We start from the raw sequence: 72,089 nt of genomic DNA on the forward strand, positions 1-72,089 counted from the left end.
CCTGTCTGCCTAGTTCCTCATACACTTTAAATGCAGAGCCAAAGCAGGAGAAGGTCCTGGCCCAGTCACAAGCCAGCACTGAGCCAAGATGCTGGACAGACTGTTAAAAAATTACTGGTGGGGGCGGGGGAAGAAAATGCATTTAGTCTATAGCATTAACTAATACACTTTTGCTTTTTGGTTAATCAGTTAATCAACTACACTATTAAATCCCTAGTAAGGAGTATCTTCACTTCCTTCCTTCTTTTCACAGACACACACACATACACTAAGAGGAAGCTCACCAACGCTGTGTCTAGAATGCAGAGGTTTTGCACAAAAACCAGTGGAGCGTTCACACCTCAAGCATGTTTTTGTGCAAGTAAATCGACAGAATGGAGAGGGGGGGTTGCGCAAGAGTTATTCCACTTTCTACAAAGAATAACTCATTTTTGTGCAAGAGCTCTTGTGCAAAAAGGTGTGTGTGGATGGGGAACTGCCTCTTTTTGTGCAAAAAAAACCCTATCGAAAAAAGCACAGGTGCCCTGGTGGCCATTCTGTGAATAGCTATCAGTGCTTTCTTTCAAAAGTCTGGACACTCTCTTGCGCCAAAGTGCATCACTTTTTCAATGCGCTTTTGCAATGTGGACGCTCTCTTACACAGGGCGTTTTTGCAGCAGATATCTTCCTCAAAAAGCTTCTTGCACAAGAAGCCTGTAGTCTTGACATAGCCCAAGTTTTCCTTGCCTTTTGGTTCACTTTGCACGTCCTGGTGTGATATCATCTGACCCAAAGCTATTGCAAACAAGGTACTGTTAAAACAAAGAATTTCTATCCCATTAAATTACATTTAAAAAATTTTTCTCTTACTTCTAGTTCAGGAAACTAAGCAGTTTTTACTATTCAGTATTAATACACTAGGAGCTTCAGGTCTGGTAAGGATTAGGTCTGTTAATGGTAGGTGGAAAGACCTGCCTGGCTGCTACTCTAGGAAACATGTGATAAGAGGTGCATTCTTAAAAGGACAGACAAAACTGACAGATTTACCTGAAAGATCTATGTTGGTACTGAGGCAACTAGGTAGGAGGTTCGCAAGTATTCCCAGGAAATTCAGCATTGTAAGCCTCTGCTTATGTGGCCTAGCATTTAACTCTTGTAGTACTTCAGCAATGCAAGTTCCAATATTAAATGGAAATGTTTGCCTAATTGGAACACATGGAAAATACTTTTAAATTAAAAATTGTTTTGATATAAAAAATAGTATTGCAGCAGTCTAGTTAAAGTCTGGGGCAGTGCCTAAAAATGCCTGTGTTTCTGTTTGCAAACACTGTATCAATCATTTTATTTAATTCAGTAAGAGGGTGGTTTTTTTGGGGATATGTTGGTTGACTGCAGTCACTAGTCATAATGTCCATACAAAACGATGAACCGTGATCTATATGGCTGTTCATTCTCCGCTCAGGAAAAAAACAACCACCAACTCTTCTGTCAGATAGCAACACAATAGCAACACTTGCCAAACAAGAAAAGACATCACTTTAATAAGCTGAGGGACAGATCCATAATTCACATCCAAGTTCTTATCTGAGCTTGCCTCTTTCTGTAACAAGGTTTAGAAGTCCAGCTACCACTCCTGCATACCAAGTACGGTTAGACAGAGAGACATCTCAGCCCCTTTGTCTATGTTCAGATAAAGTGCAATCTTGCTTGTCCAGATGAATTTACATGTAATGACCTAATGACAAAGCAGAACTATCTGCTGCAGGTCAAATACCGGGCACCTCAAGACAAACATACAGTCAGAAAACAAATATAATCTCATCACAAAGTGCTACACTTAAATGTAATTTTTGCACAAATTGCTTCATTAGGATGTGTATCGCCAGTGAAGGTAATATTCAGAAACTCTCACAGAAAAACTTGATAGAATGTGTTCAGGATGATGCAACCAGAGCTCCATGGAAATTGCACTTAGGAGGCTATGGAATTGAACAGTGAACAACATTGATGTGTTCAGTTTCTATGGATCACTATAAATTTATTGGGAAAAAAGTTACTATTTTCTGTAAAATTCCTCAGGACTCTTCTGTAATGGAACAATAACTGTCCAGAGGATAACAGCACAGAGGATAACAGTTGATGATAGTTGGAAAAATCCCCATGCAATTCTGAGATTAGTTCCATCATCTAGTCTTTTGACTATATTTACATGAATTCTGAACTGTCTCTAGATAAAAGAACAAAAGCAGTGTTATTTTTTTAAAATGATGCATCAAGCACCCTGATTAGTTCTGATTTGGGAATACAGTATCATGAGTGCTTTTCAGTCACAAAGGACTAACACATTATTAGTGTGCTTCTGGACTGTCAGACCGCTGAAGTGTCTATATATAAATGCATGGGAACAGAAGAAAACATTAATATTTTTCTTTCTACACATTTTCTGCACTGCCTTGAGAGCATTTCCCTATCCAGGTTAATGGAGTGAAGTACAGTCAAGCATCTGTTTTTCCAAAAAATGTTCATGACTATTTTACGCTGCCTGTGTTTTACATATAGGCACTGTCTCACTTCTTATTCTGTATCTTTTAATATACTTAAACACACATGAAATGGAAAAAATAAACTTCTGTCTATCTGCCATATTATTGCTTGGTCTGCACTAGCACCTTAGTTCAAAATAACCCCCCCCCCCCTCTCCAGGTCAAATTTGCAAGTGAAGTGTCCACACTACCAAGCTCATTATTCTGGAACTAGTCAATAGCCCATCATAAGGTGGGATTTTCGGGTCTCTCCTCCACGTCTCTCTCTGTCTCCTCCTTCTACTGCCTCCCCACCCCTCCCTCTCAGCTCTCCTCCACCTCCTGCTTCTCTCTCCATCTCTCTCTTTCTCTTCTCCTCCCCCTCCTGCCTCTCACTCGGGGGACCATGGAGCCCAAAGTGTCACTTGAGCCACTTGCTCCAGCGTGGTAGCCCGGCTGAGCGGCGCAGAAGTCAGCCAAGTGCCACTGTGGGAGGCGAAGGGGCATGGGGCAATTACGTTCACAGCCAGGGGGTGGGGCCTCGAGCCGCTGTCACGCCGCACATCACCGCCCTGCCCCCCTTTGCCTCCCACCGTGGCGCTCAGCTGACTTCTGCACCCACCAGCCAGGCCACTGTGGGGGAACAAGTGGAGCAAGCGGCCATTTGGGCTCCCCTGAAGCGGCCCGGCTGAGCGGCGCAGAAGTCAGCCAAGCGTCATGGTGGGAGGCGAAGAGGGGTGTGAAGGGGGCGGGGTGGCGAAGGGGATCCGCCCCCTCACCGTGTACGTCACCGCCCCACCCCCCTTCCCCTTCCGCTGTGGCACTTGGCTGACTTCTGCACCACTCAACCATGCTGCCACAGGGGAGCAAGCAGCGTAAGCGGCCGTTTGGGCACCACGCTCCCCATGCAGCACTCCTGTACTGCATGGGGACCACAGCGCCCAAATGGCCACTTACGCTGCTTGCTCCCCCGTGGCGGCCTGGCTGAGCGGTGCAGAAGTCAGCTGAGCACCATGGCGGGAGGCGAAGGATGTCACACAGGCAACAGCGCCACCTAGAGGCAACAGCCAGCATTTCAGCATTACAGAGTCACAGACATTGAGCTACTATTTATATAAGGGGCCCCAAAATTAAAATTCTGCACTCCTGTTTTCATGAGGAATAACACTATTCCAGAACTTGTAACTAAAAAATAACATTAGTGTGGGTGCTCCGGCACAGCTAATTTGAACTTATTGGCCTCCAGGAGGTCTCACGCAGCTCCTCAGAGTGCTTCCTTGAGCTCTGAATCTGAGGTAGGTTATCCACATTAAGGGAGCCTGCCTCAGACTAATTTGATTCTTCCCCATAGAGAGGATATAGAACTTAGAATTTGTATAATCGGGTGCCCAGAAGTTGAACTTAGGCTATGGCTACGCTAGGAGATTAATCCAAAGTTACTAAGTGGCAACAGATTGTGGTGCCTTTTAGGTCCATTTTCCATTGGAGGGCAAATCAGTATTATGTCAAGGTAGGTCTATAGCTATACGTAATTGGACATGGGTGAGACCTTATTTTGGAAGGAAGACAGAATGAAGCAGATAAATGGACCATCAGTCTGAAGACAAAATGTCTTTACTAGCTCAAGTGAGGGGGCACGCCCAGGGAGCCACTGGCAATGGACTAGTTCATTCAGGAATGGGAAGATGAGGTAAAGAGTAAGTTGAACATGAACTGTGCGTATAGCAGACTGTACTACACGGGTTCATGCAAAGTACCCAAACCAATCACAAAAAGTGTAATTCGATCTAGTGTGTAGATTGCATATTCAAACTTCTTCCTCTATATACGGCATGTGCGTTGTGACAAATAAAAGAACATGAGTGATGAAACCAAGGGGAAGAGAATCCCACCAAAATTGGTACTGACACCCTAGCTATCAATGCAACTCCTTTTTCTGACTGTTTTCTGAGAGGCTTCCAAATCCTGTTTTTCTTTTTCCTTCTGAGAAGCCACTTCATCCTGATTTAGGTTCTTCACATCTTGTTGCAGATCAACAGTTTTAGTGCTTCTTCGGAAGATTTAATTTCTGCAAGCACCTCCTGCTCTTTGTTCCATCTCCGTTTATGAAGATTCCAGCTCCTAATTTCTCTCCTTGGAAACTCTCTATCCTAATCTCAATGCCAGCAAAGAAAGCAACTACTTGGAAGTCAGAAAGTATAGGGAGAAAATGAGAAATTTTCCCCAGGTCACATAGCAAGAGATGCTAGGGCTTTTCTTTCTCTGCCATGTGGGGCCTGGGTCACTTGCTAGTTGACCTAGAGTAACTGGTGAATACTCTGTAACTTGTACATAGAATCATAGAATCCTAGGACTGGAAGAGACCTCAGGAGGTCAACGAGTCCAGTCCCCTGCCCAAAGCAAGACCAACCCCAACTATATTTTTAAATCATGATCTGAGGACTTCCATAATTCAGCAAGAAGTTATGGATCTATTGCACAAGGGGATGGAATAACTTTCATGGTCTGTAGTGTGCAGGAGGTTAAACTAGATGATTGCAATGTTCTCTCTGGAACTTCAAATCTGAGTCATGGGTCTGCCAAGTAGTTGTAGATTTCAGGGTCTTGCAGGGTCTGCTTCCAGCTGGAGGAGAAATCAGTGATGTACAATCTGGGCACTTCCCTTGTTTTTAACCAGTCCTTGAACTGACGTGGTCCAATATGAAGGCAATGCTCTCTTTGAGAAATGTCCACCTTAATACCAATGGCAGATTTCCTGGGTGCAACTCTGCCCCAATAATAGATGTACTAGAAAAATAAAGAGGAAACTCTCCTATTTAGAACACCTTCCTCAAAGAAATAGTGGTACCAAACACACAGCATTTCTTCTGAGACTGAACTGTGCTCATAACTCATAAGCTCCTGCCCCACCCCTGGAAAAAAAAGCTTGTTCCAATGTGCAGCATTACTAGCTGGTGACACCTGCCACTGCAACATTTAATAATATAGGCATTAAACTTCCTTTAGAGAGATACGGAAAACAATCCTATCTTTGCTAAGCACCTTTAGTTCATTTCATAGAGGGTACATCTACACTACAGAGAACGATCGAAGCTGCCGCTGTCAATCTTCCAGGGTTCGAATTAGCGGGTCTAGTTAAAACGGGTAATTCGAAGTGAGAGGGGCCTTCAAATCAATGCTGGTGGTCCTGCTTCCACGAGGAGTAAGGGAAGTCAAAGGGCAAGAGTTCTCACTGTGACTTGCTGCAGTGTGGACAGTGCCAAAAGTCGAGTGAAGGTACTTTAACTTTCAGCCACACGATTAACGTAGCTAAAATTATGTATCTTAATTGAACCTTGTCCTGTAGCATAGACATACCCTTAGAGATGATGGTACATAACATCACTTAGGCTGGGAACCTAAGGGTTAGATAGCAATAATAGTTCAGGGTCCATCTACCCTTCTTTTATACACAGGGTTATAAATTAGAAGAGATGTACATTCTGTGGGCTGCAATTCACCACTGAAGACCTCAGAACAGATGTGCTGGGGATACGCACATCCTTACGCATGACATTAATTATTCCGAATGTCAGGCCTGTATTCTGGCACGTCACAATTTGCTTCTTAAAGCAGTTTTCCAATGTAAGTCACTGACTTTGGTGAGCAGTTTTGCTCACCGTGTTTTTTTCCTGTTCCCCACCTACATTTTCTCCTTGGCTATGTCTAGACTGCAGGCTTCTTTCGAAAGAGGCTCTTTCGAAAGCATCTTTCGAAAGAGCCTCTTTCGAAAGATCGCGTCTAGACTGCAGGCGGATCTTTCGAAAGAGCAATCCGCTTTTTCGAAAGAGAGCACCCAGCGAGTCTGGATGCTCTCTTTTGAAGAAGCCCTATTTACATTGAAGAACGCCTTCTTTCGAAAGAGGAACTTTCGAAAGAAGGCGTTCTTCCTCGTGAAACGAGGTTTACCGCCATCGAAAGAAAAGCCGCGTTCTTTCGAAATAATTTCGAAAGAACGCGGCTTGAGTCTGGACGCAGGGGAAGTTTTTTCGGGAAAAGGCTACTTTTCCCGAAAAAACCCCTGAGTCTGGACACGGCCCTTCATTCTGTCTGACCTCTGCTTTGCTCAGTCTCCATAATTTTATGTATTTGTTCAGTCTGGAAGCATCAGTCTGAATCTGACTCATTGCCTGCCTTGAGGAGAAAGGTCCCATGTTTTCTATGAATTTCCTCTTAATTTTATTTCTGCTTTGTCACCTCAATTGACAGCTTAAAGATTATTTCAAGCACATACATGTACAGACAAATATTTGTGTTGAAATTAATTCCCACAGCTCTTACCATAGGCTGCGCCAGAAATGTTGTAACCAAAGTTATCAATGTCTATATGGTCAGGAGCAGCAAACCTGTGATTAAAGACAACTGGGATTAGAAAGTTTATAAGGTGTCATTCCGGCTTCTAGGCATGTCATGCACCATTGAGAGTTCAGTGCTGGTTCTCAGTTGAATCCTTCATAAGAAGCAAGATAGGGAGTTCGTAGTGGTGCCATGAGCCACTTGATTCACTCCCTGCATTGCTCTGTAGTCAGATTACTTCCTAGCACAGTGGTCACCAACCAGTAGATCGGGATCTACTGATAGATCTTGGAGTCTCAGACGTGTGATCTTGACAGGTTTGGCCAAGAGGTTATCAATCCGAGCACTTCATCTGCCCTTCCCCTCCCCAAATTGTTGCACCTCTCCTGCCCCTTGCCTTGGAGCTGTCCCCTCAGGAGACTCTGCTTTCTGAGCAGGGCAGGGGAGGAAGAAGAGGGGGCACTGATGTCAAGGTACCCCACTCCCACCCTGTATCCTATCTCCACAGAGCAGAGAGGGGGCACAACAGGATTTGGGATGGAGTTTTCTGGCTGCTTTTGGGAGTAGTGCAGGGCCAGGACAGGAGTAAGCCTGCCCCACTGTGCCACCACCCAAGAGGTAACCTGAGGTAAGCAGTGCCCAGCTGGTGCTCACATCCCAAAACCCTACTCCAGTCATGAACTCCATCCTGCACCCCAAGTCCCTGCCCAGCTCCGAGCACCCCTTCATCCAAACACCCCCCCACAGCCTGCACCTAGAACCCCCTCGGACACCCCAACTGCCTGCCCCAGGCTCAGCGCAGAGCCCCTCACGCTCCATATTCCTTAATCCAAGACCAGAGCCTGCACCCCAACCCTGTGCCCCAGACTGGTGAACGTGAGGAAGGGTAAGGGAGGGAGGGAGAGAGGGAGGATGGAGTGAGCAGGGGTGGGGCCTCACAGGAGCACAAAGGAGGTGGGGCAAGGGTATTTGTGTTTGAGGTAGATCTTGGATTGCATTTAAACTCAAAAAGTGATCTCGTGCTTAAAAATGTTGGAGACCCCTGTCCTAGCACATCCAGTTGGTCAGATACACTTTTGTTGACAGGATCATTTCTTGTGGCTTTGAAGCTGAACATCTTGCTCATCTCACACCAGAGGTTAACCACAATTTGTTCTCTGGCCAACTAGCACCCTGTTGGATGCAGGACTTCTTAATACTGGCCATGTGCATAAAAATGAGCCTGTGTTTCCTTTTGACCAAGCCCTATGGAAATGAAGGGATAGCAGGGTAGGTATGTGTGTTCTACTACAGCCCACACTTTGTGCAGACCACTGAATTGCTCTTCTACATGAGGGGAGTTTCACACACTGGGATGAGAAGCCTGATGAGGAATAAAGTTTCAGAGCCAGCTTTCAATGCACTCTCAAGCATGTAATTTGTTTGAATGCTGGGGTGTTTCCTGGACACCCTTTGGATGATGTAAATGGGGGGCATGATCTGTTTCCTGGGTTATGTCTAGACTGCAAGCCTCTTTCGAAAGAGGCTCTTTCAAAAGATACTTTCAAAAGAGCCTCTTTCGAAAGAGAACGTCTAGACTGCACGCGGAACTTTTGAAAGAGCAAGCCACTTTTTCGAAAGAAAGCACCCAGTGAGTCTGGATGCTCTCTTTCGAAGAAGCCCTATTTACATTCAAGAACGCCTTCTTTCGAAAGAAGCACTTTCGAAAGAAGGCGTTCTTCCTTGTGAAATGAGGTTTACCGCCGTCGAAAGAAAAGCCGCGTTCTTTCGATTTAATTTCGAAAGAACGCGGCTGCAGTCTAGACGCAGGTGAAGTTTTTTCGGAAAAAGGCTACTTTTCCCGAAAAAAAACCCTGAGTCTGGACACAGCCCTGGAGAGAATGCAGAAATCGGTGTTAATAAGTATCATTCTCTTGGTCTTATAAAAATATAACTCAATATTGAATTGGAAAAATGGTATTTTTTATCCTGTAGATATTTTCTTAGTTATCATATCTTTATTTCCTTCAGTGGCATACAGATAAGAATTTCTACAGTGACAGGACAATCAGAAAAGTCAGTTCTGCAGCTGTGAGTTGTCTGTTCCATAATGTTTTACTGCAGTGGCACAATGCCAAGCACCCACTTCTTGATCTATAGCATATTCTTTGCAGCCAGATGCAAACCACAAATAATCTTCTCCAATGGCTGATAGCTGAAAGGCAAACAATTACTTTGGAATCTGATACTCCCTATCATTTTCAGGTAACATTTACAATGAGGTCTTGGAGGATAACTTGACAATTAGATTTTCATGTGACTCTGTGGACCATGTTTTCCAAGCCTCCTCTTACACTGGTGTAAGTACAGGTAGCTTCATTGATCTCAATACAACTAAGTCAGTATATACAATCTGGGTATTTACATTGCTGTAAACTCTGAAAAGACAAACACTTCATTATTGGAACAGCCTGTTTTTGTTTTTTTAAATCCCCTTTTCTGTATTCTACCAGACTGCCATTTATTTAAAGAATAAAAGAATTGTTAATTATGAAAGATTCTGGATCAATACATCTGAAGATCAAAGTCAGTTCTTGAATGGCAATTCCTATGCTCATTAAAATGTATTGCCAGTTTGTGTCTGCTCTGAATCTGGGGGACGAGAAGAAACTACTTTTGATGGTCTGGGAGAATTTTTGTGATCTGGCCATTGGGCGTGTGTCTACACAGCAGGGCTTAACTCGAAATAAGCTATGCAAATTGAGCTACGTTGATTGAGTAGCTTATTTCGAAATAGCTTATTTCAAAATTGGGAGCATGTACACAGCACTTATTTTTCTCCAACTTGGCTTACTCCTTGTATAATGAGGATTACAGGAGTCAGAGTAAGAAGTTCTCCAGCTTGACAGTATTTCGACGTTATTTTGAAAAAACTACCTGCTATGTAGACCAGGCCTGCACAACTCAGAAAGCGGCGAGAGCCATATTACTCCAAAGAAAACAGCCGCGGGCCGCAAGGAGGGATGCTTTCCCAAAAAATACCGAAAACGTGGGCTAAAAATTTTTCCAAACAAAAAAACCCCCACCCATGTCTCCACTTGGCCCCTTGGCATTTGCCTCTCCTTTACCCTACCCCTTAGTGCTTTCTCCTTTCTCCTGATCTGCCCCCCTCCCCTCAGCACAAGCCACTTCCCCTCCCCTACCTGGTGTCTGCCTTCCAGGTTGTGGGGCTGCCAGAGCCTTTTTGAATCCGGCAGTTGCTGGCCCGTGACGTCACGATGCCACATCATGTCAGCATCCTGGCATCTGCCGACATCCCACTTTCTTGCTCACGCCCTTCCTCCTTGCACTGGAGCTGCATGCAGGCAGCCCGGCAGCAAGAATCACCACACTTCCCTCTCCCCGGCAGCACTCTGCTCCTCCGGCCGGCCGGTGGATCGGATGGGGCTGCACCTCCCGTAGTTGGCACAGGCCACACAGTGAGCCCCTGTGGGCCGCATGTTGTGCAGGCCTGATGTAGACTACCTGCTAAGTTATTTCAAAATAGTGCTTGTTATTTTGAAATGATGTTGCTGTGTAGACATACCCTAGCCTACTAGAATCTTCAAGGGTATGTCTACACTACCCCCCTAGTTCGAACTAGGGGGGTAATGTAGTCATTCGGAGTTGGAATGAGGTGTACAGCTAGTTCGGATTAGGAAGCCTAATCCAAACTAGCTAGTCCATGCCGCGTGTAGCCGCTCGGCACGGAGTCCAAACTAGCTGGCATTTAAAAATGGCGCCGGCCGGCTTTATGCAAATGAAGCCCGGGAAATTCAAATCCCGGGCTTCATTTGCAACTCCAAATGACTACATTACCCCCCTAGTTCGAATGAGGGGGTCGTGTAGACATACCCCATTTCACAAGGCCATTTAAATTGGCATCCAGATAGTGATTGCCAGTGACTTAAAGGCAAAAGGCTTAACATCAAATTTCTAATCCAAACTAGTACTGTGATCTTGCTTTTTTTTTCCCAGACAGTAATCAGAGCTATATATGAAGGAGTCAGCTGCCTGTGCTTTCCACAGGTGCCAGCTCCTTTATTGAATAGGTTAGCTGAAGTTTATGCCTTAAGCAGATTTAATATTTTACAAGTTTACATTGATTTTTGCATTTGTGCTACTAAAAATAAAATTTCAATCATTGTACAATGGAAATTATACCTCTTTGTCTGAGTCAAAATGAAAAGTTAATATCTTCCTTTAGGCTGTTTTCTAATTAGAGTTGCCAAATCCTTCCCAGATTGAATCTGATTTGACCTCTCCTCAAACTTTCATAGCATTTATCTGTGGGTACGGAAGAAACCAGTTAAACATGTTGAATGGGTGAGTTCAAAGCAGTGCTTTTTTTGTGATGGTACTGCCCTGTACGCAGTATCAGCACCTCCAGACGCAGTACCAGCACCTCCAGTCAGAGCTCAACAACTTTTCCCCTGGAATACCGGCACCTTTTTTTTTTCACAACAGGTTTCCTTATGTGACATGATTATGCTAGAAAATTGCAGTGGAATGAAGGTTTTTGATACAGTCTGAAATGTTTCTGTCTTGAAGCTAGAGGAGTGCAATATACTTTCAGGATTCAAGCTATTGAATCATAGCTCTCACCAGAGAACTGTCACCTTAGACTTCTCAAGTCATTAAACACTGGATCCTGGGATGAGCTGTTGTGCCAGTTTCTGACATTATCCCTGCCTAATTATCACCTTGGTGATGTGATTGATAAGATTCAATTGCTTAGAAATTTATCAGAGTAGCTCTGTTTTCAATGTGCTCCAAAGAAGCTCGTTCTGTTTCCATGCATTTCCAAACTGATGAATAAACTGACCTCGGTAATCCTATCCAAAATGGAAGTTATTGGATAGCCTTGATCATCCCCTCATTGCTTTTTCCCTAGAGTTACCTTCCCCTTTCTACTTTCACTTTCCTAGCAAACTGTCTGAAGTTATCAAATTGAACAAATGAGCAGCCTTAACAAAAAAGCATGCTGTTTCCAGAAGCAGATTTTCTTCTGCTTTTCAAGAGTGGAGGGAGAGGGGGAAGGAGAAGAAAACCTGCTAATAGAACAGGTCATGTTTTCCAACCTCACCTTTTTTGCCAGTTATTTAGCCCGCATAGTCTGTAAGATTAAATATCTTAGACTGTTGCAAATGAACCCTATACTCGATACTTTCCAAATTTATTACATCTTCGGAATTAAGTTTATGTGACAAATTCAGGATTTAGCTTTCTTTCACGCTGCTTATTCCAGCCAGTCATAATCTTTTATCTTACAAAGCTTACTTTCAGCTGATTCAGTGATTTAAAATAACCTTTGATAAGAGGCCCAAAAGTGTTTAATTAGACTATTTGCCAGAAAATCCTTCCATGGATAATTAATCATGTCAGCTTAATACAGTATAAGTGACTTACAGAGAGGACAGATGGAATGTAAAGATGTTATCCCACTAGGAAAAGTCTTTGAGACTGGTGACTGCACAGAGGAAAGATGGAAACAAATCTTTCTATGGTCCAATAAAATTCTTGACCCATATCTTGGGTCTGCAGTAAAATCTTTAATTCACGATTCTGTGTTCTCCTATTCAATGTATTTTCCAGTTTACTACACTAGCAATCTTCACTCGACCTGCAATGTTCTAGTTTGTTCCAGCTACAGATTTTTTTCAAGGTTGTCTTGCCATTGATTTGTTTCCTATGCCTGAATTCAGTTGCCTCTATCAAATGCAGGCCACATTGATTTGAATTTGATGAATTTCCCCAGGACCTGCATTCACAATTGAAATGTATGCAGCTGCTCTGGGGCTCCAATGCCATTTTCTCTCTGGTAGAAAAGCAGACTTTCGATGCACAGTGAAATGGACTTTGAGCAGCTTCAGATCCTGCATAGAAATGTCACTGCTAGTCTCTAAAAATAGGGAAATGTCAAAATGGGTCAGGTAGCTGAAAGGTGGAGAGAAGCGAAAGGTTGAGCTTTCACTCTGCCATTCCCAAGGCCATCATTCCTACAATGGAGATCAGACTGCATAGGCCTGATTGAGTATTGCAGACAGCATACTCAGGGGACACTCCAGTGTCAGCTGCATGCACTGGGTCTTGCCCTCTGTCGATACCAGGAGTTGCACTTACTGGGAGGGCACGTAATTAAGGTAATTCATGCAGTGTGTTTCCTGCAGCAATGCTAGTTCTTGAAGGGTGGAGTTCATTCAAACAAGGAAATATGATGTGGGGAGAGGTATAGGGGCCATACAATACCACGACTCTAAGCAGTTATGAAACAGTGGGATTCATTTTAGTTTTTTAAAATAAGCTTTCCAGAAACCAATGGTCTGATGTGGCGTGGATGGTCTGTATTCCAGGAATACAGCTCATATCTTCACTGATTAAAAATTGTTATTCTTTGATGCTTAACATGCAATTCAGATCAGTATGAGTGTGACACTGCTTGTATTTTAACCTTGAGTGCCTCAGAATGCTTCCGCTACTTGTGGCTCTCTGCCTGGACCCCACACACACCCAGCATCCAACATGCACTTCATATTCTGTGGGCAGTACAGCTCTAGTTTCACTACTTTGAATCCAACAGTCTGCCAGCAGTTTTGAGATGCTTTTCATCTGTACCAGACATTGATTAATGTTAGCAGGTGATCCCAACAAGCATGCAGTCTAGACCTTCCCCAGACCCATTTATTCTGACATATCTTGCCCGTTCCAGCAACGTAAGGAGTAAGAAGATCCATTGCCACTTATGGGTATGTCTAGACTACATGCCTCTGTCGACAGAGGCATGTAAAATAGGCTACCTGACATAGTCAATGAAGCAGGGATTTAAATATCTCCGGCTTCATTAAAATAAACATGGCCACCGTACTGTGCCGGCTCAACTGATCGTCGGCACGGTGTGTGAGTCAAGATGCAGATCGGTCGAAAGGGAAAGCCTTTGTTGACCGCTCCCTTATGCCTCGTGGAACTAGGTTTACAGAAGCGGTTGACAAAGGCTTCCCCTGTCGACTGATCTGCATCTTGACTCGCACGCTGTGCCAATGATCAGCTGAGCCAGCACAGCACAGTGGCCATTTTTATTTTAAGGAAGCCGGGGATATTTAAATCCCCGCTTCATTGACTATGTCGGGTAGCCTATTTTACATGCCTTTGTCAGCAGAGGCACATAGTCTAGACATACCCATGGAGTCACAACATGCCACCTTGCCACATTAATTGTATCTGATTTTTACTTTAGTATGAACAAAGCACTGTTGATTTAGATGAATCGTAAAACCAGTTTATTAAAAAGATAAACTTGTACTCAGAATTCTGAGTGATAAAGTTTGGAATGGTTACAGGCAAATAAAAGTGAAAGCATGCATCTAAACTTAATCTCTCAGAGTGCATCTACACTGCACTGTAACTTGAAATAAGCCATGCAATTTCAGGTATGCAAATTGCATATCTTCTTTCGATGTTATTTTGAAGTAGCTTATTTTGTCAGTTAGCGCTGTCTAAACAGCACCAGATTTTGAAATAAATTGCTATTCCAAAATGTCCCTTACTCCTTGTAGAATGAGGTTTACAGGGATGTCGGAATAGTGAGCTTGAAATAACGGGCTTGCTGTGAAGATGCAGGATCCTTCGGTATCCTGAAATAGCGTTGCAGTGTAGATATACCCCCGGGGTTTGGTTCACGAGTTTGCTCAAGTGTTTTTTTTTTTAATTCACTTATCCAGCACTGTGGTGATTGTCCCTCCATTTCAGTTAGAATCACTTTTAGAGGTCCAAAGGTGCGGATTCCATTGTCTTGAGTGAAAGAGATCAATGGGGTCTTCTACCCCTCTCCTTTTTAGTTCAGCGAATCTTTACCATAATTTTTCTGAGGGCTACTTCTCAAAGTAAAGTTCATGCAAGACGTGAGGAAAGTGTCCTGAAATCTGCTGGTGAAAGAGGCTTCTGATCCCCTACTTGTGTTTGCTAAAATGCAAACTATTAGGGCTTCTGCAGCCTTCTCTCCATGCTGTCTTGATGGTGGTTTACCATTTATATGCACATTTATATAACCATGATTTTTTTTAAATATAGGCCTTTTTAACAAGGCTGCCTAGTTTGAACAATTAAGTTCATACAGGTAGAATGCATAACTTATTGTGACACACATTTCACAGACACAATTGATCAGTGAGTTTATTGGTTTTCAGACAACCCCATCACAAGGTACATTTAATACAGAAGTAATGGCAATGGTGTTTGTGAGGTGTGCTTTGAGTCACAGGGCAGTAGACAATATCCTAATGCCCTGCAATAGATGATAAAAGCCACTCCATAAGGCAATCTTAACAGGCCAAGGACTGAATAGATATTGAATAGATACATGGTCACCTGATGAAGATTTAGGCACAGTATTAAGATATCAACTGAAAATTGCCATGACCACACATATTTAGGCACAGAATACTTCATTCTTAAGTACTGCCAATCTGGCATTTCTTACTGGAAACTGGATTCACTTTAAAAATAGCAAATTTTAATGGACAAATACAGCAAACTTTAATTTCAAATACAAAATATTTCTCGTTTTAACTGGCAACACTGATTGTTTTGTTTCCTCTCTCTCTGCAGGTTCATGAACTGATGATTATTACTTACCTGTTCCTCACTGCCTGCCTCTGATCCCCTGCTTGAACTTGTATAACATTCTATTTGTGACATCAGAAGTTGTTGCCATGGAAATGACTGCAGCATTAGAAAGACAGGAAGGGTCAGGGATCTCTTTAAGAAGGAAAGGATTCTGTGCATGCGGGTGGGCTGTGTTGCAAGGAAAGAAAATACTCAGCACCTCCAGTGTAAGGAGCAGACCTAGCTATTTTCAGTGTTTATCTAGATTTTTTCCGTGGTTAATCAGCTGCTATTTAAATAATATTCTCAATGATTTCCCAGTGGGGGCTGACCTAACCTGTGTCTAGATAGCTATCTGGGATGCTGACCTGTGCTAAATACTGATATGACTCATGTTCTCAGAGGAGCTTTTCCTGTTATAATTGGTAACTTTTCCTGATAATCCTTTTTATCTCACTCAAGCTCATCTGAGGAAGTGGGTATATATATATATATATATATATATATATATATATATATTAAGAAGGGCTTAGGCATTCTCTCTCTCTCTCTGTTGGTGGGGTATTTGGGCTAGAGGCTTTGACTTTAATTGCTTGGTATTTTGTTTTATTAGTTATGCTATGGAGAAGTAAAAAAGGCAGATTATATATGGAGTGGGTTATATATTTATAAGTATGGTTTTTGGGGCATGGCTAGGGCAGTGCATAGGTTTACATTTGTTATTAGTAAAATCAATGATATGCTTAACAAGCAATGCCTACTATGGCTAAACCCCTTACCACTATTCCAGACCCCTATTCATTTTTACATATCCCAACACTTTGCATGTGCACATTCTGTTCACCACCTATTAAAAATTCATAACAAAGATCAAACAAATGTTGAACAAATGTAAAATAGGAAATATTTCAATACGTTGGTATTTTACTCATTCCTCTATTTAAAAATCAAATCATTCTAATGAATTCAATGCAATGTGCTGACTGGCTTATATTAGAGGGAGTTTATTTCAATACTTTTGAACATAGTTTACCTTCGTGTAGACAAGAACTTTCAGCACAAGAGGGTTAGCCCCTGTGTTGTTGCAGATAAGGATTTGTTTTACATAGCTTTAGCCACAAAATTTGTATCAGGTTTCTGAGCAATTGGGGATTTTCAAATCCCAGGAATTTTGGTTCAGTCCTTTATAAAAACAAGGGGCATTTACAAAATCCAGAGCTGGAACTCTTTCAGATTCTGAATACATCTAACATTTGGATGTGTTGGAGTATGAGGTTTTGGTAATAAAGAACATGCTAATTTGAACACTTTGCTTCATGTGAAACAGAATTTTACATGATTTCTTGCATGAAATGTTTAAAAATACACCTTTTTTTAGTGAAGACAATACAATGTGCAATAGTTAATCCAGAATGATTATAACAGGAAAGGGGACATGAGATGGGGCTGAAAATGCACAATAATGCGGAAGTGTGAATGTTTAAAATGATATTTTAAAAGGGTGTGATAAACTACCTAGGGCAAAGTAAAAACTTCTAAAATTGGCAGTACAATGAAGCATGAAAGCTTAGAATAGGCAAAACTAAGCAGTTAGTGATGAGGTCAGAGAACAGCATATGACTGTAAAAAGGAGTGTTTTCACTACCTAAGGTATGGAAATGCTTCTCTGTGTTGAATGAGCAAATTACATTTGGCAAAATGGATTTGTACAGTGTTAAATCTTTCGTGCACTATTACTGAATAATAACTGTAATAGGGAAGTAAATATCACTTGGGTTTTAGTTATCAAGGAACAAAAAAATACAAGTAAATTTTGTTCATGGGCTGCTGGGTTTTCATAATGGTGAAAGGTTAATATAAGTATTAAGGAGCTTGCTAAGCTCTCTACCTAAGTACCTTATGGTGGTTATGAGCACAGCTGTACACATCCTCTTGTCCATAGATATTTTCAAAGTTATTTTATTTTTTAAATTTCTGATTAAACTTCTTCCTAGTTTAGTTGTCTGCTTTAGATTTTTCTGAGGTGCCTCCTATAGAGGTATCAAGGTGCTGGCTATCTAAGCCGAACACATGGGGAATAGATTGCAGCAAGACTAAAATGAGAAGAGAAGATTAGAATGCTCTCTTTCTCCAAGTAAGCATTGTGGGGCCATTTTTTCCCTGTGCGCAGACACAAAAAGAAATATAACATCTACAGAAAGTCTATATGTTTGGGTAGGCAGGATGACAAAATCATAGGCACAAGTTGCATGGAAACATAACATGTCAAAACTGTAGACAAGAGTAAAAATTTGTGCATGCATTGTTTACAGTAACTATAGGGAAATCTAGTTTGGGGAAAAAATAGTGATACACCAATAAGGAGATTGGGTGTAGGAAGATTCTTTAGAGGGTAAATAACAGGAGGACATTCTCCCAGATGCTATATTATACATGATATATGAAAAAGTGCATCTTAGAAGTGAGGTCAGGCGCATGAAGTAATCATTACTTTGTTGGAAGGCAGACATAATGTTCATGTCCATCCCTAGAGCCTGTCTTTATGAGCTGCACACGACATACCGGAAAGTGTTGACATAAGAAATTCCTTGGCCTGGTAACAGCGTGTAGATTGGGACAGGGCACAATGGCTCAATTTAAAGACATTGGAGTTTTGGTGCAGCCCACTGGTCAGCCTCTAATGTCTTTGTAGAGTGTGAGCTCAACAATCAGCATCTGGGTCTGTTACAAGCCCGTAGCTGCAGAGCCTCTGTGGATTGGGCACAGGGACAGGCCCATCCTTTTAGCACTGTGGGACCCAGTCCAGTCCCTGATGGGTCAGCAAGATGCTCACCCCATTGGCATAATTGTGAGATGTCCAAGCAGGATGCAACTGGAATGCTGTAGCTCTCATAGCCAGGAAGATGCATGGATGTACTCGTGCATCTCACACTCTGTGCTAATCCCCAGAACTGGGAGGACTACTGGAGAACACAAAGATGGAGGAGAGTGGGAAGTGGTGTAATATAATATATGGATATATCCAATCTCATAGAACTGGAAGGGTCCTTGAGAGGTCATCGAGTCCAGTCCCCTGCCCTCACAGCAGGACCAAGTACCATCCCTGGCAAACATGAGTGAGCTCGTTAAAGCATTAGGACAACACAACAGTAGCAAAAGATAGCAAAAAGCAGCAGCTTGAGGCTCGCAGATGTATTTGCTTCAATGCTCATATGAGCAGGAGCAGCATGTGAAGAATAGGCCTTGCTTTTGCTTTCACACTGTATCCCCACTAACTTTAATCGGGCTGTAGGTGAATGCAGAATCAAGCCCATTCCGTCTTTTTAAACCTTTTAAAATCAAGGAAGTAATATCACAACTTTCTCCATCATGCAGTCCAGTTTACAATTCTTCTATGACCAGAAGACCAGGGCTCTTTGATAAATCTATGACAGCATGCTCTCTGGATGAGTACTGGTCAGCAATCATGGCCTGAGAGAGTGGGTCCCGCAAGCAACAGGGAACTAAATGGAAAGTAGATGATGCAGCCCTATTGTAGGAATGGTTCTATACTCTGCTGTTGGTTGCTATGTAGTACACTGGGAGTGCGTGTACTGGGAGTAGAGTTGGTAAAAAACTTCAAATTAACTACTGTCAAAAGTAAACCTCTTTGCAAAACTCTTTTGTGAAAATTATCCCCATTTCCCAACCACCTCTGCATTGGAGAGACTATCACAGGAATCGTGGGATTTTCATCGTTAACTTCTGGGGTAACAAATATTCAGGGTTCACCTCTTTGTCCACATCCAGGAATGAATCACTATGTCAAGGACCCAAATTGTATGGAAATAACTAAATTAGACAAGATGAATCAAACTAGTTGTTTTAAAATAATGACATTGTATCTGCAACAAAAGCCTGGCACTTATTAGTCAGATCCAGAGAAGTGATCCCCTTTATTCGGCACTGATGAGGCCACATTTAGAGTACCGTGTCCAGGTCTGGGCCCTCCATTATAGAAAGGATGTGGACTCATTGGAGATGGTCCAGTGAAGGGCAATGAATATGATTAGGGGGCTGGAGCATATGACTTACGAGGAGAGGCTGAGGGCTTTGGGCTTATTCAGTTTGCAGAAGAGAAGAGTGAGAGGGGAGTTGATAGCAGCCTTCAACTTCCTGAAGGGAGATTCCAAAAAGGTTGGAGAGAGGCTGTTCTTAGTGGTGACAGATGGCAGAACAAGGAGCAATGGTCTCAAGTTACAGTGGGGGAGGTCTAGGTTGGATATTAGGAAAAACTATTTCACTAGGAGACTGGTGAAGTACTGGAATGGGTTACCTAAGGAGGTGGTGGAATCTCTATTCCTAGGAGTTTTTAAATCCCGGTTTGACAAAGTCCTGGCTGGGATGATTTTGTTGGGGTTAGTTCTGCTTTGGGCAGGGTGTTGGACTCAACGACCTCCTGAGGTCTCTTCCAGCCTATGATTATCTGAAACAATTTACTAATGTATCTCGCAGGATACCGCTGCATCTCTTATGCTGTGTTTGACTAAATACGTGTTTGCCAAGTGACCGTGTTGGAAGGCACCTGTACCTAGCTAGTAGTCAAAATATCTGATTCTTACAAGTGATGCAAAAAACATTGCATACCACCTGCTTGGGGGAACAGATGAAAACCAGACTGCTCACATCATGGCTCTAGAAATGTTACTGTTATAGGTTGGGTATAACCACTGATGTTCTTTCCAGATGAAGGTGAAGCATTCAAAAGACAAGTTCAGCTCTCTGACCAAAGCCCAACGACTTGGGACACATGGGCAGGGGCTCAGCAGATCATTGTTTGTGTAACGGTGTAGGGGAATTCAGGGTGAAGAAAGAACCCAAAGAGAGAGGACAAAAGAAGCACCACAGAAACAGCAAGAAGCTGCAGACACAGCTTGAAAATTGCAGCACATGGCCCTAAGTGGTTTCTGGCATACAGTGTGGGGTGGAAAGTCTGGCTTAGAACACCAAGCAAAGCAATTAATTCCTGCACTTCTTTATTCTTATGTTACTCAGGGAAACAGAATCTAATCTTTATAAGGGAATACAGACACACCCATTTCTCCTTCAAAATGGAACAACCTACGAGACCCTATATTTGGACCTGAATATCACTCAAGGGTATGTCTACACTACCTCGCTAGTTCGAACTAGCGGGGTAATGTATGCATACCGAACGTGCAAATGAAGCCCGGGATTTGAATTTCCCGGGCTTTATTTGCATAAGCGGGGAGCCGCCATTTTTAAATCCCCGCTGGTTCGAACCCCGTGTAGCGCGGCTACACGGGGCTCGAACTAGGTAGTTCAGACTAGGATTCCTATTCCGAACTACCGGTACACCTCGAACTACCAGTACACCTAGTCCGAACTACCTAGTTCGAGCCCCGTGTAGCCGCGCTACACGGGGTTCGAACCAGCGGGGATTTAAAAATGGCGGCTCCCCGCTTATGCAAATAAAGCCTGGGAAATTCAAATCCCGGGCTTCATTTGCACGTTCGGTATGCATACATTACCCCGCTAGTTCGAACTAGCGGGGTAGTGTAGACATACCCTCAGGTTGTAACATTGTCTCGGATACCTTCTCCTATATACAGGCAGTCCCCGACTTACGCGGATCCGACTTATGTCGGATCTGCACTTACGAACGGGGCTTTCTCGCCCCGGAGCTCGCAGGCAGCGGTCCGCCACCTCGACCTCCGGGGCGAGAAAAGCTGCTCCCAGTGCCCCTGGTCTGCTGGGGACCGTCTCCAGCAGATCAGGGGCACCGGGAGCAAAGCCGCAGCCGCGGCGGGTTCCCGCGCTTCTGAGGCTTTGCTCTGGCAGCAGCACCCCAGCAGCACCCCAGCTGCTCTGCCCCAGGCGTCCCCAAGTCAGCTGCTGCTGAAACTGACCAGCGCTGACTACAGGAAGCCCGAGGCACAGTTGCTCTGCCCCGGGCTTCCTGGAATCAGCCACTGATCAGTTTCAGCAGCAGCTGACTTGGGGACTTGGGGTTCTTAAGTTGAATCTGTATGTAAGTCAGAACTGGCGGTCAGTTTCAGCAGCGGCTGAATCTGGACGCCAGTTCCGACTTACATACAGATTCAACTTAAGAACAAACCTACAGTCCCTATCTTGTACTTAACCCGGGGACTGCCTGTATAGTAAAATGAATGTTACTAGTATCTGTGATCCTGTCACCAAAGTCCCAGATCCCGGTATGAATGAACTATAGTAACCATGAGCATCTTCCATAGTATAATATAGTATCTGGTGATGAAAGGACCTGCGTGATGTGGCACAGAACACAGTACATCACTGCCACACTGACAATATCCTTTATAAGCACAGAAGCTTCTGGCTATAAACAGGCATCAGTCTTAGTTGGCTGGGCATAAAACTGACTGGACCTCCAGAAAGCATTTCATAGGTAATGCCTGGATTAATAAAAAGAGTTGGCTTCCTCTGAGTTTTGTGCCATTTTGTTTGTTTTCCATGAATATTATACAGAATGAGGAATGTCTGCCCAAACAGTGAATTTTATGAAACGTTAGAGAATGTTTGTCAAAAATCTCAGTATGAATTCATCAAGGTGAGTGTTCAGACAGGAAGCCTGAACTGAAGAGTTGTGCATATAGCCAATCTGCTCAAGGACAACTTGTGAATAGAAAAATATAAATCAAAGTATAATTCACTAAGAATTACTTGGCTAGATCTAACTTTAAATTCTCCCCAAATGTGTTCAGAAGTCAGGGTCGTCAGATACTTAGATGGAAATTCATTACAAAACTACAGTCATGAATGCTAAAGATACAAACTGCTCTATCTCCCATGAACTGTTCCCCACTACGTTTTGCGATCTTTTTACATCCCTCTTACCTTTAAACTCTCTATTAGCCAGAGTTGGTTCATCTAAACTCCTGCTTTCAGTTTTTGACTCTATGCTTCGGTTTCCATTCCATGCAGGCTATAGATCACCTCCCTACTGCCGCCATATGAAGTTGGGAGTGCTATGTTAGCTTATGTTCCTTCATCCATTAAGTTTTCAGTATTTTTTTTTCTTCCACTCATTCCTAGGAAGTGACACAGACCATTGATAATGTCAGCAGGCCAGAGAGAGATAGGATCATAATAGTGATGGGGGGGAGGGTGCTAGTAGACCTTAGACTGTCCCCTGGGCAAAGGAAGCCCTTAATGAAGATTAAACTCTTCTGTTGTGGTTTAGATTGCTAGTCTGAACTAATCTATCAGATGAATAGTGCACTGTTAGGTAAAATACTGCCCAGCGAGGAATACAGATACTCTTCCAAAATTGGATTTCCCTGTCTGTGTTGTAATTGTATTTAGGGAGGTTTTGGGCAGGGAGGGGGAATGGGAAGGGTGCCCTCTGATGGGTTCAGTTATCCAAATCAGACATTAAGGCTTGTTGTTCTACACTGAATGTATCCAAATAAAGTAATCGTAAAGATGCAAAAGCCATTTAGAAGAGAACAAAACACTTATAGGGCAAATGATGATGCATTCCTTTCCAATGTTACTTGTGAGCCTTAAGGCAAGATATCTGGCTAAAATGCTCCTTTCTCCATGTAAAACTATCTAGGTAATAATGAAATGCAAACATGAAATTTTCCTATGTAAATCAACACTAGCACACGGGGCTAACCTTTGGAGTGGGCAATGTTTGTGATCCCAAATGTGCATCCCATAAGTAATCACACCTGTAATGTTAGTATGATATGCTCAAGTTTGCGCATGCAATACATATTGTGACAGACCCAAACCAGCACCCTGGCTTTCTCTTCCCAGAGTAAACTCCTAGAGACTGCTGCCACAAAATGAAGGCAGACACACACCTGGGGCTAGTTAATAAGCTTGCTCCCTCAGGCAAATCATTAAACGCCTGCAGCCAATTAAAGCCAATGAGACTGCTTTAAAAGGTTTCCCCCAGGTAAGAGATGGACCAGAAGGAGGACAGGTGGTACAACAAGAAGTGTGTGTGTGTGTGTGTGTGTGTGTGTGTGTGTGTGTGTGTGTACACACACTAGCTAGAAACTGGCTAGAAGGTCCCGGGGGAAGCACTTGGTCTGTGTCTAGACTGGCCAGTTTTTCCAGAAAATCAGCCGCTTTTCCGGAAAAACTTGCCAGCTGTCTGCACTGGCCGCTTGAATTTCCGCAAAAGCACTGACTTCCTACTGTCTGAAATCAGTGCTTTTTCCAGAAATACTATGCTGCTCCCGTTCGGGCAAAAGTCTTTTTCCAAAAGCCTTTTGCACAAAAGGGCCAGTGTAGACAGCAGAGATTTCTTTTCCGCAAAAAAGCCCCGATCGCGAAAATGGTGATCAGGCCTTTTTTGCGCAAAAGCGCGTCTAGATTGGCCACGGATGCTTTTCTGCAAAAAGTGCTTTTGCGGAAAAGCGTCCTGCCAATCTAGACACTCTTTTCCGAAAATGCTTTTAACGGAAAACTTTTCCGTTAAAAGCATTTCCGGAAAATCATGCCAGTCTAGACGTAGCCTTGGAGAGGTTGCTTGAAGGAAGTGGCCCAGGGAAAAAGCCGTCTGATCAGAAGTAAAAACTATCCTGTCTGTTGTTGCTGCCTTCGGGTCCCTGAGCTGGAACCCAGAGGAGTGGGTGGGCCCAGGTTCCCCCCAAACTTCCCCTATGCCAACATAGAGACTGCCTGAAATGGAAGACCAGGACTATAATGGACTTTTCACCCCAAAACCATGAACTAGCCTATGATGAGTATGGCTCAGTAAACTGTGGACCCTACCTCTTATAAAAAAGAAAGAGGCCGTGCGAAGGGCCAGAGCAAGCCTCTGAGACTAACATTACACACCAGTAGCATGAGACCCATGGGGCATGGCCAGAGTTTTGTTATTTATGCTACCCGTAATAGATCCATGACAACAGAATTCTGACTTTCTGGTAGGATCCATGAACAGGAAAGGATGGGCTATGAAGGAGAAACAGTACCTTTCAAAAACAGGCTGTGAAAGAATAACCAATGCTTCCTATGTTTTCTCTTTGTTTGAATGTGCTCTTCTCAAGATTGATCCTAATGCTCCTGCCCATGTGTTTTAAGTGTGTTTGTTTAATTTTTTCAGAGTGTTTTTAATTTAATTTTAAAAGGGAAGGTAAGAAAACATTATTTACCCCAAGAATTTGTTATAAAATATTCTCTACGAGCTGACTTACCCAGTGTTGCCTGGATCCTTCAGGGCAGGTGGCTGGTGGTGAGGCATGTGCAGGCTTTAGGGCAGGGCTTTGGGGATGTAGGGGAGGGAGTGCCGGAAGCGGAGTGTACGGGGTGTGTGTGCAAGGATGAGGGTTGGAGGGGAGGGGCGGCTCAGGATGGGGACATGGATCTTTCCTCTACCCCAAGACATCCTCTCTCTCTCCCCCTAACCCCATCAGACATCAGGGGCCTTCTGTCTCCCCTCCAGCATCTCCATGTTGCCAGGGACTTTTTTCTCCCCTTGCCCCTCCTCCAGCCACCACAGACCATTTTTTCTCCTACTCTTCCCTCCCCCCCCCCCCAGTGCAGTGGCTAAGAGGCACGAGGGAGTACTTAGTGTGCTGGCAGGCAAGATAGTGGAGCCCTAGTCCTGCTGGCCACTCTCTTGGTGGTATGGCTTCCCCAGTGGACACCATGCAGGATATCTTTCCCGTGTGTGCTCGCTACCCTCGTGGTCACTCTCAGATCAGGTCCCTCCAAACAGCAGCCCCTCCCCTTGCATGTTATGGAAAACAGTCCTTTTCTATGGGGCTTCCAATTGTCCAAACCAGGCACATCCAAACCCTGACCTTGCTTTAAGTTAGAAAAGGAAACTACATACCAAATTTAGTGGCCCTAGCTTTTAACGTTTAGAAAGAGTTCTTGAACAGACTCACAGACAGACACACTCTAGATAGATAGATAGATAGATTACATCATGGTTTTATATAAATTATTGTTAAAATCTCCATTATTTAAACTTAAAGACTCATTTTGAGCCATTGATATGTCATAAATGTGCGCAGGCAGCTTTTTAAAAATGTCTGTCCAGTTTCCTGCAGTTAAATCTCTTTTTAATACTTTATAAAGTAATATTTTAATACTTTATAAGGTTTTTATAAAGTTTTTTCCAATATGTATTTTGGGCTGCCTGCTGTGCATAGAAATTGTGTAATACATTTCTCTTGGAAGACATTGTCCATCAATGCTCAGTAGCTACTTTCTTCATCTAAAATATGAGATAATTAAGTTCTGTTGAGTAGGATTGTTACAATCTACATTGCTTTAATAACTTAAAATCAGTCAGTTTTTACAGATTGAACTGGAGGGCTACGTCTACACTGGCATGAATTTCCGATAAAAGCATTTTCGGAAAAGCACGTCTAGATTGGCAGGATGCTTTTCTGCAAAAGCACTTTTTGCGGAAAAGCGTCCATGGCCAATCTAGACGTGGTTTTCCGCAAAAAAGTTTTCCGCCATTTTCGCGATCGGGGCTTTTTTGCGGAAAACACTACTGTGCTGTTTACACTGGCCCTTTTGGGCAAACGTCTTTCGGAAAAAGACTTTTGCCCAAACGGGAGCAGCATAGTATTTCCGGAAAAGCACTGACGATCTTACATGAGATCGTCAGTGCTCTTCCGGAAATTCAAGTGGCCAGTGTAGACAGCTGGCAAGTTTTTCCGCAAAATCATCTGATTTTGTGGAAAAACTTGCCAGTCTAGACACAGCCGAGGAGTATAAATAAACATTTGTTCTTTATGTTAATATTTTAAAAAGTCACATTCATTTAAATCTGTAGGATTTTTAAGAGAAATAACTGAAGCTAGAACTTGGCTTTTTAAGTTTCAAAGACATCCTCCAAGTGAAAACTTCCATGTGGCTTTAGATGTACTTTTGCGAATGTACCACTATAGCATTTCATTGTTTTAATCTTAATAATGCCCCCCCCTTATAGATGCTTTGTGAACTTTAAAAAGAAGAGGATGTTGGTTTTCCAAGTGGGTTGTACCAAGCTCTCACAAATCTCCCACTGTTCCTCCACAATATCAAAATCTAAGCAGCTGAATCCCTCTAATCCCAGTTTTATATTTTATCATGAGAAAATTCAGCAGAAACAACCAATACATTCTGAAGGGCTGTAAGGCCTCTCTTACCATTACGAGCTATGGTCTGTCTGAATGATTAACCTTGCAGTAGAGAACAGAGAATCAGATTCTCAGCTGGTGAAAATTGACATTGTTCTATTGATTTCAATAAAAACGAACTCACAGGTGATGCACATTTATAGGAGAGATTTGCACCTTAGCATTTAAGACTCAATCCCCCTTTAAACACTTAAATATTTTCAAAGTGTCTTCTTGTGTTGAGAGGAAATTTAATGGCTCTTATCCCTGGCAGAGGGGAAATATCTTCCAACTTGAATGTGTTTTCCAATGTAAATATATTTCTTTGTTTCATTATATAGTGGTAAATATGTTGGAATGTGAGATGAACTCAAATACTGGAAGAAGTTTACCTCAACATTCAGATCTTAACTTAACTTCTGGATCAAGCTCTGTTTTATTAGATAAGCAGATCAAATCTGAACACACAGAAACTCTGGTAAAATTTGGATTCGGACTCACATTGGATTTGAGGGTCCATGTCATTGAAACTGCCGTGAGGATAGAATCTTTACAACCCCATGTGTATTCCTTTCCAGCTCTTCCTTTCTTACTTGGATAGTGCCATAGTAGACCATGCAAAGTAGAAGAGACCACATGGAGTTAGATAGCACTTCTTAGAGGAGAAACGGGTCAAGGGGAGAGGAAATTCCTTGCAGCCTGGAAAGTGTTGAACTATAATAAATTTTTCCAGAAAGTGCCATGAGAAATGGATATTGGAGCTTTGTTTTCCAGTTCTGACAGGCATCCAGTTGCTATCGTCTACTTTTGCAAACATGTACATTGTACAAAACTGCACATTTCAAAAGGTGATTAGTTTTGTGACAAACAATACTTTGCAGTTTGATACAGCATCTAGTTTTCATGCTTATAATCTCATTCACAGAAAATCCATTCTTGTTTCTCATTACGGTAGAGGTGCCTGGAAGCATGGTCATACTTCAATGAGTCCCCATCCAAAGAGCAGCTATAATGAGTGATTGGCTAGGGTTTCTATTACAAAGCCCAGATGGAAAAGGATTATACCTTAACCTTTGTCATTGGTATCATGGAAAATAAAGTATTTGAAAACTATACATTTTGCCTTTTCATTTTTATTCCTGAATGAATTTGAGTCAGTAAGATGAGCCTACAAATTTAATTTTTTTTTACCAGTGGGATACTTTATATTTCCTAGGCCTCCCCAATGTTGAAAACACTTAGTTGTCTTCAGGATATAGCCAACTGAAACCTGCAGCACTCTGCTCTATGATTCTATTATCCCTTCTTCCTCATTATATGAGGTTTACAGGGATGCCAAAAAAAAGCATCTGCTGTACTGACATTTTTTTCAGAAAAGCAGACATGTTCCTTGGACATGGCAGAGCATTTCCTGGATACCGCCGTATCCCAGAAAAGTTCTGTGGTCTAGTCAAACCCATGGTGATAAAACTGTTACACATCTCCAACATGCAGTTAGTGTACACTATAGCTGACTTTGCAACTAGGAATGAACAATTTAGTGATTCAATTTTGTTTTTCTCCACACATGGAATAACTATTAGCAAATCATGAAATCCTAGAATAATTACTTCATTATTTGAAAGAAATCAATGGTGGGGTTTCTCTTTTTTTCTTTTTTTTTTTAACCTGTGGATGGTTCATCACTATAGTTCTCTGCACTTTCAGGATTGTGTCTCTGTGGGTATGTCTACACTACAGCGCTAATTCGAACTAAGCTAATTCGAACTAACGGATCCAGACTAAAAAACTAGTTGGAATTAGCGTTTTGCTAATTCAAACTAGCATGTCCACATTAAGTGGACCCTGAACCAGGCTTAAGGATGGCCGGAAGCAGTGCCGCCAGGGCATCAGATGAGGACTTAGAGCGTGGAGCTGCTGTCTCAGGCTAGCCAAGGGCTGTGCTTAAAGGGACCCAACCCCCACCCCAGACAAACAGTTCTCAGGGTGCCCCGCTTGCAAAGCAGTCCTGGCTTGGATTGCCCGGAGTACCCACACTGGGCACATCACAGCACTCGGCCATCAGACCGGCTGCACTTGCTGCAGGCTGCCATCTGGGGAGAGGGGACAATTGGGGGGCTGCAGGAGAGGTTCCACCTCCAGAAGCCCGCAGAGCCAGCCCAGTCCTCCCCATCAGGGGCTCGTACCCCATTCCTCCCTCACCTCCTTTCACTTACCCTTCCCTAGCCCCCCTTCCTGATGTACAAAATAAAGGACAATTGTGTTCAAAAATAGAATCTCTCTTTATTGAACAAAACTGGGGGAGACTGGGAAAAGTAGGTGGGAGAGAGGAAGAGAGAGGGTGGGAGAGGGGAGGGCAACTACAATGATGAGGGGTTTGGAACAGGTCCCATAAGAAGAGAGGCTAAAGAGAGTGGGACTTTTCAGCTTAGAAAAGAGGAGATGGAGGGGGGATATGATAGAGGTCTATAAAAGCACGAGGGGGGTGGAGAAGGTGCATACAGAAAAGTTCTTCATTAGTTCCCATAATTTAAGGACTAGAGGACACCAAAGGAAAGGAATGGGTAGCAGGCTTCAAACTAATAACAGAAAGTTCTTCTTCACAAAGCAAAGAGTCAACCTGTGGAACTTCTTGCTGCAGGAGGCTGTGAAGGCTAGAACTAGAACAGAGTTTAAAGAGAAGTGAGATAAAGTGATGGAGGTTGGGTCCATGGAGTGGTATTAGCCAGGGGGTAGGAGTGGTGTCCTGACCAAAGTTTGTGGAAGGCTGGAGAGAGATGGTACAAGACAAATGGCTTGGTCACTGTCTTCGGTCCATCCCCTCCAGGGTCCCTAGGGTTGGCCGCTGTCGGCAGACAGGCTACTGGGCTAGATGGACCTTTGGTCTGACCCAGTATGGCCATTGTAAGCTCAGGGCTCAGGGTCGGGGGGTCTCAGTGGACCACCTTGATTTTCATGCACACCTGCTCCTGGGTGGCCAGGCTGGCAGCTATCCTGCCCTAGACGGCTGCTTTCCTGTGCCTAGTGCGGAGGTCATGGACGAGGTCCAAGAGGTCTGCACTAGACCAGGCGGGTGCCCGCCTCTGGCGGTCCCGGGTAAGCTCCCGGGAGCCACCAGCCTGGTCCCGGGAAGAGGGGGAGGGCTGGGGGGCATCGGGTGGCTGTTTCGAGCCGTGCCAGGTGCAGGGTCTGCTAGCTGGGTGCTGGCAGGCTTGCACCTGGCACGGGCATCGTAGCCAGGCTGTGCCACTTTAAGGGGCCCGGGGCTGGGAGGGGGTCAGATGAGTTTCCCTGGTGTTGGCCAGAGTGGCCACCAGGGAAAGCTGGGGAGGGCTAGCCTCCCACTAGTTTGAATTAAGGGGCTACACACCCCTTAATTCGAACTAGTAAGTTCGAACTAGGCTTAGTCCTCGTAGAATGAGGTTTACCTAGTTCGAACTAAGCGCTCCTCTAGTTCGAATTAAGTTTGAACTAGCGGAGCGCTAGTGTAGCACCTATCAAAGTTAATTCAAACTAACGTCCGTTAGTTCGAATTAACTTTGTAGTGTAGACATACCCTGTGTTAGTTAACTGTGATTTGCTCAGATAATTCACATAGATAGTCTGTTTCCAGTTTCAAGAAGGGTCAAGCACTTGCGGATTATATATTGAAATGTCATAAGTTTCCTTTAAACTCTTGTGCATTTGAAATTCACTTTCCTTGATTCAATAATCCCAAACTCCCTGGAAAGTGAATAAAAATGTGGTAGGTGACCAGCTTGGCTTAGCAGTGAAATCCTTGGTGATTTTAAACACAAAAAGGAAGCTGACAAGAAGTGGACATTTGGACAGGTGACTATATATTGCTCGAGTATGAGGGGTGTAATCAGGAAGGCCAAAGCACAATTGGAATTGCAGCTAGCAAAGAATGTGAAGGGTAACAAGAAAGGTTTTTACAGGCATGTTAGCAATAAGAGGGTGGTCAGGGAAGGTGGGGAGAACCTTACTGGATGAGGGAGGTAAACTCATTGCAGATGATGTGGGAAAAGGTGAAGTACTCAGTGCTTTTTTGCCTTGGTCTTCACAGACAAGGTCAGCTCCCGGATGACTGCACTAGACAACACAGAATTCGAAGGAAGCGGGCAGCCTTCGGTGGAGAAAGAACAGGTTAAAAACTATTTAGAAAAGTTTGACATATGCAATTCCATGAGACAGGATCTAATACATCTAAGGGTACTGAGGGAGTTGGCTGATGTGACTGCAGAACCATTGGCTATTATTTTTGAAAACTCATGGAAAAAGGCAAATGCAGTAGCCATCTTTTAAAAAAAGGAAGAAGGAGAATCCAGGGAACTTCTGACCTCAATCTTACCTCAGTCCCCCAAAAAATCATGGAGGGGATCCTTGTGAAATCAATATTGAAGCACTTGGCAGAGAGGAAAGTGATCAGGAATATTCAACATGGATTCACAAAGGGCAAGTTGTGCCTGACCAGCCTGATTGCCTTCTATGATGAGGTAGCTGGCTCTGTGGACATGGGGAAGGCGGTAGACATGACATACCTTGACCTTAGCAAAGTATTTTATATGGTCTCCTAAAGTATTCTTCCTAGCAAGTTAAGGAAGTATGGATTAGCTAAATGGACTAGAAGGTGGATAGAAAGATGGCTAGATTGTCGGGATCAATGGGTAGGAATCAATGGCTCAATGTCAGGCATCAGTGAGTCAGTACTGGGACCTGTTTTGTTCAACATCTTTATTAATGACCTGGATGAGGGGATGGGCCAGACTCGCCCGTGAACCCCCGCCAGGGCTGTGCGTGGGACAGGCAGCACCCTAGGATCTGTGTGCACCCAGGCCAGCCCCACTCCCTGCCAGCCGGTTCCCCCCTGGCCATCCCCACTCCTCTCAACCACCTCCCGGCCAGCCCTGATTCCCACCAGCCAGTTCCCCCACCGATCTCCCCCAGCCAGCCCCACTCCCCCCAACCCCCTCCTGGCCAGCCCTACTCCCCGCCATCCAGTTCCCCTCCCCCAATCTCCCCTGGCCAGCCCTGCTGCCCCTAACCTCCTCCCGGTCTGCCCAGTTCCCCTCCCAGCCGGTACGCTCCGCTCCCCTCCATCTTAGATCAAGTGTTTTGCGGTATTTTTTTGAAAGCCTCTGGTAACCTTAGGTTCCACCCTCAGCAAGTTTGCAGATGAAACTAAGTTAGGGGGAGAGGTAAATACACCGGAGGGTAGGGATAGGATCTAGACTGACCTAGACAGATTGGAGGGTTGGGCCAAAAGAACTTTGATGAAGTTCAAGAAGGACAAATGCAGGATCCTGCACTTAGGAAGGAAGAATCCCAAGCACTGCTACAGGCTGGGGATGGACTGGCTAAGCAGCAGTTTGGCACAAAAGGACTTTGGGATAATAGTGGATCAGAAGCTGGATATGAGTCAAAGTGCTTTTGTAGCCAAGAATGCTGACTGCACATTAGACTGCATTAGGATGAGCACTGCCAGCACATCTGGAGTATTGCATCCAATTCTGAGGCGCCCATTAGGGAAAGGAAGTGGACGCATTGGAGAAAGTCCAGTGGAATGTAACCAAAATGATTAGAGGGTTGGAGCACTTGGCTTACAAAGAGAGGCTGAGGATTTGGGCTTATTTAGTCTAGAGAAGAGAAGAGTGAGGGGGGATTTGATAGCAGCCTTCAACTTCCTGAAGGGAGGTTCCAAAGAAGATGGAGAGAGGCTATTTTCAGTAGTGACAGATGGCAGAACAAGGAGCAATGGTTTCAAGTTGCAGTGGGGGAGGTGTAGGTTGGATATTAGGAAAAACTATTTTACTAGGAGGGTGGTGAGACAATGGAATGGGTTACCTAGGGAGGGGGTGGAATCTCCATCCCGAGAGGTTTTCAGCCTGTCATGACAAAGCCCAGGTTGGGGTGATTTAATTGGGATTGGTCCTGCTTTGGGCAGGGTGTTGGACATGATGACCTCCTGAGGTCTCTCCACCCTATGATTCTATGAAAAAGGGACTCACTAACTTGGCTGAAATTAATTCACTGAGTAATTTAAGTGACTATTTACAAATGCTTTTACAGCATTTTCCCATGTGTAGCATAGGTGTTCTATAATATTTTGGGTCCTGCTCCCTTATCCATCACTCCTAGATGATTTTTTTCTATATGGCAGATTTAAGAATTCATGGCAAAGACCACTAAAGCCATGAAAATATAATTGAAAATCCACATTCACAGATTCTGAATGGTATTCAAAGCAATTTTATCTCCCTTCCCCACTTTAATTTAACATTGAGCGTCGGGAGACTTTCACCAACACTTAGGGAATTACAACAACTGGAAATTCCCTGGTGGGCATCTTTCTATTCCTGCAATTTTACTGCTTAGTACCTGCTTCCATGGTGCTGTGATCATTTATGCCAACTTGCAGACCTGCCCCATTAGTCTCCAATGCTCATCTTTTCAGTTGAACTTTACAGTTGTTTAGCATCATAGCCAGCCACCCAGTCATGCACAAAAATACCCAAGTGTCACCAGGGTTAGATAATTAACAATAACAGTTATACAAACAAACACATATCCCTGGTAGACACCATGTAATCCAGGGCTCCATGGCAGATGTGGCAAAAATCAACCTGTACACTTGGAGTTGTATTGGGAGACAGTATTTTAGGGGAAATGTGAGCTTTTACAATTGCTTGCTTTCTCTTGGTTCAACACCAGAACATAGAATTTATATGCATTAAATGTTCCTTCACTTTGTCTGGCATTGAGCACCCACAAAAATAAGGCATTTTATAACATAGATTCATGTCTGAGCTCTTGAAGTTTAATAAAATAAATAACTAGGATTAAAGATTTGAACAGAAAAATAATTATCCTGTGGGTACTTAAGCAATATAATAATCCCACGAGGTAAAATTACGAGGAAGAGGCTGATAAACCAGTAATGCTCGTCTCTGTTATCACAGAGTAAATGTGGATAATTGGAATGCATTAAAAATTGAATTCTTTCATGACCTATAAATGTATGATGTAATTCCTTTTTTATTCAGCTTTAAAAGAAAAATAAAATGAAGAGTAAAATCTCAAGAATTTAACATTTCAGTGGTTAGATACTCATATTAAGTACTGTGTTGCTATCAATCTGCCCAGGAAAACACCGGAGAATTGAGTCTTCATTTTAATAGTTCTTGGCAAGGGACATGGGAGAGAAGCTGTTCTTAGTAATGACAAATGGCTGAAATAAGGTTTTCGGCTAAAATTTTCCATAGCACATTGGCTCCTAAGTCACTTTTGAAAATGGGATATATGTGGCTTGAGGTTCCAAATGCCTTTGATTTTCACTGGGAATTTGGCCTACATTGCATTTGAAAATGGCATCCCTAAAACTTTTATATTGACAGAATATCCTAATATGGAACCTTTCTTTGGTTCTCTTAATGCCAGTGTCTGACTAATGCTGGCTGTTTATTTAGGCCATGATCCTGCAGACTTGTCCATGCTTACAGAAATTTATGCCCAATTTATATCAATGGGTGAAGCGATGGCAGGGTTGGGGCCTTAGGTTACAAAATTCTTGGGGCAAGGACTATGTTTTCTTATGTATCTTGTACAAGGGAAAAAACCTATTGCTTATCATTCATTTGTTCATTTACTATTTCATCTCTGGGGCTCTAGGTTTTATGTATAGAAAGATATCTGGAAATAGAACTTCTGTGGCTGCCACAAACAATTCAACCAGCACAGCTGTTTTAAATATAATAGGATACAAGTAAAGCAGGGATTTTAGGGGGTGTTGTAACAATTGAATCTGCAAAATTACCTCAATTGTGAGCCTGTGGGAAATCTTATAAAGTACTACAATAATCTATAAATACTGATGGGAAAAGGTACAAAAAGAACACTGGCTGAATTAGTCTTCACTGCAAGGCCTACTGATACAATCCAAGGAGTGCCCATATCCATCTCTAAACCAAGAGATGTGTAGACCAGAAATTGGTGCGTAATGACTAGGCCTAAATGAAAAGGGGATACACTATTCCACCCACTGCTCCCTTGTGGTGTTTTTAACAAGAGACAAGGGGAGGAAAAACTGATTGACAGAGGCAATACTGGTTGACTGAAAGACAGAACAAGAAGGAGTGTGATTTCTCACAAGGGCTCTCACAACCCCTATTTCCTGGGACCCCAGGATCCACTATATCAGATTTGGACTTTCTTTATCCTAATCCTGAGAGGAATCCTGACCAGGCCACGTCAGAGGGGAAGACCTAGATAACAACCACCATGTCTATCAAATACAGGCAGTCCTGGGTTACATGGATCCGACTTACATCGGATCCCTACTTACAAACGGGGTGAAGCAACCCCGCACTAGCTGCTTCTCCCCAGCAGACCAGGCAGACGCGAAGCTAGCGGCCCCCTCTCCCCCCCCAGCAGAGCAGGGAGACGCGGAGCGGCTTTTCTCAGCAGACACCTCAGCTTGAGAATAAAGGACTGAGGGAAGTGAGGTGTGGGAGAATAAAACTGAGCTCTGGAGAAATGTTTGGCTAGAGTTTCCCCTACAATATGTACCAGTTCCGACTTACATACAAATTCAACTTAAGAACAAACCTACAGTCCCTATCTTGTACATAACCCGGGGACTGCCTGTATGTAAAAGATTAACTGATTAATGGGCAACATTAGTCTTTCTGGTTAACTACCTTAACTGCTAACTACAGGCAGCTGGAGTGGCCCCAGCTATTTAGTCAGAGTTAACCATTTAAATGATATTTTTAATTGTTTAAATGGTTAACTTTTAAAATTGTATTTACAGCCCTGATCATCTAGCTAAATCCCAAATCCAAATTTGATGTGAGACTTTCACATGCACCTCTTGTGTCCTTTTCCTTCCCTACCATATTTGTATTCTTTCCTATCCCTCTTCTTTGCCTTCTCTTGAGTTAAAATATATGGAGATATAACTATTGATCTCACAGAGCTGGAATGGACCTGGAGACATCATCAAGTCTAGTCCCCTGCCCTCACAGCAGAACCAAGTACTATCCCTGACAGATTTGCCCCAGTTTCCTAAATGACTCCCCTCAAGGATTGAGTTCACAATCCTGGGTTTAGCAGGCCAATGATCAAACCACTGAGCTATCCCCCAGTTAGTTAGTCTGGCTTAGTCAGCCAAAAGTGTGTATTTGCAACACTGTTGGGAGACTGTGACCAGAAAGGCAGCTCAGAGCAATGCCCTGTTAGCCCAATGCTGACACGAGTCTCGATGTCTAATATGACTTTCGGCTGTGGCTGTATTTCTCTGGCAGTGAGATGGCAAGTGAGACTCAACATCTGAAACAGAAGCTGTATTTTCAAACCTTGGTTTTCTTTTCTCTCCATTTCTAGGTGTGTTTGCCAGCTTCTGCCTTCTTGGAAAAGAGAGAAGATTCAGCACTAACAGCTCCAACCCATTCCTCTTTTCTCAAAAAAATTCCTAACTCCTAAAAGACTGTCAGACAGGGAGTCTCCTTCTAGAATGCCTCCACAACTAAATGGAAAGGGAACAAGGGATTTTTAATATGAAAGCCTTATGTATGACCTTACATTTCAAATATCTTAACTGTTTCAGGGTTGGGGGAATTCCCTTCTTATCTTAAAGATTCTGATACAGTTCTTAAAGAGATTTGTAGTAGGTGTTTTATGCCCTGGTACTAAGCAGGCTGAGGTCTTTTTACCAAACCCTCAACCTTCTTTAACTGTATTTAATATTGGCATGTAACAGATTGCTGTCATGTCTTTGACTCTTTGGGCTCCTCCATTGTATCTAACTTAATACAACAGGAGGGAAGGAAAATAATCCAAATTAGGGGAGGTGCTGGATTCATTTTCTGTTTGTCAATTTTAGCAATAGTCTTCGAAGATGACGCTCTTGATTCATCCACACCAAAAGCACAGAGACAATGTAAGCTTTCCCATGATGTCCCACTAATGTACTCTGAGCCATAATCCAGAGACTGACCATTTGTGGGGGTGAAAAAGTAATTCAGTGTCTATTCTTATTCTGACCTTGGGCTCATGGAGGAGTCTGCCAACAAGTATTTTGAGTAGTGTCCATTGTCATGTACTTCTTTGCGTGTCTGTTGAGTATCAGCTCATTGGGAATTTATGTGAAATTATCCCAGTAATCTCAGTTCAGACTCCAAAAACCTGTTTAAAATGGTTCCATTAAATTTATTACTAATCTACACTGAATTTGAACTAAAGGCCTGGGTCCTTAATATTCTCAGCCATAACAAGCTCAAGTGACCTAACATCCTGATGCCTTCATTCAGCCTATAATTGATTTCTTGTAGTATTTTGAAGGAACAGGTACACCCTGCCCATAAAAATTAAGTTCCAAATTTATTCTCTTAATCACTTCCATATCTTTAGTGCTGATACCTGGAGAAAGCATTCTGAGACTTGTAAACTGTTCTCTCTGCCTTTTACATCTGCATTAACAAAGATTCTGCAATCGGCACTTCTTGTGGCTAAAAATCTTGTTGATGATGCAAAAGTCAGAATAGGATCTAGCTTGCTATCCAAGAGCTGTATTGCTCTTCAGATCTAACAGTAAGAAAAATGCATAGAAGGCCATAAAGTAGAATACTGGGATAGCCAAGGCACAGAATATCAGTGTCACAATTTTGCTACTGTGTGCTGCTAAATTAAATATAATATTCTGAGACCCATATTTTGCCTCAGGAAAAGAAGTGGGGAGCAACTATACGGTGTAGAGAGTGGGACTAATCTGAATTCAGATACCTGGCCAGAATCTCAGATTAGCTCAGGAATACTCAGCACTGCTACAGATGAGGCTCTGTGGAAGAGGGTGGTACAGTGATGGTTTTAAAGGTTTATTTCCGCCTTATGGGCCTTATCAGTGTGCTGCGCTGACCTCTCTTCCCCCCTCACACACACATCTCTAATGTGCTGCAGCTGCCATTTGCCTAGAGCAGTGATTAAGAAAGCTCTGTCCACAATCTGTACACTGGAAACCAAGATGGAGTTTGGTGTAGGAGCTGCTATGGTGATGTATTGCTATGTGAGGGATTCCTGTGGAGGAGCTGGAAAAGATTTAAGAATGTGCAAGTTAAAGTGGGGTGAAGGCTATGTTATTTTGTGCCTCAAACCTTTTTGCAGCCTCTGTGTGAAAGATATATACACTGACATAGACTCTAATGTCAGCGTAAGCTTGTCTGAGAGAGTGTAAGAGGTTGACGGTGCATGTCACCTCTGCATTAGCCCCTATGACTCTAATGAAGTCTGACTCAAGAGGGTGTCTTAAATGACATATATCAAGGTATACCAAGTTGGACTGTTTCTGGCCTTTCTTAATTTGCATGAGCTTTTAGGGATGGTGGTGAGTAAAAGCATTTTTTAGACCTTTACAAAAATTAACCTCCATTCCTTAAACACAGTTGTTATGCTTAAACGAAGCATGCAAGATCTTTTATAGGGGAAAAAGCAGTATGTTGCATTTATTGAGAATACATCAGTAGCATATGCTTTTCAGTCACTCACACACACATACACCATACATACAGTCCCGCCAGATGATGTTATAGTTACCAGTCCAGAGTCTGGATCAATCTAGTGGCCAGACAGATCGATCACAGAGGGGGAGCCAGGCTTTGTTGGTAGCGATCTGGTGCTCTCCTGGAGTTGGTGGAAAGATGAACCCAAAGTTCCGTGGCAAGGCACGCTGCTTTTATAATCCTCCTTCCTCTGTTGAAGTCTGTGGATTTCGCTGTGTGAGTCTGTGACCAGTTACTGTTATCTTTTGATGTTGACATTCCAATCATCTCCAAGAGGTCATCCTGTCCTGGATTGTTAATCAGTTGTTTTTAGGGATGCCTTCACCTTTTGAGCCATCAATCTTGCCCCTTCCTTAATCATGATGCATGCTAATGATTTTTCTGATGATGATAAGTCTGTCTTTCACAGTCTGCCTTCACCCCGCATTCTCCCCTTTCTCTCTTGACCATCTGGCTTTAACGATGACGACCTTCACACCTTATCTCATTCACACAAACAGTCTTTCACAGAGATACGAACAGCAGAGTTTTATATTGAACAAAAGTAAACAGCATTGTAAATTGCCTTACTAAGGGTATGTCTACACTACCCCCCTAGTTCGAACTAAGGGGGTAATGTATGCATACCGAACTTGCTAATGAAGCCCGGGATTTGAATTTCCCGGGCTTCATTAGCATAAAGCCGGCGTCGCCATTTTTAAAAGCCGGCTAGTGCGAACCCCGTGCCGCACGGCTACACGCGGCACGGGCTAGATAGTTCGGACTAGCAAGCTATTCCCAACTATCTGTACGCCTCATGGAACGAGGTGTACAGATAGTTCGGAATGGCTTGTTAGTCCGAACTATCTAGCCCGTGCCGCGTGTAGCCGTGCGGCACGGGGTTCGCACTAGCCGGCTTTTAAAAATGGCGATGCTGGCTTTATGCTAATGAAGCCCGGGAAATTCAAATCCCGGGCTTCATTAGCAAGTTCGGTATGTATACATTACCCCCCTAGTTCGAACTAGGGGGGTAGTGTAGACATACCCTGAATCTTGTAATCAAAACAGTTCACACTGAAGGCCCGGGCCTTCAATATTTCTAATCTCATTAACATAGACACAATATCAAAATCTCTTTCCTTACTAAACTTTAAAAGAAATGTATATTTAACTAAAGGTCTATCCAGGATGAAATTAAGTCATACATTACTACATTATTAAACCTAAAATACAAATATAATATTCTTACTCCAACACAGTCCTGCTGGAGATTGATGGTACTGAAGACAGGGGATCCTGGTCATCCCATGGTCTTATGTAGGCAGCAATTATCTAGCAAGTAATCAGTACTTGCAGCAGCCTTAAGCTACATCTAGACGGCATTGCTTTTCAAAGCAATGTCACGTCCAAGGAATGCATCCACTTTTTCAAAAAAAAATTCAGAAAAGTAGATGTGCTGTTTCGCCATCCCTGCAAGCATTGTTTTATGAGGAATAAGGGATGTGTCAAAAGAACACTTTTTTCCAAAATTTAACACCATATAGATGCACCAGATTTTGGAAAAGCCTCTTTTGACAGTAAAGTAGAAAAAGATATTTTTTTCGACTTACCATTGCAGTGTAGACCTAGACTTAGTCTCCACTACTCCCCAATTCTGCTCCCCAGCATTTGTAGCCAAAATATAGTTATATCCTGTATGGGAGGACTAGGGGGAGACACAGGAGCACTGTCTCCTCTCCCTACAGTGAATCTTCACAGGGCCAGCACCAGCCTAAAATGGTCATCAGTAAGAAGATGGGGTTGAGGTTTTTTAAGATGGCTGTCTTATTTACACTGGCTTCTTTTTAATGTCATCCCCCTCCCCCCCTATTCTGAAAGTGACTAATTTTGGTTTCCCATAGAGTTGGAGAAATATTACTTCTACTGTCAGTCTTACCAGCACTTCCCATTATCAATGGAAACACTTGGGATATGTCTACACAGCAGTTTAATTAAGATATTGCATAGCTTAAGTCAATTGCATAGCTTAAGTTGAAATAGTTTAACTCACCTTTTGGCACTGTCTACACAGCAGGAAGTTGAAGTAAGTACACTCTTCTTTCGACTTCCCTTACTCATTGTGAAATGAGGGTTACAACAAGTCAGAGTAAAAAGTCCTCCAGCTCAACATTATTTCCAAATAAAGGCTTGTAGTGTAGATGTGCACTATGTTATTTTGGAATAACATCAATTATTCCAAAATAATGCTGCTACGTAGACCTACCAGTCTCCAAAAACACTGATATTTATATTTTTAGAGAGAAAATAATATAACAAATGCAAAAACACATTAACCATCAGACACTCCTCATGAATAAGATCTTTTTGTGTTGTGATGGATGTTAGGAAAGAAGAGAGATGGGGAAGTTACAAATAGCTGAAATAAGGCCGCTGTGTAGATATACCCTTACTTTCCTAGCTGGCATCAGACACTCCAGTTCTATTTACCTTTACTTTGGTTGTCAATTGAACCATCCTTTTAATATTTTATTTTCAAAAATATTCTTACACTCTCTCAATCTTCTGCTCCGTGTATGTGTGTGGGAGGAACTTACTCTATATCTAATATGAATATAGATTATTTCTGGGTTAAAAAATTCAAACATTTGTAAAGAAAAACAAACCCCCCAGCTCTGCACATGGTTCAAGAAACTGATATAATTTGAACAACTTAACAAAAAGCTACATCAAAGGGGATCTGCGCTTTATGCAAATAAAATCACTATGCCCATTACCAGAGTATAATGAAGCAGAAAGACCTCTGCACTTAGGGATAATATGACAAGTGTTTTATTTATTGTAACTCTTAGTATTTGCTCTTAGCATTTTACAGACAGCATCATGTGGCCTCCGAAAGGCAGATTTTTACACTGCTGAGGAAAAAGAGCTCCCCATGTATTAATAATATGCTGAACAAATTGCTTTTGTAGAAAGAATATTCTTCTGAGACTGTTTATTTTTGTCTCTTAGCTCTCTGACAGTATAATACAGTTTTGATAGTGGAATTATTGCATTTCAGTGACATAGAGATAAGATAATGTGAGTACAGAAGATGGGAAAATTATTTCTGTTTACACGTGAGTCCTAAACTTTTCCAACAAAATCTGTATAGAGCCAAGCTACAAGAACTCCATTTCATGTCACCATAGGTTCAGTCATGCAGTTAATTATATATCCATTACCTGACTCCAATATACTACAGTAGCATGTTTTGTGAGACTGTTAGTGGCCCTCTTTCTGAAGTCACAAGAGCCCGGTCAGAGCAGCAGAGTGTATATACTGATAGGTTTTAATGGTATTTATCTAGCCTCCATTATTACAATATTGGAACACCTCATAATTTCTGAGTGTATGTCTACACTAGCCACCCTAGTTCAGACTAAGGTGGCTAATGTAGTCATTCGAACTTGCGATGAGGAGTAACGGTAGTTCAAATTAGGAGCTTTAGTTCAAACTGCCTGGCCCGTGCTGCGTGTAGCCGTGGGCAGGTAGTTCGAACTACCGGGCATTTAAAAATGGCGGCACCCGGGAACATGCAAATGAAGCCCGGGATATTTAAATCCTGGGCTTCATTTGCAAGTTTGAATGACTACATTAGCCACCCTAGTCCGAACTAGGCTAGGCTAGTGTAGACATACCCTAATGTATTTATTCAACTCCATCCTTATGAGGTAGGAAGTTCTTCTGTTTCCTGTTTTACAGATGGGTAACTGAGGCACAGAGAGATTAAGTGACTTGCCAAAGGTAACAGGAAATCTGTAGCAGAGCAGGGACATGATCCTCAGTCTCTCAAATCCAGGGCTAGAGTTCTAACCAGCACATACCCATTTTCTCCTATGAATCCAAACCATGTGTGTCATATATGTTAGACAGGACACAAATAACTGTTTACTGTTTCTTTCATATTGCATATGTTATGTAAAGAGAAAAAACACAACACATAGTACATAGGAAGATCCAACTCCCCTGGAGTCGTTCACTGAATCCTTATTGATTTCACTGGGAATTTTGCCTGACAGAGCACTGCAGGAGTATAACCTTTATAAACTGATGACCAAAAAGATACTTCCTAGCAAATAAATCAGTCTTTGGTCAGAGCCTACCCATAGTCAGTTTTAGCGGCAAGATTTAAGTTTCAGAAAGTTCTGAGCATATGAAAACAACAGGTTATGGCAGTAGATATTTTGCAGCCCTTATAGTGGGATGGAGGTTGAGCAACTGTTACATCACATATAATAACATCACTCTAGCATGTTATAAGGAAAGCATAATATGGGATATTTAGCTGTTAACTTCCTTGGGGCAGGAACTCTCTAATCTCTTTTTGTAGCACAACGTACATCAAGGCTTCTATGTATAAATGTTACCTGTTAATAACAACAGGAGGAATTATAAGGGTCAGATTTTGCAATTAGATTTGTTCAGGTGCAATTTTACACCTTATGTAAGCCCAGAGAAGTCTTATAAGGCTCTGCATAGACTCAGAGAACTGCCCGTGTGGCTCTGATCTCAAGTAGTGAACCCAATTGTTCAGTCCAAACCAGACGACTAAAATCACCACACCAGCCTATTGTTTGTATCAACAGAATTCTGAAATTTCCGCTCTTCAAGTTTAACTCTCATGGCAATCTGATTTAAGGCAATCCTATTTGCTAATTCAGTAATTTGTGATTTAGCAAAACACCAATTACTGTAGAGAGTAAATTAAATAGCCTAGATTTGCATAGATAATGACATTTTAACATTAAAATCCATTTTAAAGAGTGATCAGAACCTCTCAAACATTGCTGCAGTGCTATCTTATCCTCTCAGGAAAGATATATACAGTCCAATTAACAAGCTCATTTTAAAAAAAAACCATCTCATTGACAACAAAGTTAACTCTCTGAAACACATTATTTTCACCCATCATTAATAGTAAATGGTGTTCTTTCTAGAGTGTGTTAGTTCTTTTGTCCTAGCAAAATTCCAATTTGGATAATTGCATTCTGTCATTTATGACTTCCCCAACCCCATGTCAATTCTGATGTGGTAGCAATTATCTTTGAAAAATCATGGGAGATGGGAGAGATTCCAGAAGACTGGAACAAAGCAAATAGAGTGTCCATCTTCAAAAAGGGAAATAAGGACAAACCAGAGAATTATACAGGAGGTATCCTGAAGTATATATTCCGTGTCTTTTCAGCATGCCCGTTATTTTGAAATATAACAGGCTCGCTATTTCGATGTCCCTGTAAACCTCATTCCATAAGGAGTAAGGGACATTTTGGAACAGAGATTTATTTGGAAATAAGTTCTGTGTGACAGCGCCAAATTTCAAAATAAGCTATATTGAAATTAACTCGTAATAAAATATGCAATTTGCGTAACTCAAATTGCATAGCTTATTTCGAGCTCCAGGTGCAGTGTAGATGCACCTAGATGATAATAAAGTGATAAGCAATAGTCAGCATGGATTTGTCAAGAACAACTCATGTCAAGCAAACCTGATAACTTTCTTTGACAGACAGAGGGGAAGCAGTAGATGTGGAACATTTTGACTTTAGTAAGGCTTTTGATACTGTATTGCGTGATTGTCCCATAAACAAACTAGGGAAAGAAAACCTAAGATGGGTGCATTACTACTTGCTGAGAACAATTTTCCAACCAGTTACCAATGGTTCACAGTCATGCTGGAAAGGCCTATTGGGTGAGGTCATGCAGGGATCAGTTCTGGGTCTTGTGCTGTTCAGTATCTTCATCACACATTAAGTTTGCAGCTGATTCCAAGTTGAGAGGAGTGGCAAGTGTTTTGGACATAATATTAAAATTCAAAATGATCTGGTCAAATGGTTTGAAGAAATGGTCATAGAGAAATTCAATATGGACAAACACAAAGCACTCCACTCGGGAAGGAACAATCAGTTGCAAACATACAAGATGGGAAATGACTGCTTGAAGGAGTTCTGCAGAAAGGGATATGAGGGTTATAGTGGACCACAAGTTAAATATAAGTAATCAGTGTAACATCATTGCAAAAAAGAAACAAACAAGCAAACATCATTCTGAGACATATTAACAGGAGTGTTATACGCAAGACATGAAAAATAATTCTTCCACTCTACTCTGTGATGATTAGGTCTCAACTAGATTATTGTCTGGTTCTGGGAGCCACGTTTTAGGAAATAGGTGCACAAATTGGAACTGGGTTTGTTTAGTTTGAAGAAGAGAAGACTGAGAGGGGACATGATAACAGCTTTCAAGTACATAAAAGGTTGTTACAAGGAGGAGGGAGAATAATTGTTGTCATTAATCTCTGAGGATAGGACAGGAAGCAATTGTCTTAAATTGCAGCAAGAGAGGTTTAGGCTGGCCATTAGGAAAATCGTCCTAACTGTCTGGCTCACTAACCACTGGAATAAATTGCCTAGGGAGTCTGTGGAATCTCTGTCATTGGAAACTCTTGACAGGTTAGACAAGAACAGGTCAAACAAACACTTGTTAGCAATGGTCTAGATAAAAACTAGTGCTCTTATCGGTGAAGGGAACTAGACTAGAGGACTTCTTGAGGTCTCTTCCAGGCCTATGATTGCCAATCCCAGTTCTTGAATTGCTGGGCTGGTCAGTAGCATCTTCAGTGCTCCTTGGAAGCAGATGCTTTTCAGTAGCCATGGAAGTAATTCCTCTTTGTGTCTGGAATTTGCAAGACGCAGCATAGTCAAAATTAACCGATATCATGAAGAAGTACAAACCAAAAATCTTGATTGTTGGATTTTCCACTACACCAGAATGGGAGCCATAGAATATGTTCCTTTTCTGCAAGGTATATTTGCCAGCTAACATGTCCACTAGCACCAACTACGGAGAGGAGAGGGGGAGAACTGTGCAGACATCCTAGCAGGAAAAGGCTATGCAGCTTATCTTTGCTCTGCACTTTAAAGAAGGGAGAGGGGGATATGGGACTATGGTGGGATAATCGCTACTTTGTTAATGACAAAAAAAACCCGTGCAGATATAGAAAATGTCTGAGAACCATGCTGGAGTTGCTTCTGTCTCAAGGCAAAAAGGCAGGAACCAGGAAGAAAACAACAGTCCAGTCCCAAGTCTGTTCATTTTCTCTTCAACCTAAAGTACTGCATGAAACAGATCAGGCCAGGCTAAGCCTGCTGTGTGTGTATAGAAATCCCAAAGGAAGATTTAAATTGTGAAAGTTTTGTTTTGTAACGTGAGACATATGTTTGTTCCAGCAACCCAGTCAAATGCCACCAGTCCTGACCATATTCTCATTGCTGATGCTGAAGACGGGTTTTAGTGTAAAAGTGACCCATGTTTCATATTGTCCTTACAATTTTTATAGTGGGGATGCTGGAAGCCATTAAACCAAACTGTAAACGTTCTCTCTGTATGTATAATTCCATATATACATATAAAATAGAAATCCCTTCAAGCCGGGCGTGGGGGGCAGACACACACCCAGCTTGCTGAGCCCAAGCCCACTGATGGGGGGTGAGGAAGCCAAAGGAAGAAATTGCCCTGGGGCCAAGTGATTCAAAGGGGTCCAGTGTTCCAGGCTGTGGCATTCAGAGCATGGTGGAGTTCTGGTTGGCTCTTAGGGCTGCTTGGATAGGTGGGGGTACTGCACAGTATGCTCCAGGCAGTACTGGGGGAAGGGCACTGTGCTCCAGGAGGTGGGGTGCTGTGGTCCAGGTGATACTGGGGGCCGGCTGCCTTTGGTCCCACCTTTTTCACCTGAGGCCCCACCCCTTCTGGAAGTGTGGAACCTCCCCCCAGCACACACACACCTTGCCCAGCAGCTCAGTGTGACTGTCGGCACCCCTGGCTGGACCACTCTGGATATCTATTTGAGCAATAGTAGCACGTAGGGCTCCTGTGCATTTGTTTAAAGCATGGCAAAGGCCTGTGGCCATGGACAGTGGGTGAAGGTAAGGCTTTCCAGCTGAAGCCCCACTCACACAGGAGCCAAGCCACCTCCCTGACCATCTGCCAAGGGGAGGCGGGTGGGTGGACAACAGATCCCAGGGAGGGACGAGAGCACTCAACCTCAACCTCCCTGACCCTGGAGCACAGGGAAGGCAGGGGATGCATGTCCCCAGCTTCCCCAGCCCTGAAACATGGGGAGGATGGGCAGCCCCAGCCTTCCTGGCCCCGGAACACCAGGGAAGGTGGGTGGTGCACATCCCACTCTCCCCAGCCAGGACATGGGGAGGGCAGGCAGCCCCACCCTCCCCAGCCTGGAGCATGAGGAGGGAGGAGGGCACCGCAAGTCCAGCCTCCCCAGCCCCGGAGGACGGGGAGGGCAGATGCTGAGGGCAACAACACTCTGCCCCCAGAACACCTACAATAGGTGTTCTGGGGGCGGAGTGTAGGGGGGTTAGGCTGGCGGTTTGGGAAGACTGTGTCTTCCCCCGTCTAAGATACCGGATGCCCATGCCTGTGCCTCTGGACATTGGAGGTTGACTGGACATTCTCCTGCTCTAACATCACCAGGCAATTAAAACTGTACCTTGCGCATCTCTGCCCGTATGACCCAACTCATGCACAGAGGAACTACAGTGTTCCTGCTGCTTTGGGCTACCCATGCATCTGAGAAGAGGGGGATTCAGCATTTTTCTGTAATGCTAGTTTCCTCAGTTCTCCCGGGTACAGGGACAGCAACAGCTTCACACACATACATCAAGAAGCCATATAGTTGTTTTACACTCCATCTTAAACCTTGCCTGCTCTCCTCAATATCCCAGATTCTGCGGTCAGTGTTCCTTAATTAGCCTCGCTGCACCAGTGCTGGCTCATCTGGGCAAGTTACTTTGAACCAATCAAGGATTATCCCTGTTTCCAATGAAAGCAAATTCTCTTTAGCTCAATTGTACAAATCAAACCTTGTTCTCTGCCCTTAGGGGTGAATAGCTTTGATTGTTGATCCTTAAGTGCTGAGGTGGGGTTATTCCAAATTGTAGACAAGGCCTTAGCTCTTTTGTAAACAGAGGCTGCCATAGGAAAGTCAATGCCATGGCATCTTTCACCTCTTTAGAATGCCTCTTTTGAAGCCCCAGTTATTGTGCTGACTGTAATTTAGTGTGCCTTGTCTGTTATGAACAGCCCATAAAATGTTATATGCCAGCCTCTTGAAGACACTGTGTAGCATGCAGCTGACCCAAATTCTATATCCTGGTCCATGTTCACCAATGGGAGAGATTGGCCAGCACCACCTTTATAAGCAGGAAAATCAAAACCTCTTATCGTTTTATTTATTGATGCTGAGCTAAACATGTGGTGACTGCAGAAGTTTGCAAAGAAGGCATTTTAAGAGAGTCTGTCAGCAAACCACCGTCCCTTATGTGTGTAGTGAGACACCAAATAACCAATGGCTCTCATCAAATCGTCTTCATTCAAGTGTATGTGTACCACTAATTGACCCTCGTAAATTCAGCATCAAGAGTTCCCTGGGGGGAAAAAAAAGATATTGTCAGTATTTATATTTACATATATTACTATAGTAAGCAGAAAACCAAATAGAGTCTGTAATTAAATGCAAACAACTACACGAGTGCACCGACAAGGTTGTACCAATTAAGTGTTCATGACCGGTGTGGTCTGGCCCATTATTGTATGAGGCTTCACAGACTCTCCCAGAGGACAAGCCTGGCCACAGTTCAACACTGTGCTTGAATCCAAAAGCATGGCTTGTGAACTAGCCCATCACCATCATTTTTATATCTGAAAACTTTAAGGCTAGCTCTAATTTCTTAAACACATTTGGGCACAGGTACACACCTACGGATAGTTGAAGTATTAAATACTCAGGTGGGTGGTATTATCTTTATATTTACTTGGTGGGTGGTATTTACTTGTATAAGCAAACATAATGATTAATTAAGGAATAACTCACAGACAGTTTGCTTCAAAGACTCATGCAGAACAGGGAAACACCTGTTCAGTCTATGACTAGAAAAGAGAGAACCCATCACCTATAAGTCACCTCTCCAAACATAAGGTCAGCAGAGACCCAAAGTGATTGCCAGATGAAGGCTGTTTGTCCTGTATGAAATGTGTTGTTTGTCAGAGGTTATGTCTACACTGCCGAGAAAAGTCAGAAAAAGATACCCAATTGCAAACCGCAATTTGCGTATCATTTTCGGCTTTTTCTCCAAAAGAGGCTTTTCCGAAATTTGGCCCATCTACACAGGGCCAAATTTCAGAAAAAAACTCCTCTTTTGGAACATCCCTTATTCCTCTCACTGAGAGGAATATAGGGGTGCCGAAAGAACACGTCCTGCTTTTCGGCAGGGATTCCAAAAGAACATGTCTGTGAGGTATCCTGGAAAAGCTCTGCAATCTAGACATAGCCTCAGTCACAACAGCCACTAACACAACCCTCGGTGAAAGCCAAAAATGTCACATGAATCAGAGCACATGACTCACTTTCCTTCTCCTAAATCTGTTTGCTACCCAGGCTTGTGAGGAAGCAAGACCTGCTATTGCAAGTGCTGACCCTGTCCTGTGGCTAAGGAGAAAATTCCCTCTCCAAGTATGACAGCACTGCAATATAACACTTGTGGCTGGTTTTAGAGCCACACAACCCAAGACCCATGATCCCATCATCTGACACAGACTCTCCTTTGGTGTTCTATTGAAGTGTAGACACACCTTCCATGCTTATAATTTCAGCCCTTGTTTCACAAGCAGCAAACCATGAACAATGTAAACACAAAACAGGGAGCAAACGGTTACGGACCTTTAATCTGAAATTACTTAGATCAGATCCTAATACATATTACCTTGTTCAGCAATGATTAAATACTGACTATTTTACAGCACCAGGGTGTGCTGTTTATTCTCTTGTAAAGTTAGAAAAACAAGAAAAATTGCTTTGGAAATTAGGTAATTATTAATTAATTCAGTGTAATGTTCCCACAGCACAAGGGATTTATAAAATAAATATATTTATTCAGCATGATATTGTTCCCATATAGCATAAGTACCTTCTAGAAGGATATGGAGCAACATTTTCATTATTTTAGCAATATTCCTTATTTTTTCAAGATTTTTTTTCTAACCAGGATTTCCATGTGCATTAGGAAAACATTCCAGCCCTAGTGACTACTTCAGCCTTCCTTCTGAGTCATTGGTAGTGCTATCTGCATTTAGATCTATCAACACCTTTTCTTCACCAAATATGAAGTATAAAGATCCACATCTCTTCCAAAGGTTTTATTTTGTTTTAATCCTTACTAATGCAATTGCAAATGTACTTACTGGTGTTAATTGCGATGAGTAGGATCAAATACTGCAAACATATCTTTATTTCCCAGTATTGTCAGAATATAAAGAGGTCAAAGTTTTAGGGATTTTGTTTTATGGAAGAGAGCAATAAATATCTGCTAATATCTGAGGCAACCTCCTCCCCCCAATTCTTATGATAAAAATACACAAGCTTGGGAACCATTATTAAATTAATTTATCTGTGAAAATATTATCCGATGGGTCAATCCTACAAATAAACTTCAAAGCAGAAAATATCATTGCCCAACTAGAGGGACAATGGAATTATGAATATAAATAATTTTTATGGATCTTTTCAAAGCTACAGGAAATACTATGAATTAGAATTAAATTTAAAAATAAAATAGCCATTGACAATATCTACCGCTAAGAGATTAAATTCTTAACCAGTCCAGCCTGGGATAATATTCCTGGCAGTATTACTTATTTTTATCTAATAATACAATTGCCAAAAATCTAATGATCAGCCTGGACAAAATATAAATTCCTTCCATCATCCATGTGTAAACTAGGTTATGAGAAGATGGCACATGTAGTAGTTTGGGACAGCAATACAGTAAATTCAGGATTCACTGATGTGGAGTCCTGACAGATCTCCTGTTCCATCAGTGATGATAAATGTTTGGCTGTCTGTGTTTTTGTATGTTCCCTCAGTATATCGCCCCAATTCTGCGCAGATAGCCAGCATGATAGATTTCACGAGAGCCCCCAAAGACCACAGACTCAGATAAGATACGAAGGCACCTGAGTCAGGTTTGTTGTCGAACTAAGCACATTAATAGTTGTCGGTAGCCAGATGGCCTCTGAGTCCCTACATATTTGTACCCGGGACAATGGAACTAGAACCATAATGGAATGTTAAACAAAGTAGTTTGGGACAAGGTGACAGGAACTAGTTGGTTCAGGAGACTATAGCAGAAGCAGGGGAAGACTGGGACTGGCTAACCAACAAAGGGGAACTTTTGGGGAAAGGACTAAGAGCTGGGACTGGTACTGACACTAGACTTGAATGGTGACGGGACCTGGATAATTGCAAGGACTGCAAATGAGATGAGATGTTGCATGGGCAACCTTAACCACCCCCCCTTGTATCTATGTATTAAGATACAGTTTTTAATTGACTGATCATATCATATTTCTCCCCTCATTCGTTGGAGTCATTCATATTTTGTGACCAGATCCTCACCTTATTCTAGTTTTAAATTGGTAAAAATTCATTGTTACTAGTGCCTAGCAGCAGCAGATAATATATTTCTATTCTGTATTTTGTACAATGCAGAGTGGATATAAACAAAGTTTCAGTAATTCAGCCAATAGTTTAATACCATTTGACTATAGTATTGCATCACTCCGCGCAAGACCAATATCACGTAAATAGCAATCGTCCTAAAGGATAGCGATTACATTGTGTATTAACAATTTAAACTTTTACTCTCCCTCCCTTGCATGGATCTCATGTGATGTCAGTAATTAGCAGTTTCTTGAAATGGCTGTTCACATTTGCAATATACACGCATTAAGCAACTGAGTGATTTTTATGTATTCAATAATATAACTATTCCAGAGAAAAATTGGTCAGAGTATCTGACTCTTTTGCAAGACCATAACTACGAGAATACTTTGTAAATGGTGTCCAGATTTTAATAAAACCATTCAATTATTTTAAGACTAAAGGTAGAATTTCGAAAAACCTTAAAAACCAACAGGTCCTGTAGCACTTTAGGGACTAACCAAAAATATATAGATGGTATCATGAGTTTTTGTGGGCGCAACCCACTTCTCCAGATGACAAATATGGAGCAAGAGGCAGAGGCTGACTTGCAAAGCAGAAAAAGAGGGGAGAGGGGGAGGAACCCCCCCAATCAATTAAGTGTCTGTGCTAAATGAGGCTAATGGAGTAGACTGCACATGCCCAATACTTAACTTTTGATGTTATTTCAAGTTGCTCTTCATGCATGAAACTAAAACAGAGATTTCAGACAGACCCATAGTCTCCTATAGACAACCACCTAACCTCAAGATGATTCTTAGCAACCACCACAGGACATACCACACTAATACCAACCCTGGTACCTTCCCTTGCAACAAACCCCGTTGCCAGCTTTGTCCACATATTCATTCTGCTGATACCATTATTGGACCTAACCAAGTGAGTTATAAGATCAAGAACACATATTCCTGCGCATCCAGAAATATAATCTACGCTATCATGTGCCGAAAGTGTCCGTCTGCTATGTACATTGGACAAACATCTCAGACACTTCGCCAAAGGATTAATGCCCACAAAACAGATATCAGACAAGATCACAAAGAGAAAACGGTTTCTTGCCACTTTAACCAGAAAGGACACTCTCTAAATGACTTAGCCACCTGCATTCTGCTACAAAGACCTTTTACATCTGCACTTGAAAGGGAATCCTCTGAACTATCATTCATGTTAAAATTCGACACTTACCACCAGGGACTTAACAAGACTTTGAACTTTCTCACCCATTACCAAGACAGTTTCCCCAATTATCACCTGTAATACCATTAACTCACAAACATCCCACTCTCCCTACCTTTAATATCAGCAATTCACAGACACTTACCTTCCTTCCTCCCCCTTCCCACCCCCCCCGCATCCCCCTTCTGTTCTGCAATGTGATTTGTCCTTTTCATATTTGTTCATTTTTTTTAATTGTATCCTTTGGTATATATGGTTGTGACTATTTTCTTCCACTATTTGATCTGAGGAAGTGGGTCTGGCCCACGAAAGCTCATCATCTAATAAACCATCTTGTTAGTCTTTAAAGTGCTACATTGTCCTGCATTTTGCTTCAACTACCCCAGACTAACACGGCTACATCTCTATCAGAGATTTCAGAATGTTTGAGGGGTTGAGTATATTCTCTAAGAACAAAAGCAGATGCTCCTTACTCAGTTTTACTAACTCAGTAGGTAAAGTCCCACTGAACATATGGGCTTGAATGATCCAGCCCCAAATGTCTATGAGGATCGGAGGTATTTTCACCTGGCTTTTTGACCTGGACCAGTGTCTAGTTTGGAGAAGTTGAACAAAACAGAGCTGGGTTTTTTTTTTTTCAATCGTTGCCCAAAATAGTGTGACAAACTTACTGTTCCAATTCACCAATACATCACAATTCCACTTTCCATAACGATGAGAAATTAACCTCCTGGCTTTGTTTCAGCTCTTCCCCTTCCTCCCCTCTCACTCCTCCCTGTTCCTAGCCTCACTGAGCAGTGGAATATTTTTTTTTAAGAATATGTCAGCAGGAACAGAATTGGGGGTCACGTCTTCAAACCCTCTTTAATGGTAACATTAGTTCACAAATGAGCTCTGAAAGGCTTCTATTCCCAACCTATTCAGATGGGTGATTTGCTCGGTAATTGTTTTTCATGGCATCCATTTCATGCTATGCCTCTTGACTTGAACTAACCCCTAGCTGTCACACAGCAGAAGACTGGTATTGCTTTTATATGTTCAACTTCAATGCTTTCACTTCTGAGAGTACTCTTGGACAGGGGAGGGAGGGGACAAAATGAGTTTGATCCCAAGTGAGAAGACGCTGTTGAGCTGTGCCTATTGTTCCTCCTTACCATTCATGGCCTTTTTGGCCACATATGCCTTTTTAGTTGTGGAGTAATTGGAATAATTGTTCTCCCTTCACATCATTCCACATCAAAATATCCACGTTGTCATCATCTTCTCAACTGCAAGAGACCTGATGTATATTTCTTGGCTCGATGTACCAAACACCAGGCACGTTCTTTGGCCTTGTGCTGAGACTAATAAAGAAAAATACCTGAAAACAGAGTGCAAGCAAAACTGAAATGAAAGAAGAGCCTGGTGTATAGCAGAGGTATTTGAATGGTGCCACCAATAACAAACTGGGTTTCGCCCACTTTTTTCAAAGAATGTGTGTACTGTTTTTGCAACCACTTTTGGGCAGCAGGTAGCATATACTGGGGAAAGCTATGCTTCCCCAAACATCCCAAGTAATTCCGCCACAAAGCCCCTCTTGACAACACTGCTAATTGGCTCCCACCCAGGCAGGCTGCCTCTTTTCTGGGAAGCCATCTGAGGCTAGCACACCAGAGGCTGTCCTGACCTCCACTGATGGCTGGGGCCTCAGGAAGAAGGAGCGAGCGGAGCAGGAGACTAGCCTCCTCAGCCTCTGGATCGCCACTGCCCATGCTTCCACTCTCATGATCAGGAGGAAAAGAAAACTAAGTCAGTGTGAAGAATGAGGGAGTTGTGTTGTATGTTTTGTATAGATAACATCCTCCTAGGGTTATCTGTGTGATGTTACAACAAAGGAGGCTGTATGGAAGAAACCAACAGGAAATGAAACAATGAAGCTGTTTGGGAAATACACCCACACTGGGTTCCAGACTAAGAAAAGTTTCCTATTTCCAGTATCTAGCCTAGGATCAAAGGGGAATCCTATCCTTTAATGAAGCCGGCTGGGGCAGGGAGCTGGCGAGCTGTAAAGGCAGTGTCAGTGGGAAATTACAGGCTTGCAAGGTGACACACAGAGACAGGGAGTGCGGCAAGCACGGTACTCTTTGTTTCTCCCAGAGAGAGGCTAGCTGGGCTCAGGCGAATTTGCAAATGCTTGCAAGGAAAGATGACGGTCACAGGTTGGCAGAGTGTAAGCACAGCTGCCAAGGCCTGCCTCGTGTAGTGGATAGACTGCCCTTTGCGCTTTTTTTATGTCCTTCTTGAGCACATCCCAAATTTTTATGTCCTTCTTGGTGATGGATCTGGCTTCTAGCACCTCACTCTGCGGGAGCCATGTGGTTCAATTACACTTAGGCCCAACTTAGCTTGGTACCATATCAGGTTAATACAGTAGAGAAATGAGACGGCAGTCCAGCAACCAAGTCTAAGTTCTTCCACTCCAGGGTATCTGTGGCCAGGGAGGCCATCCTTTGCAATCTAAATTTGCTTTAACTTTGTGCATTCAGGTACATGAAAGCATAATACCTCACCGGTGAACTGAATACATTTATTTAAAAATACTCTACAAAATTATTTCATTCTCCACAATGAGCTATTATTTCAGTGGCTCAGGGTGGAATAGAGAAGAGAGGCCTATTATGAATGGTACCCCTTTAAGGGTATGAAACAACTTCCATATTAGGAGAGGTTAATAGGACTGGGACTTTTCAGTTTGAAAAAAAGACGATATAGGGGGATATGGTAGAGATATATACAATCATGATGGATATTGAGCAAATAAAAAAGGAAGTATTACTTCTCATAAAACAAGAACTAGGAGTCATCAATTAAATTAATAGGCAACAGGTTTAAAACAAACAAAAGGAAGTATTTCTTCATACAACACACGGTCAACCTGTGGAACTCTTGATGTTGTGAAGGCCAAGATTATAATAGGGTTCAACAAAGAACCAGATAAGTTTATAGAGGATCTGTCTAGCAATTGCTATTAGTCAAGATGGGCAGTGGGTCATGTCCCTAGCTTCTGTTTGCCACAAACTGGGAATGGATGACAGGGAATATATCACTTGATTACCTGTTCTGTTCTCTCCCTCTTCTAATAGTGGCCAATACCAGGTGTTTAAGACAGGAAACTGGGCTTCCTGCACCTTTGATCTTAGTGTAGCCATTCTTATGAAGGTGGGGGACAAACACTATTAAAACTTTTAATTTCTTGTTCCTCTCTCTTGCTGATGGTCTATCTCTGTTACCACGTGTCATGAGAGTTGTGTTATTTAGGCAGACAATCATTAAACATAGATAAGCATGATCCCTATCATCCCCCCCCCCCCCCCGCGCCCACTATCACAATCCCCTTTTAAAAACTTTCTTGTAAAATCCTTGTGAAAACAACTCCTTGGTTTTTTTTCTTGTTCTTACATCTTTGAAATCTTTGATTGATTGTTGGTGGTTTAGATTCTTTACAACTGTTGGGTTTGAGTGATTAGGGTCCAACATAATCAAGTCAACTCCAAGCTTTCCAAAGAAACATCCATAACTTTCAGTGAAGGGGGAAATAGCCAGCCCCCTGTACTAGTGGACACAGCCACAATTATGAAAAGTGAGTTGTGTTTATTGGGCACCTTCATTTTTGGAGGAACAACTTGACACTTGAAATGTGCTTGATATTCAGAACACTTAGCATTCTTGGAAAATCAAGGCTTTTTAATGCATCTCAAATTGAGCACCCAAAATCACTGATTTCTTTGGAAATGCACATGACTATATTAATTCATAGAATCATAGAATCCTAGGGCTGCAAGAGACCTCAGGAGTCATCGAGTCCAACCCTCTGCCCAAAACAGGACCAGCCCCAACTAAATCATCCCAGCCTGGGTTTTGTCAAGCTGGGACTTAAACACCTCTAGGGATGGAGATTCCACCCCCTCCCTAGGTAACCCATCCCAGTAATTTACTCCCCTCCTAGGGAAATAGTTTTTCCTCATATCCAACCTAGACCTCCCCCAATGAAACTTGAGACCATTGCTCCTTGTTCTGTCTTCTGTCATTACTGAGAACAGCCTCTCTCCATCCTCTTAGCAGCATTCAACTACTTGAAAATGGGTTCCAATCGAATCCTCCCTCACTCTTCTCTTCTGCAGACTAAATAAGCCCAAATCCCTCAACCGCTCCTCGTAAGACAAGTGCTCTAGCCCCTTCATCATTGTAATTGCCCTCTTCTGGACTTTCTCCAGTGCATCCTTTCTCTAATGGGGGGGCCCAGAACTGGACGCAATACTCCAAATGTGGCCTTACCAGTGCCAAATAGAGAAGATAATCACTTCCTTAGATCTGCTGGCAATGCTCCCCCTACTGCAACCTAATATGCCATTAGCTTTCTTGGCTACAAGGGCTCACTGTTGACTCATATCCAGCTTCTCATCCACTGTAATCCCCATGTCCTTTCTGCCAAACTGCTGCTTAGCCAGTTGGTCCCCAGCCTGTAACAGTGCTTGGGATTCTTCCACCCCAAGTGCAGGACTCTTCACTTGTCCTTATTGAATCTCATCAGATTTCAGATATTTGTATTTAGATTTATATTGCATTAGTGCCCGGAGGCCCCAATCCGTATTGTGACCCCACTATGCTAAGTTCTGCACAAACACAAACCAAACCCATATTCCCTGCATTGCTTTACAAGGGGTCTCATTGATTTAAATTTCTGTCCATAAGAAGAGCAAGTTACCAGGTCTCTAGTAATTTTCAGCCCGACATTAAACTCCCGGCAGATATCAATTGTCCTTGTGTGCTATAACCCTGCAGCTTCTACGCTAATTATTAATATTCAGATTATATTCCTTCAAGGTTGTAATAAGAATTTTGTTTCATGTATATCCAATGTATGCTGTAAAGATATTTCCAGCAAGGGAGAGCAAACCGGTGGGAGAAAACACATTGATCCCAAAGTGAAATGCTGATCCCCGTAAGCCTCCAAATGTGAGTTTTCTATACACTTTGCATTCTTCTCAAACAGTTTGAATTCTAATGCTGCCTTTCTCACCTAGTATGAAATTTGTATTGCTGAAATCAAATGACTTGGCTCACAATAAATACATTGAATAGTTTGAGACTGAATGCACCACTGATGCCACCTATGTTTCTATTTAGGCTTTTCAAGCTTCAAGTGCTATCACGTTTAATAGACTGATTAAAAACAAATATACTGCATTTCTAGTTTTCATATTATAGGAACAACTGCAAGAATTCTGTGAAGCTACAGAACTTGGATAAGCGGACTGGTCCATCATTTCACAAGTGCTGTTGATTGTTTTGTTTTTGGCTCTGCTTTTCTAGCCTGTTTTTTTTTTTTTCTTATTCTCACACACTTTGCAAATACTGGGATTAAAAGAGAAAACTGTACTTGGATTTTCCAAGACACAATTGCCCCATGGTGAGCATTTGAAACACAGAGGATCCTTAAGCCTGGACTACGGTGTGAGGTTTTGCCTGTCTGCAGGTTTATTTTTTTATTATTTTTTTTTTGGTCTTTGACAAAGCTTAATAGACATTCTCAGGATTCACAGTAACAAGACTTCATTACAACAATCTGAGTAGCTGCAACTTCTTCTTTTTTTCCTCTAACCCAAGGGGAACTGACCTTTTCAGATCTTGAAATGTGGAAACATAGCACTTAGCTCCCTGGGAAGTAGTACTTATAAAATATAGTGACAAATAGCAGACTTTATGAGATGTCATTTTGCAATTTATTTTGGAGAAATTACACAAATGGTTCATACAAACAGTATCAGTAATTTAAACATTTTTATTTGAGCTGCTAATACAATTATGTGGATTCTACTTGCTGAGTTGTGCTGAGTATATCCGAGCGGACATGGTATTTTCTCTTCTTTAAACCTAGCTAGACTCCAATATGTTCTTTTCAATCTTGTGAGAAGAAGCTAATTCTTATTCTATATTCTGGCTTGAGAAAAAGTTCCAACTTTAGTCACTTATTCCCTCTTCCCCTAAGATCCCTTGCCATTAATTTTAGAATGGGCACCATTTGACACTTCCCTACCTTCAAGAAAGGAGCTAATCAATAGTAATTCCCCAGCTCTTGAGGCCCTCCTGACTACATGAGATTTCTCTAATTGTTAAGCCAATGGGTACCTTGTGTATTAACGTTACTCTTCCTCTCAGAATATATGTCAGAATTCTTGAGATAAAGGAAACGGTGACCAAACTGCTGACTCTAGTCAATACTTTGTGGCATTTAGATCTTCCATGGAGTTGCTCTTACAGGTTTGCAGAACTTTTAAAAATAGTCATGAACACTCAGTGATAGCAACCTTCAAACTGTATATAAAAGTGAGATTACAGATTCTGAAGACACTGTATTTCCTCAGTAGCTGAAAACACAATAAATCCACAGTCTTTTATAGACAAAAGAGACAATATATTGGAAGAGAATAGGGAAATTATTTGACCTATTCCCTAGCTGTCTGTAATGTAACTGTTCTGCCAGGTAGCAGGCAGGGCTTGGTTCAATATCCATCCATCCATGGTTCCTCTCCATCCATCCATCGCAGAACTGGCTCGAACTGTAACAATATCAGAGAGGTAGCCATGTTAGTCTGGATCTGCAAAATCAACAAGGATCCTGTGGCACCTTATAGACTAACAGATGTATTGGAGCATAAGCCTTCGTGGGCAAAGACCCACTTTGTCAGATGCATCGTGGGTCTTTGCCCACGAAAGCTTATGCTCTAATATATCTGTTAGTCTATAAGGTGCCACAGGACTCTTTGTCACTGTAACAATATGGTTTTTCTATAGACATATTGGAAGACCTGTAACTATAATGGAAGGCCTAAAGCCTTCCTCTGCAGCCAGACCGAAGAGCAGCAGCCGTTAGCTCTAAAGCTTGAAGACTCACACTCACATTCTATCTAAATTGCATTAAAATAGTATCACACCAGGCTGTGAGAAGGAGATACTGTCCTAATGGCCCCTGCTGTCACCACATAAAGAAACAGATCTCAAATTGAGTAGAGAAACCTTAGCTTAACAGCATTTCACTTAGCAAGAAACCGTTCATCAATAGTTGAGGTTGTGGAATCCTCATTCTATGATTATTGTCCTCACTTTCCTATTGTTTGTCTGTGTGATCTCTGTTTTTTAACGGTTTCTGTCTGCTGTATAATTGATTTTTCTAGGTGTAAATCAGCTAAGGTGGTGGGGTAGGACTGGTTAAGCAACTCTGTTCAATATGTTATGATTGGTTAGTAAAATTATATTAAAATAATTGGTAAGGTATAGCTGAGCAGGACTCAAGTTTCACTATATAAACTGGAGTCCAAGTAGGAGACTAGGAGAGAAAAAGGGAAAGAAGGAAGGAAAGAGGAAAGGAAGAAAGGAACAGCAAGAAGGAGGAAAGACCTGGAAGAAGAACTCACCTCCAAGACACAACCTAAAACCAGAGCTGCCAGGACTCCTCTGCACGACTGTGATGTGCAGCAGCTGGGATCCCGAGAGACTGACCTTGCCTGGCCAACAGGGGAAGTCTGCCTGCCTTTATCAGGATTGGTGAGCATGACACTCTGTGCTTAGTGTGTGTATTCTGCTTTCTTGGTAATTGTCAATAAATAGAGAATAAGAATATTACTGTGTGAGGCTCTTTCAGTGGCAAGAGATCTTACAGACCAGCAGGAAATTACTCCTGAGCTCTAGGAATTGGTTAAGGGTGGATGTCCCTAAAGTGTGGAAGAGATAAGGAAATTTGTGCGGGTAACAGAGCTGCCACCCAGTACTCTGGGAAATTCACACAACACCCCTTGGCATCTCTGGGAGACAATGCTTCCTCACTCGCAAGCACAAAGTCTGAGTGTGGAAAAGAAACTTCTAAAAAAAGAGGAGAGAAGTAACGTGGCATTCATTTGGGAAAACACAACAAAAGAGACCATAAACAAAACCATGAGTAAACGTCCTAGCTCAAGTAGGTAGGTCAGTGTTCTTTTCCTCTCAAGCTCCCAAGTCCAGCAATGTAGATATCCCCTTCATATGCCCCACCCTTCTCTGCACCCCACTCCCAGTTGCTGCCCTTGTCAGGACAAACCAGAGTTCAGAGATGCATCTTCAGAGTTCACCTCCCCTTCTGACTTGAGGGGGGCGGATAGGAGGCATCTCACCCACTCCACCAGTCACTCTCCATCCACCTGCTCACCGCCATGCTGGCCATTCATCACCCGTTGCTATCACCGCTCTGCTGGCCTCACTTCACACCTCTTCATCACCGACTGCTCATCACATCTTCCGCTGGCTTGTGGTGGATTTGGCTCTGGGCCAAACGTAGTGATTTCAGCTCTTGGTCCAAACCATACGAGACTCCAGTCCAGCCACAAGAGATTCCAGCATCCACTGGAGTATATTTACATACAAAAGAGACCCCTTATGGAGCCTCTCTTTGGGTATGTCTACACTACAGCGCTTAGTCGAACTAACTTAGTTCGAATTAGTTACTTCAAACTAAGCTAATTCGAATTAACGGATCCAGACTAAAGAATTAGTTCGAATTAGCGTTTTGCTAATTCGAACTAGCATGTCCACATTAAGTGGACCTGAACCAGGGTTAAGGATGGCCGGAAGCAGTGCCGGCAGGGCATCAGATGAGGACTTAGAGCGTGGAGATGCTGCCTCAGGCTAGTCGAGGGCTGTGCTTAAAGGGACCCGACCCCCACCCCGGACAGACAGTTCTCAGGGGTTCCCCGTTTCCAAAGCAGTCCTGGCTTAGCGTGCCCGGAGTGCCCACACTGGGCACATTACAGTACTCGGCCATCAGCCCGGCTGCACTTGCCGCAGGCTGCCATCTGGGTAGAGAGGGCAATCGGGGGGCTGCAGGAGAGCTTCCATCCCCAGAAGCCCGCAGAGCCAGCCCAGTCCTCCCCATCGGGGGCTCGTACCCCATTCCTCCCTCACCTCCTTCCACTTACCCTTCCCTAGCCCCCATTCCTGATGTACAAAATAAAGAAAATGTGTGGTCAAAAATAGAATCTCTCTTTATTGAACAAAACTGGGGGAGACTGGGAAAAGGAGCTGGGAGAGGGGAAGAGAGAGTGTGGGAGAGGGGAGGGCAGCTAAAATGATCAGAGGTTTGGAAAAGGTCCCATATGAAGAGAGGCTAAAGAGACTGGGATTTTTCAGTTTAGAAAAGAGGAGACGGAGGGGGGATAGGATAGAGGTCTATAAAAGCATGAGTGGGGTGGAGAGGGTGCATCAAGAAAAGTTCTTCATTAGTTCCCATAATAGAAGGACTAGAGGACACTAAAGGAAAGGAATGGGTAGCAGGCTTCAAACTAGTAACAGAAAGTTGTTCTTCACAAAGCAAAGAGTCAACCTGTGGAACTCCTTGCTGCAGGAGGCTGTGAAGGCTAGAACTAGAACAGAGTTTAAAGGGACGTGAGATCAAGTCATGGAGGTTGGGTACATGGAGTGGTATTAGCCAGGGGGTAGGAGTGGTGTCCCTGCCCAAAGTTTGTGGAAGGCTGGAGAGGGATGGCACGAGACAAATGGCTTGGTCACTGTCTTCGGTCCATCCCCTCCAGGGTCCCTAGTGTTGGCCGCTGTCGGCAGACAGGCTACTGGGCTAGATGGACCTTTGGTCTGACCCAGTACGGCCATTGTAAGCTCAGGGCTCAGGGTCGGGGGTCTCAGTGGACCACCTTGATTTTCATGCACACCTGCTCCTGGGTGGCCAGGCTGGCAGCTCTCCTGCCCTAGACGGCCACTTTCCTGTGCCTAGTGCGGAGGTCGTGGACGAGGTCCACGATGTCCGCACTAGACCAGGCGGGTGCCCACCTCTTGCGGTCCTGGGCAAGCTCCCGGGAGCCGCCAGCCTGGTCCCGGGAAGAGGGGGAGGGCTGGGGAGCATCGGGTGGCTGTCTCGAGCCATGCCAGGTGCTGGCAGGCTTGCACCTGGCACGGGCACCGTAGCCAGCCTGTGCCCCTTTAAGGGGTCCGGGGCCGGGAGGGGGGCAATAGAGTTTCCCTGGTGTTGGCCAGAGTGGCCACCAGGGAAAGCTGGGGAGGGCTAGCCTCCCACTAGTTTGAATTAAGGGGCTACACACCCCTATATTTGAACTAGTAAGTTCGAACTAGGCTTAGTCCTCGTGCAATGAGGTTTACCTAGTTCGAACTAAGCGCTCCGCTAGTTCGAATTAAGTTTGAACTAGCGGAGCGCTAGTGTAGCGCCTATGAAAGTTAATTCGAACTAACGTCCGTTAGTTCGAATTAACTTTGTAGTGTAGACATACCCTAACTGCAAGCATTGGTGATCATCTCTCACAATTCCTGCATTGTGATCCCCACAACAGCCAAATTGGTTACAATGGGCAAAACACCTTCTAACTGTTGAAAATCTAGCAGGCCTAAGCAAGCTGAATGAACTGTATTTATATAACCACGTCCAGGATTTCTTTCCCAGTTCAGCTGGTATGTGCAAGGGCAAAGAGAGCGCACTGCATTTGCAATGATTCAGACCCTGCTTGCAGTTGTATAAGTTTTCCCTGTCTTTCTCTCTTTTCTTTAATTTGTAAAGAGAATTTAGTGCTCTGAAGCTGATGAAGTGACTCTTGGAGAAATTCTCTCTATAAGTGTGGAGTAGAGTCTGATCTGGAAGTAGAGCTAAGCTCTTCTTGACTGAATTGTCAATATGCCTCTTAACCTGTTCTGGGGGAGCCATCTCATACCTGTTCAGTTTAGGCATATAGTTTTCATTTACTCACTGAATTTACATATTGGACCTCCATTCTTTTTTCATACCAATTTCAAGCATATGCTCTCCTTCAGTTTCCCATAGCTCTATTGCAGTTTATACACATGGTATCATGTAGAGCTTCACTCCCTGACTCTGTTTATAATATGCCTGGCTTCGATCTTCACTCTTGTGTTTGTTTCTTTTGGCCTTTCTGGAATCTCAGATTTCCATTCTTCTATACAATATGCCTGAAGTAACCTCCCTGTTGGCGCGTCTGTCTAAAGCCACAGGTGTCCAGTGAAGCATTCAGCCTGCAGTGGCAATAACCCATACTCTGCATATTTCAACTTGTGCCATATTGCTTTGATTTGTCTCCTTCATGTGTCACTAGAGACACCTGTTACCTGTTTGGTGCCAACTACCATAGAGGAGTGGCACTTATCTGTTATTTGTGTACTTTCATAAATCCATTTCTTATCGTAGCCCTTTTGCCAAGATTGCCAATAAAATTTCCACTTACCATCCAATTCTAATGTGGCTTTTTGCTAGGGGCTGTTGTATGGTGATCCCCAGCCTGGAAGTTTTTCATTTCCTCTAAGGTATATGTGAAAACACAGATTTAGAGAACCTCTTGGCTATATATTTTTTATCTTCTTTTAATCACCACAATCTTTAACTAGGCAGGGATCAGTTCTTGAGATACGAGCAACAGGACATTAATTTGTGACCTGAAGTGGTGGCGTGCATGGGAAAACTAAAGAATAATTAAACTTAGCCATCATTTTTCTGTTTATTTTCATAGCCTAATTGTGCATTTCACAATGGCTGGAGGCAACATGATTAATATGAGACGTGAAAGCAATCAAGGTGAAAGAAAATGGGCAGGGACTAGGTAAGGTCATTCCTGCTCGCTGTCCACTTGTTTTGTTGTGGTTTGAAAAGCTATTCAATTGAACTTTGGAATGTACTGAAATTACCTTGATATCTAACAGGTGTATTAAGGTCAATTTATCGCTATTGCTATTCCCATTGCGAGCATTGTTTAAAGCAATCTAACAGCTACATAGATTTGGTTTCCCCCCACTTTCTCGTTCTATACCACACTTCAAACCTAAACCACTTATGAAAACAATTGCTTTCCAGATGCAGGTCAGGTCTCATTCTTCAAATGGGGAGACTCCTTCACTGAAGACACTTTCTTTAGCTTGCTTATTATTTCATCTGTGCAGCGTCCTCCTGCCCCCATTCCAGATTCATTACTATTCCCTTTGAAAAGGTAAAAATGATATAAAAGCCCTTTGTCATTGCCTTATTTCTTCTACCTCTTTAAGGCAAGGCAGTGCTTTTCTGTATATGAACAAGGTGAGGCTGATTGAATTAGAAATTCTTTCATGTACTTGTCTGCATTAGACTTTTAAATTGCAGAGCAGGATTAAACTCGATGTGCAGTGATTTTCTTATAAGATATTTAAAGTCCAGTTCTTTTGGCAGCTGGCTGAGAAAGTCTCAGTATTAGATTGCCTCAGCAAACTGACTGGAAAAGCGTGACCTTGACATCTTTGCTTCCGTTAGTTTGAAAGAAAGGTTGCACCCGTCATTTATGAGGGGGGAATACATTGCAAAGCTACTGGGGATTAACACTTAGTGAATTTTGGAGCCTAAATCTGTTTGCATGGGAACAGCTGAATTAAATTCCCCCGAGGTAAAGATGCTTACTCTGTTTTGAATTTCTTATTTGTAAGCATTGTATGCTGAGATCATCCACTTCCTACCTCTTGGAAGGCATTTTGCATATTGGATTTTTTTTCAATTGCTATGTTCCCCCAAAAGAAGCCAAATGATGCTATATAAACACATTGAGTTAGTTCAGCAAAAACAAAGTAAGTGTTAATATCAGTAGTCCCAAGGCAGAAGCAGGGAGCTGTATTAAACAGACACATGTATAAACCTGCCTCAGAGAACTGGCTGTCTGATTCGTAAATCCATGAAAGTATCTGGGGCAGGGATCCTCAAACGTCATTGCTCTGTGATTCCCTTCTGACAACAAAAATTACTCCGGGCATGTCTACACGAGGAAAAAATTTCAAAATAAGTAAAATCCAAATAATAACTCCTGAAATAGCGTGTTTCCACTATGGAGGAGCATCGAAATTAGTCAGAATTATTTCAAAATAGCGCGTCCACACTGACTGGAACCTGCCTTGGACTTACAGCCCTTGGAAGCACACTAGGGAGGGCGCCAGGAGGGCGGACACTTCCTGTGGCTGCTTGGTCAGGCAAGTTGCAACGTATGCTTCCAGGGGCTCCTCTCTATGCCACTCCTCCACTGCCTGTCCCCTCGTGGGACACAGAACAAATTCAGTGCACTCTCTTTGCCCTTGCACATACCACACCATGGACAACATGGAGCCAGAGCTGCTGCAAAGCAGGACCTGGCTCACGGGCCTTGTGCTGCACCTCCTGGCGCACTTCGTCCAGATTGCCCACGTGCTGCTCCAGCAGGACAATGACCAGCCTGGACTGGAGGCCCTCATCACCTAGGATATGGTGCTCCTGCTGCTGCAAATGCCCCTCAGTCTCCTGAACTAGGGATGTAAGCGACTAGTCGACTACCCGATACACATAAGCTTATCAGTTAGTCGAGTAGTCACTTGACTAGCCACTTCCCCCCCACTTGATGCTTCTATCAGTGAGAGGCAGCAAGGGGGGGGAGCAGGAGCCGGTGCTGGTGGGGAGCCAGCATAAAAGCCAGTCCCCTTCCCCCCCCAGCACTGTCTCCTTGGGAGGCAGGGGAGGCAGAGGTGTTCCTACTGCTATGCTTCTTCCTTTGAAATGTACAAGTACTGCAGGCATTTCAAAGGAAGAGGCACAGAGGGACAGCGAGTGTCCCCCTTATTGACTAATGAAGTAGTTGATGGAAATTCCATCAACTACTCAATTAGTTGATTAATCAAAATTTAACATCCCTACCTTGGACACCTTGGAATGCTGCTTCTCAGAAGATAGTTATTAACGGTTCACAATCATGCTGGAAGGGCACAACAAGTGGGGTTCCACAGGGTCTGTTATGGGGCCAGTTCTGTTCAATATCTTCATCAACGATTTAGATGATGCCATAGATAATATGATTATTAAGTTTGCAGATGATACCAAGCTGGGAGGGGTTGCAAGTGTTTTGGAGGATAGGGTCAAAATTCAAAATGATCTGGACAAACTGGAGAAATGGTCTGAGGTAAACAGGATGAAGTTTAATAAGGACAAATACAAAGTACTTCTCTTAGAAAGGAACAATTCATTTCACATATACAGAATGGGAAGTGATTGTCTAGGAAGGAGTACTGCTGAAAAGGATTTGAGGATCATAGTGGATGACAAGTTAAACATCAGTCAACAGTGTGACACTTGCAAAAAAGCAAACATGATTCTGGGATGCATTAATAGGAGTGTTGTGAACAAGACATAAGTCATTCTTCTGCTCTACTCTGTGCTAATTAGACCTCAATTGGAATATTGTGTCTAGTTTTGGGCACCACATTTCAAGAAAGATGTGAAGAAATTGAAGAAGGTTCAGAGAAGAACAACAAAAATGATTACAGGTCTAGAAAACATGAGCTATTAGGGAAGACGGAAAGAAATGGGCTTGTTTAGTTTAGAAAAGAGAAGACTGAGAGGAGACATGATAGCAGTTTTCAAGTATCTAAAATTATGTTATAAGGAAAGGGGAAAAAATTGTTCTCCCTTAGCCTCTGAGGATAGGACAAGAAGCAATGGGCTTAAATTGCAGCAAGGGAGGTTTAGGTTGGACATTAGGGTTCCTAAATGTCTACCTTCCAACCCTAAGTTTCTACTTGTCAGGGTAGTTAAACACTGGAATAAATTGCCTAGGGGGGTTGTGGAATCTCCATCTCTGGAGATATTTAAGAGCAGGTTAGACAGATACCTGTCAAGGATGATCTATACAATGTTTGGTCTGTGAGGGCAGTGGACTAGACTTGATGACCTCTAGAGGTCCCTTCTAGGCCTAGTGTTCTATGATTGGGGTGGTGGGAGACCAGTTCAGACTAGTGGGACCTCATGGTCCTGTAGCGATGAGATGATCAGCAGTGGTGGAAGGCCACCTTCCTGGAGGTCTGTGAGTGGCTTGCTCCTGCCCTCAAGCAACAAGACTCCTGACTGTGACCCATCATCCCCCCTGCAGAAGGTTATCACCATTATCCTGTGGAAGCTCGCCACATCGGACAGCTACCGCTCCATCAGGAACCAGTTTTTTATGGGAAGTCCAGTCAGGGTAATAAACCACGTGCTACTACAGAGGGCTATCACTTTGGGCAATGTGGACATCATCATTTATGTCTTTGCCATCATGGGCTTCCCTAGCTATGGGGGTTGGGCCATAGATGGCATTCACATTGACATGGACTACATCAAGAGCACAGGGTACTTCTCCATGGAGCTGCAGGTCCTCGTGGACCACAAGGGATGCTTCACTGACATCAACATTGGGTAGGCAGGGAGGATGCATGACACCTGCATCTTCCAGAACTCCTGCCTATTCTGAAAGATGGATGCTGGCACTTTTTTCCCTGACTGCACCATCAGAGTCGGGGAGGTGAACATGCCCATATGCGTCCTTGGCAATGCAGCTCACCCCTTGCTCCCCTGGCTTATGAAGTCCTACAGCCTGAACCTGACCAAGAAGCACTTCTACTCCAGTCTGAGCAGGTGCTCTGGCATGGTGGTGCACGTGTTCAGCTGTTTAAAGGGGAGGTTCAGGAGTCTCCTCACCCGTCTGGACCTCAGCAAGCAAAACATCCCGTTCATGGTGGCGGCCTGCTGTGTGCTCCACAACCTGAGAGAGAGCAAAGTGGAGGCTTCCTGCTAGAGTGGGGGGCAGAGGCTGAAGACTGGCCAGGACATACAAGCAGCCGGACACCACTGCCATAGGATGAACACATCGAGGGGCTGTGCTCACCAGGAAGTCCTTAAGAAAGAATTTCACACAAGGCCACCTGTGATACCATCCCTCATGCCTTTCCACAAGGGGCCCCTGCATTCCCTGTGGACACCTTTCCTTTCCCACCCCTACCTTCCCCTGCCCTCCCTTCTCACCTTCCCCCATCCCTTACAGAGCAAATAAAAAAAGCCTCTTTTTTTGAAAAAAAAGCAAGACTGTTTATTTGGGGGATACACAGCAGGGGAGGGATTGGAGAAAGAACCTGGAATGAGTGAGAAGGGAGCAGGAAGGAGGGGGGCTAAGGGATGGGGCTGGGACTGGCACCTGCCTCAGGTAGCTCGGGAGGCTTCAGTTGCCTGAGAGGTCGCAACCTGGTGACCCATGGGGGGGGGCTAGGATTGGAAGCCAATGCAGGGGGATGCAGGCAGGTGTCTGATGGCCTGCTCCATGCATGAGGCCATGTGCTCTATCACTGAGGTGAGGGGTGAGCACATGGCCTCATGCTGGTGTGCCAGCTAGTCCCAGGCAGCCTTCCTCTGCATGTAATCAGTGACCCATTCCCGGCACTCCTCTTCGAGCCCCTGACTGAGGGACTGGAGGCAGGCCATCTGCTCCCTTATTATGTCCTCCCAGGTGCATTTCGACCTGCGGATCCACAGAGCTGTGCAGAGGGCAATGGAGATGGGGGACACATCACACTCAGGCTGTGTCTAGACTACATGCCTCTGTCGGCAGAGGCATGTAGATTAGACAGATAGGCAAAGGCAAATGAAGCCGCGATTTAAATGATCGCGGCTTCATTTACATTTACATGGTTGCCGCGCTGAGCCGACAAACAGCTAATCAGCTGTTTGTCGGCTCGCGCGCTAGTCTGGACGTTCCCCCTGTCGACATCAAAGCCCTTTGTCAGCAGCCCCATTATTCCTCGTGGAATGAGGTTTACCGCGGCTGCCGACAAAGGGCTTTGATGTCGACAGGGGGAACATCCAGACTAGCGCACGAGCCGACAAACAGCTGATTAGCTGTTTGTCGGCTCAGCGCGGCAGCCATGTAAATGTAAATGAAGCCGCGATCATTTAAATCACGGCTTCATTTGCCTTTGCTGAACAAACAAATCTACATGCCTCTGCCGACAGAGGCATGTAGTTTAGACGTACCCTCACAGTTGGGCTAGCTGTGAAGAAAAGTGACAAGGGCAGTCATCCCAGGAGACACTGACCATGAAGCCTAGCCCTGATCTCAGTGCTAACACCTAAGGCCTCAGTTCAGATGATGGCAATGTGCTTCGAGAAAGGCCATATGTTGTCTCAAAAGTGGGCACTTTTCTGCAGGGGCACAGATGTCCCAAGGGAGCATCACTACACCCATGTCCCGAGGACAAGCAGGCATTGGAAGGTGCTGGAGGAGGGGACGGGGCAGCTAAGCTTCCTTCTGTGGCCTGCACATATTGGCTCCAGCACTGACAGGATCCAGTAGAGAGATAACTTCTATCCCTGGCCACTGGAGAGAGGAGGAAGATGTTGGGGGGGAGGGAGGTGAGCGACAGAGGATGCTCTCCAGAGAGAGTACTATTGGGGTCCTTTCCTCTTCCTCCTCCTGGGAAGTTCCCATGAACGGGATCAGTCTCCACATTTCCAAATGCTGCCCAAATGCAGACATGTCCCTGGCCCATATGCAGCACTGCTGTATGTTTCTATGACCCCAGCCTTCTTAGTGGTTGCTTGTCATGGGAAGGTGTCCCGCCATGGAGTCCAGAGTAAGGCAGGCCTCTCCAGGGACCTTGTGAGAAGGACTGAGGGGTTCCTGTGTGAGAGCATCATGGGGCTGAGTGCTCCAGACTGGCACTTCATGTGCACCTACATGCACAGGCTGTTGTGTGACTCCCAGGCCATGCAGGCTGAGTAAAGAGCACACAGCCTTTCACAGCCTGCTGCCTGCCTCTCCATGGGTATAGAAAAAATTATATAACTCACCTGAAGTGCTTTCCCTGGGATTGTCTGAAGCCTGGGAAACACCTTGTGCGGGTGTGGGTGCAGGGGAGGGACAGGCTCTAGGGTGAGGAGCAGGTCCTGGCTGGCAGGCATGGTCACCTGGCTGGTTGCCTTCTCTGCAACCCTGCCCTCATGGAGGGTGATGCTGGGTGTGTCCTGGCCAGATTTGATGACCGAGGTGGGGAGTAGTGACAGCCCCCCCTCCCAGGATGGCATAACAGTGACAGCATCTGCTCTGCTCCATGCCTTGTTGTAGGCCTGCCAGAGCTGTTTTATTTCCATGCGGACCTGGTCAAGGGTCCAGGTGAGTGTGCAGACTGGCAGCCATCTGGCCATACACATTGGCATTCCTTTTTCTGGTGCAGAGATCCTGGATATTGGTCTCCTTATCCCAGACCTCAATGAGGTCCAGGATCTCCTCACCAGTCCTGGCCGGTGCTCTCCTGCATCCCTGGTTGGGGGCAGCTGAGGTGCTGTGGGAGTGCTGGTAGCCATGGGGGGCTCAGAGGGTGCTCTGGGATCTGCCATGTCTCCATCATTTGTCATGCAGCTTGCCAAAATGGCCTCATGCCACAAGCCCTTCTCCAGTAGCCTGCTGTTTTAAGCTCCACAGGAGAAGGGGAGCAGTAGAGATGTCAGGTATGGCCAGAGCAGTCAGAACTGCAGCTGGGAGAGGCCTCTGGTGGCCAATTATTTCAAATTAGCAGCACCGAATGATCCACATTAACGCTATTTCGAAATAACTATTTTGAAAGAAGTGTTATTCCCCAAGGAAAGCAGGACTTCAGATTTCAACATAACCAGCCCATTATTTCAAAATAACAGGCTGAGTAATGTGGAGGCTCTGCTTATTATTTCAAAATAAGGGGGGGGTGATTTTGAAATAACTCCCTAGTATAGACCAGGGCCACATGACACCAGGTCAGGGGGAGTGAGCAAAGCCTGAGCCTCACCGCCCACAGGCTTCACTGCCAGGCAAGCGGGGCTGCAACGTGACAGGAGTCCCACCACCAAGGGCGTAAGTGCTTGTGCTTTGGTTTAGGCACCAGGAAGTGAGGCTCCAACGTCAGCCCCAAGCATCAGAAAGTCTACACCAGCCCTGGTAACCCCATTAAAATGGGAGTCATGACCCAATGTCCTTTTGAACATTTTTACAACTAATCTCAATGAGAAATCTCTCATACAGCAATAAGAGGATATATGCCTGTACCTTTCGTCTATAATAATGGGCTCGGAATAGAATACCTAACTGAGGTACTTTACATTTGTATGATTATGGGGTCTGATATATTTATGTGTATTCACAAAACCAGCAATTGTGGATGAATTTGCACTACTGTAACTGTGAATCGCAGGTGATACATTTGCAAAGAATCAGCCAACAATTCATACTAAAAGCATGCACCACCACACCTTCCTAGAAAAGCAGATGTAATATGTGAATTTCAAATAAGTCAGTGAGAAGCAAATAGCTTTTCCCTGAGTAGAGTCCCTGAGAAAGTATCAAATGAGACGGAACCAAATCTTATACTCCTTACCTATGCAAAACACCCACCAGAGCCCAGGAAATCCAATAGGCACAATATAAAAGGTAGAAGAGAAGTATGTTCATGAATAAGAAATTCCAGTCACAAACAGTGACTGTGCCTCCTGAGAATCTAGAGCACCTTCCCCCATATGTACATCAATGAGAGGTCGGGGGGGGGGGGGGGGGAGGAAGGCGGTTCTGAGTAAAGACTGAAAGATTTGGCCCTAGAACAGCGATTGGTGCATTTCTAATCACAGCTCATACATATGGGACAGCAAACCACACACAGACTATAGCAATGTAATTCATGAACATCTTTCAAGACTTTCCTTTTGTGAATAGAATAATAAAATAACATTTCACTTATAGCAGCTTTCATCCTGAAGGTTTGCAGAGAATTTTATAAACTATAGACCAGATCTCTGCCTCACTACGTGTATGTCTACACTACCCTCCTAATTCGAACTAGGAGGATAATGTAGGCATACCGCACTTGCAAATGAAGCCCGGGATTTGAATTTCCCGGGCTTCATTTGCATAAAGCCGGCCGGCGCCATTTTTAAATGCCGGCAGTTCGAACCCCGTGCCGCACGGCTACACGCGGCACGGAGTAGCTAGTTCGGATTAGGCTTCCTAATCCGAACGAGCTGTACTCCTCATTCCACGTGGAATGAGGCTACACGCGGCAGTCAGAAATTAATCCGAACTAAATCCTTAGTTCGGATTAACTGTTACTCCTCCTGCAATAAGATGTAACAGTTAATCCGAACTAAGGATTTAGTTCACATTAACGTCTGATTGCTGCGTGTAGCTGCGGGCAGTCAGTTTGAACTAAGGGGATTTTAAAATGGCGCCCGCCCGGGAACATGCAAATGAAGCCTGGGATATTTAAATCCTGGGCTTCATTTGCAAGTTCGAATGCCTATATTAGCCACCCTAGTTTGAACTAGGGGGCTAGTATAGACATACCCTTGAGGATTATTCCTGTGTAAATGGCC

General features: G+C 43.5%; 2 long non-coding RNA genes across 2 annotated transcripts; one reads left to right on the forward strand and one right to left on the reverse strand.

The window, feature by feature from the left end:
* Positions 1-8,818: 8,818 nt before the first annotated feature.
* LOC112547481 (uncharacterized) lies at positions 8,819-15,523 on the reverse strand. The gene is made up of 3 exons (XR_003091215.2): positions 15,486-15,523; positions 11,019-11,141; positions 8,819-9,030 (listed from the first exon to the last, which is right to left on the reverse strand). It is a non-coding gene; the product is annotated as an uncharacterized LOC112547481 (long non-coding RNA).
* Positions 15,506-36,657, forward strand: LOC112547478 (uncharacterized). The gene is made up of 3 exons (XR_003091213.2): positions 15,506-15,682; positions 30,639-30,718; positions 35,954-36,657. It is a non-coding gene; the product is annotated as an uncharacterized LOC112547478 (long non-coding RNA).
* Positions 36,658-72,089: the final 35,432 nt, after the last annotated feature.

The sequence above is a fragment of the Pelodiscus sinensis genome, chromosome 8 (genome assembly GCF_049634645.1).
Source record: "Pelodiscus sinensis isolate JC-2024 chromosome 8, ASM4963464v1, whole genome shotgun sequence".
Classification (NCBI taxonomy): domain Eukaryota; kingdom Metazoa; phylum Chordata; order Testudines; family Trionychidae; genus Pelodiscus; species Pelodiscus sinensis.